Source organism: Microtus oregoni, unplaced genomic scaffold, assembly GCF_018167655.1.
Source record: "Microtus oregoni isolate MIOR12 unplaced genomic scaffold, Mior012 000028F_ref0000031, whole genome shotgun sequence".
NCBI classification, from domain to species: domain Eukaryota; kingdom Metazoa; phylum Chordata; class Mammalia; order Rodentia; family Cricetidae; genus Microtus; species Microtus oregoni.
The window spans coordinates 24,592,873-24,664,961 of NW_024543087.1; the positions used below are offsets into that span (position 1 = coordinate 24,592,873).

At 41.3% G+C, this 72,089-nt stretch overlaps 2 protein-coding genes across 3 annotated transcripts in view; one reads left to right on the forward strand and one right to left on the reverse strand.

The window, feature by feature from the left end:
* Positions 1-3,148: 3,148 nt before the first annotated feature.
* On the reverse strand, positions 3,149-56,538 carry Cep70 (centrosomal protein 70). Of its 2 annotated transcripts, none has more exons than XM_041677209.1 (18): positions 56,436-56,538; positions 54,140-54,237; positions 48,051-48,173; positions 42,468-42,558; positions 42,210-42,333; positions 41,334-41,514; positions 34,631-34,800; positions 33,317-33,373; positions 31,493-31,580; positions 31,313-31,401; positions 29,504-29,578; positions 19,247-19,352; positions 12,650-12,820; positions 8,096-8,242; positions 7,824-7,992; positions 6,559-6,673; positions 5,393-5,472; positions 3,149-4,206 (listed from the first exon to the last, which is right to left on the reverse strand). In XM_041677209.1, the coding sequence occupies exons 2-18, from the start codon at positions 54,146-54,148 to the stop codon at positions 4,145-4,147; spliced, it is 1,857 nt and encodes a 618-aa protein (XP_041533143.1). In that variant the 5' UTR covers positions 54,149-54,237; positions 56,436-56,538; the 3' UTR covers positions 3,149-4,144. The 2 variants fall into 2 exon arrangements, with proteins under 2 accessions (XP_041533143.1, XP_041533144.1); XM_041677210.1 differs by lacking the exon at positions 56,436-56,538 and adding an exon at positions 56,183-56,424.
* Positions 56,539-65,804: 9,266 nt separating this feature from the next.
* LOC121464484 (fas apoptotic inhibitory molecule 1-like) overlaps positions 65,805-72,089 on the forward strand; it is a 12,040-nt gene continuing 5,755 nt past the window's right edge. The window contains exons 1-2 of the mRNA XM_041677509.1: positions 65,805-65,930; positions 68,429-68,657. Of these exons, the coding sequence (XP_041533443.1) occupies positions 65,820-65,930; positions 68,429-68,657 (340 nt within the window). The 5' untranslated portion in view covers positions 65,805-65,819. The remainder of the gene's footprint in view (positions 65,931-68,428; positions 68,658-72,089) is intronic.

Below are 72,089 nucleotides of genomic sequence, written 5' to 3' on the forward strand. Positions count from 1 at the left end.
TTTTTTCTATGTACATAGAAACAATTGCTGCTGAGATCCAGCATGTTCGGTTTGAGCTATATATGCTAGATATATATTGCATATGTGCATAAGGACATGTGCTGACAGCACGTTGTTCACTATAGCTGAGACCTAGAAACCACTCAGATGCCAATCCTCAGCACAACAGAAAGGCGAAAACTCTACAGCAATGAAAACGGATGGCTTAGGCCTAGCATACATGGGTGCACAGCACAATCATAACAGTGAACAAAAGGAACATTAAAATAGCATGGATACTGTAATTCCATGTTTATAAAAAGAGGCACATATATTGGTTCAGGCACGCTCATGAAAAATCCCTAATTCTTTAAAATACTAAGGAAGTGACTGACATAAAAGTCGGGATGACAGTGACCTCCAGGAACTTAGGAGGTGTGGGATAGCCACCTATGTGCTCTATTTCTTGGTTGTTACATGGGTGTTAACTTTATAATCATTTAAATTATACTTGATATTTATAACATATACATAATTAGTTGTTATTAAGATAAAACCAGGCTGTGAGATGGCTCAGTTGGTGAAGGCTGAGTTGAGTCCCCAGAACCCAGAACTGACAGAAAAATATCCTCTGACCTCCACATCCATGTTGTGGCATATGTGTGTGCATGCACACTTACATAATACAAACTAAACATCAACAAAGCCAGGTCAGTGAGGGCTGCATAGTGAGTTCCAAAACAAAACTCTAATAATAATAATAATAATAATAATAATAATAATAATAATAATAATGATGATGAAAACAAAAAGAACAAAATAACATTCAAGGCAGTGAACATGAATAGCAATAAAGAAGGTTATTAAGAAATATATCAATTATATTTATATGTACTTAGAAAATGGGTTCAAGATACATAGAATAAAATTTGGCAAATTTATAGAGATTTTAGTATCTCCTAGAAACTGACAAATCAAGCAGACAAAAATGGTAGGACGATAGTTCTCAATAACACAATAGCAAAATGTACCCATAATAGTGATTCTTTTTTGCAATTCAATTTTTAAAATAGTATATGGAATATATTTAAATCATCTCAAATCACAAAGTCTGAGCAAATTCTAAAGGCTCAATAGCAAAAGACCATACTCTGTTGCTGTGATAAAACACATGACCACAGTGACTTACAGAAGAAAGTTTATTTGGGCTTACGGTTCTAGCAGAATAGGAGTCCATCATGGTGGGGAGGCACAGCAGCCAGCACCAGTCACGGTGACAAGAAGCAATGTCAAGTTCCCAACATAAAATGTAAACACAAGCAAGAGAATGAACAGGAAGCAGAACAAGATCATAAATACCATAGCCTGCTAGTGATGTACTTCCTCCAGTAAAACACCACCTCCCAACCTCCCCAAACAGTGAAACCAACTGGGGATCAAGTGTTCAAATAGCTAAGCCTGTGGCAGATGCTCCCGTTCAAACCACCGCGGCATTACAGACAGATATACACCAGAACTTACCAAATTTTACATACTTGTATAGTTTTTATGTTAATTATACATCAAAATTGTTTTAAAAAATGTGTTTTGAATGCTTATATTTAGATAGTTCTATATATAAACCAGAGGAAGAGACCTGGTCGGTCGTCCTCATCAACTTAGACCATGGAACCCAATATGGACAAGTTCAACAGAACCACCATGTATGGGCTGCCCATGCATGCTTCAGCACTGTCAGGGCATAAATTTCAAATTTCATATATAAACCAGGAACAACTGTAGTACTTTATAGGTTTAAACAATTAAAATTGAATAAAGGTAGACATAATAACAAGGGCCTAAACTATTTGCATTAGTGTGACTGTCCTTAATGGCCCTGAGGCACCTCCAAAACCCTCCTGTCCTCTGGAAAAGGATTTAAAAACTTCTGTTTTAAACTAAGAGCTAACTGTGAGATTAAAAATAGCCATCAAAATGTAGATTAATATAATTAAAAAAAATTATTACATAAATACAGATGCCCATGGAGGCCTGAGGCAGGAGGCACCAGATCCCCTTAGGGCTGGTGGTAGAGGCATATATGAGTCACTAACATGGATGCTGGGCACCTGGGATCCTCTGCAAGAATAAGTACCTTTTGTTTGTTTGTTTTCTGTTTTTCTGAGATGGTTTCTCTGTGTAACAGTTCTGGCTGACCTGGAATTCACTATGTAGACCAGGCTGGCCTCAAATTCACAGAGATCCACCTGCCTCTGTTTCCCGAGTGCTGGGATTAAAGGCGTGTGCCACCACCACCCAAGAATAAGCACTCTTAACTGCTGAGCCATCTCTCTAGCTGCCAATTATGATCTTTTAATTATATTTTTTCTTTTATTCCCAAATATTGTTAAGACCAGGTGTGGTGGTACATGCTTATAATATTAACACTTGGGGGGTAGTGGAAATAGGTTCAGGAGTTCAATGTTAGCCTTGGCTATAGAAGGTTCAAAGCCAGCCTGGAATACAGGACAACCCACCTCAAACACAGGCATATGCACATATACACATTACACACATTGTCAAGACTTCCAACTTTTGGGTTAGAGAAATGGCTCGGTGGTTAAGAGCATATAGTGCCCTTGCAGAAAATCAGAGTTCAGTTCCTAGTACCTACATGGGGCTGTTCACACCCGGTTGTAACTCCAGCTCCAGGGAATTCAGCATTTTTTTTTCTGGACTCCGAGGGCACCTGCACTCAGCACATGACTTGTGCAAGTGCACGCATATACACACAAATACACATTTAAAAAATAATGAAAGCAAATCCTTTAAAATCTTTAAAAAGACTTCCAAACTTCCTCATAGAAATTTCTTAAGAGTAATTTTGCCAATTCAAAATGAATAACCCAATGCTTTTTCTAACGAACCCATCTAAACATTCTAGATTATAGGCTAGTTACAGTGGTTTCTCAACCTGTGAGAAATGACTCCTTTGAGGGTTTAACAACCTTTTCATAGGGTTTGCTTAAGACCATCAGAAAGCACAGACAGTTACATAATGATTCATAACAGGAGCAAAATTACAGTTGCAAAGTAGCAATGAAAATAATTTTATGGTTGGGGTTACCACAACATGAGGAACAGTTTGAAAGGGTCACAGTATTCGGAAGGTTGTGAACCACTGGGTTAGTATTTAAAATTTAACTACAGGTTAAGAAAGCAAAGAATTTTAAAGTAAGAAAGAACCTGCCTGTTTTTTGGCACTCTCCATACTACCATGCTGTTTCCTAGAAACACTTTATGACAATAATTCCTATCAACCAGTAGGAATGGCACCTTTAAAGAAGGACATGGGGTAGCCTAGAGTAGCTTGTGTTCATAGATGTCATGCAGAACACTGCCCCCCGCATCATACTGAATACAGAGCGTAGAGAATAAGCAGAAATCAGTGAGAACAGGACTCTTACCTAAAATGCAGTAAGGAGGAATCGATGACCAAAGAAATAACATGACTCATTATTTATGAGCAATACATATCGCCACTAGGAACACTTACATCTGGAAAGTCTACAAAAATTTTATTTGTGATTTTATTTCTTTATAAAAGTACATTACATCAATATTGCAAATAAATATTCATTTTTTTCTGAAAAGTATTCTACCTAATCATCTATTTCACTCATGATTAACTTCCTACCTTAATACAAAGACACTATCTTTCTGCTTTGAAAGGTATTTTAATAGAATATGCCCATTAGCCCTTGCCTGGAAGGCAGTGGCCTCCTTTTGCTTGGGCTTAGAAAGCAACTGACATTCTTTCTTCTCTGACCAAAAAGTCATTAAGCCTTGAACTTAAATACAAGTATCTATAATTTACAAATATCCCTGAGTCTCTTTTGCTATGCACAATCTCTACCTTAAAATAACCATTACATTTTAAAACACTCAAGCATTACTTAGGAAGTGATAAGGGATCTAAAGTTATTGTACTATTTTATTAACTTAGCAGCTACTTTCTATTAAATAATCAAAAACTAAAACTTATATGGATTGAGAATGACCCAATGGCAAGAGGATGAATTCTGAGAGCTGATAACATTTTAGAATCTTGTCTCAGGATCAGTTCTTTAAAATAGTTAGAATGTTAAGAATACAATTTACACAGTAAAAATGATTTAATTTGTTTTCAGTATGAAAGTACTTTTAATTTCTTTACTGCAGGTACAATGGCATCCAAGTCATCAATTTCTGTAATAGAAAAAATACAAATTATAAAGAGAGTAATTTTTCTAGTGAAAAGCTCATAAAAATAAGAAAGACTTCACAGACAAAATTCAAACCCTAGGGCAGCAATAGCAATGAGTGCTCTCACACACATGGAGTCTTCTCCAAGATTAGCTATCTGTATGTGACCATTGCCTCGCACAGGTGTTTCATAGAGCATTTGCAATTTTCCCTTTGACTATGGCATTGATTTTTATCATCAGCAAAACCCTGGTAATACATCCAGCTGGCTGCACTTATGGTACCTTGGTACCTCTTAAATCTGTACAGCCAACATGGGTCCCAACATGCGTCCTAGCCAGACAATGCATCTCTTTTCTGGGTCTCCACTTAAGGATTTGGGAATTGATTTCTTCTTAAGGAACACAGTGTTCCTTCTTGATCCTTTTAGTCTCAGAGTGGAGTGCTCTCAGCCCTTCTTTTGGGAGATCTGTTCAGTAAGAGGTGTATGGTACCCCCAGAACAACAACAAAACAAACCTCAGGGACATGGCTGGTTCTGGTCTGCATTTTCAGACAAAGCAGTTCAGGTTCTTCAGAGGCTACCTTCTGAGTTTGATTTTTCTTCTAAGGCATTAAATTTCAGTGAGCCTTAGCCAGAATTCACATTCTTCAGCTCCTGCTCACTGACAAAAGACTTTCCCTTATCCCGGCACATCTCTAATAGTAGGGTCACAATGACAGAGCCAAGAGTCTCACAGAATAAGCCATTTCTAACGAGAAGGCCCCAAAACAAGAGTCTCACAGGGCTGGAGAGATAGCTCAGCAGTTAAAAGTACCCGCTGCTCTTGTAAGAGGACCTGAGTTCAGTTCCCTGAACTAACAAGACATAACTGTCTGTAACTCTAGTTCCAGGGGATCCGACCACCTCCTCTGGCCTCCACAGGCATCTGCCCATACATACATACAGGCAAACGGTTATACACATAAATATTTAAAAAGAAAAGAAATAGTTGCTATCTCTTTATAGCTGTCTTTTTCTATTCTGAGAATTAATCCTAATTAGTAAGGATTAATTCTGAAAAGTAGTTACGACTTTTTACACTTCCTACCAAACACCTAAAGTAACCAGGAGCCCAGTGTCTAAAGAACACCCTTCTCTCAAACCCACTGACATCTTAAGAGATTCAGCCACCATCAACAGATCTTACCTAAGATTTCAAGAAGATCGTTAGTAAAAGCTTGAAATGCTGGAAAAAATTCCTCATGTTCTTCCAATTTGTTGATAATGCTATTTAAAAAATACACAGTTTACAAAAGCTTCCAACTTCAGGTTTTTGCATTTGATCGTTAACAGGTAGTTGTAGACAAAACTTTTCGGAGAAGAAACTAACTTGCTAAATTGAATATAAATGTGATGATCAACTACAGCAATCCTTTCCTTTTAAGATCTCAATTCACCCGGTTACCATTTTCCTTTTATTTTCTTAAATCATCTTATTTAGAATATTTGCTAAAAACAGGCTTCTCTACCCAGTATGCTATTGGACGTTAAGTACCAATCATCAGAAAAACAGTGGAAAGGAGGGGAGAAACCAAAAGGGAAAAACATTAAATATGAGAAGACTCCACTGCCAGGTTCTTCCAGGAAAACTTGCAGAATATATGGATGATGTGAGGGGTTGGTGTGTGTGTGTGTGTTCCATAGTTTGCTGAAAGTTGTTGAAGGCCTCACTGTCTGGGGGGAATTATTTATTGGAGTGGGGGTTACTGGAGAGAGAACCAGAGTTACATGCCTCGTAAACACAAGCTCTACCACTGAGCTACATATCTGCCTTAGCCCCATAATATATATATTAGGTTTTATATTAGTGGTGCCTAATCTTTTAAAAATCCTTAATATTTATCTTCTAAACAAAAAAGTAGGTGACTAGTAATGACTCAGTAGTTTGGTAGTGTCCTAGAAAGAGTATAGGTCATAGTTCAATTCAGGAACTAATTATAAAGACTTTAATTTCTCTCTCTGTAATTTCCCTTGGGAGTGAGTTTCTGCTAGAGTCTCCAGCTGCCCTATGTGAGTTTATAAGCCCTGACAATTTTTTCTTGAGTACATGTGACATTTTTTTCCATATCCAAGGGTATATGATTCTTTAGGGCTATGAAGTTATTTTTGAAAGGCATGGTGACACACACCTTTGATCCCAGCACTCTGGAGGCAGAGACAGGCAGAGCTCTTTGTGTTCAAGGCCACCCTGGTCTACACAGCATTTCAGGACACCCAGACGCTGTCACTCCTGATAAGTAATTTATAAAGCTTTGGAAGTCTTTACTTCGCAGCACTTGAAGCATTTTGGATACATTTCTAACATATACATACCTTTGTAAGTCTTCAGGTCCTAAGACTTGCTTAATCTGCTCATTCACATCCTCATTAATTATCTTACACAATTTTCCAACTGTGCTGACTAGCACACACAATGAGGATGAACTGTCTGCAAAAGAGAAAGGAAAACATAAAATATTTAAAAAAAAAAGAATTTCCAAAATCATTACACTCATCTAACATTTCCTGCTTCAGTTACTAATTTTATTTTGGTGGAGAAAAGGATTAATATTTATTTATATTAGCTTACATGTTTGTGTGTCTGTGTAAGTATATGGGGGTGTGTACCTCGGAAAACACAGAGGCCAGAAGAAAGCATTGGGTGTCTTCCTCTATCACCCTTTGCCTATTTCTTTAAGACACACTACCTCTTTGAGCCTGGAGTTCACACTTTCTTAGCTAGGCTAGAAGCCAGTGGGCCTCAACAATTCTGTCCCCATTCTCCTCCGAGCATGTCCAGCTTGGGACTCATGATTGCAGAGAATGTGTTCTTGACTACTGAGCCATTTTCCAACCCTGTCTGGGGGTGGTTGTTTTAAGCTAGGGTCTTGAATTTTTAAAAAAAGATTTGCCAGGTGGTGGTGGCAGAAGGCAGGTGGATCTGAGTTCGAGGCCAGCCAGGGTGGTTTCACATGGTGGTTGTTGAAAACAAACAAAAAGATCTGAATGTGTGTATGCATGTATGTATGTGTATGCAAGTCCTTTTACACACTTGGAAACCAGAAATGGGTGTTGGAATTCTTGTAGCTGGAGTTACAGAAATTTGGAGATGTCTGGCTTGTTATAGGGGTGATGGGATGCAAACTCCAGTCCTTATAATTTCACAGCAAGTGCTCTTAACTGAAGGGCCATTTCTCCAACCCCTGACCTTGAACTTCTAATCCTCCTGCCTCCATCTACTGAGTACAAGGATTCTCTATGTGCACCACCATGCCCTGATTATGCAGTATTGAGAATCAAACCCAGAGTTCGTGCATGCTAGGCAAGCATTCTACCAACTAGGCTATATTCCTATCCCCTTTTTTCCTTTTTGTGGGTTTGTTGTTGTTTTGCTTTTTAATTAAAAGGACTTTTGTGGGGTGCAACCGGAGCTCTTGGGAGGTGAAGGACAAAGATCAGGAGTTGGAGGTCAGCTTTGGCTACAGTGAGAGCAAGGCAACACTGTTAAAGCAAAACAAAACAAAAACCCCACACCTATTTTTTGTTAATGTATTAAGAATAGTTCTTAACTCAGTGCCAAAAATGACAAGGGTCATCACCTAGTTCTAAGAGCTCCTGGAGGTTTCTCACCGCGTTGTTCATTTCCCCAAGCCTGGTATACACTTCATTCATCCGGGGATAGACTCCATTTAAAGACTGCACATCAAATAGCTTTTGGAAGTGAGAAACAATAGCTTGCAAAGTTTGAAAGTTTGGCATGTTGGGGCTCTATAAGAAGAAGGTGAAAAGATAGTTTACAATTTGAAATAATATTAAAAATTTTAATAAAAAAAACTTTAAAATGTAAAGTTATGTAAGTATCAAGTTTTACCTCCTTCTTGTTTTCAACCTCTTCCAACATGGTATCTACCATAAACAACAGATCTTCTACTTTGACACCTTCATTTTCATCCGGTTTCTTTAAATTATGCCAAGGTACCAGTGCTGCAGACAGTATTTTTAAGGACTTATACAAATCCTTTACAACAAAAGAAACTACATGCATTATTGGTTATAAAATAGTTTGTACTTTAACACTAACAACAGTAATAAGGTGGTCTAAAAATACATAGCTATATAATCATCATCAGTATATTTTAATATCATTGCCAACTTAAAAGAAGTCTAGATGCTTTAAGCAATAATGTTATTTAAGTAGTTCTATTGTTTTTTAGATTGTTTTTTATCAGTGCTGGAGAAAGCCTAAGCCTCCCTCATAAACACAAGGCAAATACTTCACCCCTGAGCCTCATGCCTAGCCTAGGCTTTAAATATTTCTGCAGCACCTTTGAGATAAAATGTACATATCAAAATACTCACCTTTACTAGCGAAATTTGATGGTTCGCATCTTTTCACAATGGCACAAAATACCACCACGGTCTAATTTCAGAACCTATCCATCTTCCAAGAACAAGTCCCACACATAGGACTGGAGAGATCGCTTGGCACAAAGAACTCCTGTTGGTCTTCAGAAGACCCAGGTTCAGTTCCCAATACCCACATGATGGTTCACAACCATCCATAACTCCAGTTCCAGAGGGTCTGACACCCCCTTCTGACCTCCACGGGAACCAGACACGCATGTGCACAAACACATATGCAGTCAAAATGTTCATACACATACAAATTTTAAAAATAAAAAAATCCCACACCCACAAAGTCCTTTTCTATTATCCTCCAGCCTCTTTAACCACTAATCCACTACTTGCTGCTATGGATTTGCTTACACTTGGCATTTTATGTAAATGAAATCATACAAGTGACCATGATTCTTTTGAGAATCCCCTGCATTTATTATTGATGGGAATGAAAATTGTATAGCCATCGTGTAAAACAGTACATAGAGGTTTCTAAAAAACTAAAGAAAACTGCCACATAACCTAACAATCTTACATCTGGATATGTATCCAAATAAAATGAAACTAAAGTGTGTTTAAAAGATGCCAGAGCTCATGTGTTTACTGAAGCATTACTCAGAATTGCCAAGATATGGGATCAATTTAGGCGTCTAACGATAGATGATTGGCTAAAAAGAAATAGTGTGTGTATGTGTGATACAAACATGCACATGTATATGATGATATCAGCCATAAAAAATATGACATCTGTCGTTTACTGCAACATGGACAGAACTGGAAGACATTACGTTAGGTGAAATAAAAACAGAAACAAATACCACATATTCTGACTTAAAGGTAAAAGTTTCAAAGGTTAGACACATAGTGGTTCCCAAAGCCTGAGAAGAGTTTGAGTAAGAAGGAATGGAGACAGGATGGTTAGCAGTCAGGGTGAGCTGGATAAGAGAAATAATCTGGGATGTTCTATACCACAGCAGGGTAAGTAAAGCAAGCATGGCTGAGAATTACTGATGTTCTTAACAGTGATTCTACTCAAATATATATATATATATATATCACTATCCCTCACACGTGTATAATTATATGTTCATTGAAAATAAAACATATACTAAAGCCAGGCTTAGTGGCACATGCCTTTAATCTCAGCATTAGGAGGCAGAAGCAAGTGGACCTTTGTGAATTTAAGGTCAGCCTGATCTACAAGGTACATCCCAGGGCAGCCAGACTTGTATAATGAGGCCTGTCTCAAAAATAAATAGGCAAACATGTAGTAATAGTATGTATTGCTACATTTCTCTTTTCCATTCATCTCTCAAACCCATCATTCTCTTTTAAGTCAGGAATCAAACCTAAGGAAAAAAATATTAACTGGGAATATGTCTGCCCAAAACTAGAAAGTTCTACATTATAAAAAACTGCCCATATGAGACACCAAAGGGATTCATGTACTCTCCAAGCTGGATTCTGAACCTGTATTATAAATAATAGAAGCATTCCTAAAGGCCATGAGCAGAAGATGCTAATTCTAGTCAATGGCCTCAGGTGTCCTTACAATAATTTTTTTTCAAGACAGGGTTTCTCTGTAGCTTTGGTTCCTGTCCTGGAACTAGCTCTTGTAGACCAAGCTGGCCTCAAAATCACAGAGATCCACCTGCCTCTGCCTTCCTAAAGCTGGGATTAAAGGTGTGTGCCACCAAGGCATGGCCGTCCTTACAACGTTCTAAGTATAAAGCTAATTTCCTGCCTCCTCCTATTCAGAAAACTACAGAGTGACAAGAACTCAGCACTCTTGTAAGCCTTTCCTGGACGCTGTGACCAGAGTGACCTCGCCTACCAGACCCTGGAGGACAAGTCACACATCTCATTCCCTCACCGCAGCTGTCCATCTTTATGGCACTCAGTTTTTCCTAGCAACATATGCCATAGTTATTTAAAATGTCATGTTTTAGCATTATTTCACCTCTCCAATTAGTCTGAATTTTATGTTCACATTTTTGCAACACGTTCCCTGTTATCTGACACGTAGAAAAACAACTGTGCCTATTAATTTGGTTTTTGCCTTTGTCACCTTTCTCATCTAGTCTTTCCCTTCTGCTAGAAAGACGAGGGCTATTTCTAGTCTAACTTTCCTGAAAGGGAGAACAGTAGTTAGCACTGCTACCTCCTACAGAGAGCTCTCTGCCAAGCAGTGAGTGGGAAATGACAGATTCCACAAGTCAATCTCTATTTCAGCCTTTTCTGAGAAACAAACTAGAGAAACTCAGATATATAAAATTATTAACCCAGCACTGTCATTCAAATAAAATGTCTACATATTATGTAGCTTTGTCCAAGTTCTAAAGAAAAAAAGGAAATAAAATGTAGGCTGACTGACAAGATTCTTTCATGAGTTTTATGCAGATAAGATTTTATAAATTAAAAAACAAACAACAACAAAACCATCAAGCTGGGTGACGGTGGTGCACATCTTTAATCCCAGAACTTGGAAGGCAGAGGCAGGTGAATCTCTTTGAGTTTTAGGACAGCCTGGTCTACACAGGAGTTTTAGGATACCCAGGACTGCATAATAGAGACCTTGTCTCAAAAAAAAAAACAAAAACAAAAACAAAAATACTAGGCAGTGATGGCACATGCCTTTAATTCCAGCTCTTGGGAGGCAGAGGCAGGAGGCTCTCTGTGAGTTCGAGGCTAGCCTGATCTACAAAGTGAGTTCCAGGACAGTCATGGTGGTTATACAAAGAAACCCTGTCTCAAGAAACTAAAATATATATGTGTGTGTATAATAAAGAATTTATTTTTTTAAAAAAGACCAAAACAAAGCAAATAAAAAGCACCTCTAATTGTCTGGGACTATAGTTATTCTGAACAATTTGGATATTAATTGAGCACCCATGTACATGAAGATCTTTGAGGCATATAAGAACAAAGAAAACTTTTTGTTCCCAAGAAGTCACTCGCTCTTTATAAGGTTCTTTGGGCATTAGGACAAAATGCTGACAAATACTGTCACTGAATCATATCTTCACTAACTATAGCAGAATTCTGTATGATATTAGTTACTGAAAAAAATCTAAAGTTCAAAAGGCACAGAAATGCAATACTGTTGGGGCTGGAGAGATGGCTCAGTGGTTAAGAGCATTGCCTGCTCTTCCAAAGGTCCTGAGTTCAATTCCCAGCAACCACATGGTGGCTCACAACCATCTGTAATGAGGTCTGGTGCCCTCTTCTGGCCTGCAGACATACACACAGACAGAACATTGTATACATAATAAATAAATAAATATTTAAAAAGAAATGCAATACTGTTAACTTTATAGCAAATCACTTCTCAATAAACCAATCAAGAAAAATGTAATGAACTCAAGTTACACAATAAAGAATATACAATGATCTATAAATCAAATGAGAGTACAGTTCATTTCCCAGTTGCTTGCTAACTATCACCTTCTCTAGCAATTAGACAAACACAGAAATAAACTCAATTCTGAGAAAGAAAAATAAAATGTGAAGACAGAACAAGCAATCCCAGCTAAGAAGAAACTAAGGCTACGACACGGCATCTGAGCATGTGCAAAGGTCAGGACATGCTCAGCAAGACATCAGCAGGAGTGAGAGGGCAGAACAGGAAAGAGCTTAGACTACAAAGGTGGGTCCACTACCGATTCTCAGTGAGGTAAAGTCTACACATTTGCTATGGTAAAACTTTAGAGGAGGCAAGCTTAACAATAGCAACAAATTTACAGAATTGGAAACATGAAGGCTGGGCATGGTAACACATGCCTTTAATTGCAGGACTCAGGAGGCAGAAGCAGGTGGATATCTATGTGTTCAAATCCAGCCTCTATATAGAGTTAGTTCCAATCTAGCCAGGACTACACAGTTAGACTTGGTCTCAAAAACAAAATGGAACAAAATATGTAAGCAGTAATATTCCAATTTTAGAAAAGTGTCATTAGCTTTATAGTTAAAGAACAAGAAAAGCCAAGTTCAACAGATTTTCAAAACGTGTGAAGAATATTCAACATACCTTTAAGGACGTCAGTTCATCTGCCCACATTTCTATTACAGGAACGAGATGTTCAAATCCACAATCTTGGACAATATCTTTATTGAAGTTTTGGGCTCCTCCCTTGCTCTGTTTATGAATAATCACTGGAGCTCGAGGATTATGAATAATGGAATTGATGCTGCACAGCACCTGCAACCATGGACAGTATCTGTGGTTAACATGTCTGAATCTGACGCCGCGAGGTAGGGAAAGGATGCATCAGGTGCCAACACGACATCATTTCCAGATGTTTCTAAAATATTGGGGTAATGTGGTCTCATTAGCATAGATGTACAAATTCTAAGGAAAACTGAATAAATTTTTACTAATTTAGGTTTGAAAGCAGTTACCATCCACTATACTCCACACAGAATAACAACTATCTAGACATCCTTATCTAAGTCGCAATGATTCCTATTTGTCTTCTCATTAGTTGAGCTAAGTATGGGATTAAGAGGAGCTTTCTACTTGTTTCACAATTTCAGTTGGAATTTTAAATATAGTTACTCATTAAGCCCCACACATTCTGCAGAGAAGTCCTGGCCAGCCAGTCCAATAATTCTTATATTTTTGGTTGAGCCATTACTCCAGCCCCCAATAGTTCTTAACAAACACTATAAATACCTGAGACGGGACTCTGAGAGTGTCTACACAGGGTTTTTGGAGTGAGGCAGAAACACTGCTGTTCTCGTCTGCCCGGAGGTAGCTAGAACAAACAGGTGCTCTCAGAACCCAACTTCTGAGGCTCTGTGTTTTGACATTTTGCTTCTATTATAAACTCATGTATTACTATCAAATAATTGAAAAAAATTGCTGGGTGGTGGTGGCGCACACCTTTAATCCCAGCACTTGGGAGGCAGAGACAGACAGGTCTCTGTGAGTTTGAGGCCAGCCTTGTCTTCAGAGCAAGTTCCAGGACAGGCTCTAAAAGGTTACAGAGAAACCCTGTCTCAAAAACCCAAAAACCAAAACAAAACAAAAAGAAAAAAATCACATTCTTCTCCAAGTTATGAATCAAAGCAGAGGGATAGTCCTCTTCCCTGACACCAAAGGTCAGGAAGGTAGTGGGTGACCTGAAAGATGCAGGGAGTTGGTGCTCAGAAGATCACAGGGCACGTTCATGCCCTTCACACCATGGTACACTTTCAGGCTGTATATAAAAATGAGTGCAGCCATTTCTTGTCCTTGTTTTGTTGCATGCTTGCATCGTGACTTGCAGTTTCTCCCATCAAAATGTAGAGACTTTTTACCCTTTAAATTTGGGCTAATCTTGGGTCTTGCTTATATCCACAGAATTTACTAAAATGAATGTCTTGCCAGTTTGGGTCTTTTAAAATAATTGCTTTTTTTTTTTTTCAGCACAGGGTCTTTCTGTATAACAGCTCTGGGTGGCCTCGAACTCAAAGAGATTCACCACCTGCCTGTTTCTCTTGAGTGTGCACTATGACGCCCAGTCAAAGGGGGGAAAGTTCTTAAGTAGTCTACATCACTGTTTACACTCTGCTGCCGCCACATGGCCAAGTCCAGGCAGAGCTACTCAGGCCCATTCATCCCCATCACAGAGACAGAAAATTCACTCAACTGCCACAGAAGAGCTCTAATGACTCACCATCAACGTATGGCCAATATTAGCAGACGTATCTACTGTTCAAGCATGATACTATTAAAGGGCATCACTAAGTTTTAGAAGATGTCTGCCACATAGCAAAGATGAACTGAGCCATATGTGAACATCACAATGGAGAAGAACGGGGCAGCAAGAGAAACCTAACCCTCTATCTTGTGACAGGGTAAGAATAGGTTCAGGCCAACTAGGAACATTGAGACGGAGATAAGCTTTACTCTCATGAAAATTAAAAAAACAACCGTCTATGGCTGGAGGACCATAGCAGTACAGCTCCTAAGGGTACTTCCTCATAAGACGTCAGTACTAAAATGCACACAAAATAAATGCTGTGTTGTTAAACGTCCCAGCTTAAGAGAAAGGAGAAAACATGCACATGCACACATGCGTACACACACACACACACACACACACACACACACACACACACACACTCCAGGAAAGAAAAGCAGAGGCTATATTTGGAGGTCAGCCCCACCAAGGGCACCAGCACTGAAATATAGCTATACCAGAAAGAAAGAAACCATCCTCATTCTCTCCTCATCCACTGTCTACCCTTCACTGCCACTCCAGAAAAGTCAAACTTAGCAGGGGACCAGAAGAAACAATAGAGCAAAGACAACACATCCCTTGGCCATGCTGTAGAACAGGTCAGGTCTGAGCTAGAATACTTTTCGGCTGAGGTTTGAATAGATTGTTTTAAATCGCCCTTCTTTTCATTATAAAACATTTAAAATAAGCCAGGCATGGTGGCACATCCAAACTTTAATCACAGTACTCCAGAGACAGAGGCAAGAGGATCTTTGGGGGTCCAAGTCTAGCTTGGCTAGCAAGTTCCAAACCAGTCAGGACTATACAATGAGACCTTCCTTACCTCAAAATAAAATTAAACAAACAATCACCAACATCTTAAACAGACAAAAACTTCAGTGTGTGTGTTAAACAGTGTTTTAGGCTTTGCCAAAGAAACACCACCAACAGTAAATGTATTCGTGTGTATATAAAGTGGGCCTTGTGTAGCCACTCCAAGACTCAAATGCACACACATACGAGAAAGAGATTACCATATTTTTAAAAAAATTAATATAATGAACTGGATCATGCAATTAATGGAACCCCACGACTATCAGTTACAAATCTGAGTGGAGAGACCCAGAATAGTAGTCCCAAAGCCCTAGAAATCTGATATTTTGGTTCAAATCTAAAGATAGGAGAACTAACCAAAACCAAACAAAAAAACATGTTGAAAGCATGCATAGAATTTCCCCCTGATCTTTTTGTTCTGTAAGTGGTTAGATGAGATCTACCTACCATAGGAGGACAATCTATTTGTGCACCAATTCACTCACAGGCATACTGTTTAACCAAGTATCTGGGCAGTGGATAGCCCAGTCAAGCTGACATAAAATTAACCACCACAAGCACACAGTCACTACCTAGATCCAGAAACTGTGAACACTTTCCTAGAGGAGCTCGCTCTATCTGCAGGTTCAGAACCAATGGAAGGAAATGCAGCTATCAACCTTATTTACCCTCAAATAGTAAAGCACACATCCCTTAAAGCTGGTATAGTCTACACAATCTAGTGCCACTATCACACTGAAGAAAACTGACAATATCACTGATATTTGAAATAAAGCTTAATATATACTATTTGACTCTCTCTAGATGTGATGAGTACTCCATTAGTCATCACCCAAAGACAGGTAAGATATATCATTCTCTCAGCCTTGGTTGTTTTCTCCCTTCTTTTACCTCTTCAAGTAACTTCAGAGCCTTTTAGAAAGTGTTTTAATGAGACTCCAGGTTCTGTAAGATGCCCTGTGTTTAGGTACTACCTGCCCTCCTGTCTCCACCCTTTCATAAGCAAATGTGCCCTTTATGGTATTTAAGAAACAAAACATACATAATAAAAGTCATTTCCTACTTATTATCAAGTCTACTGTATTTAAGAAATAGTCTTTAAGTATGAAGATGAGGGCTAATGAAATGACATGCTTACCAGCAAGCTGAGTTCCATCCCAGGACCACATGGCCCACCCATAAGCTGTTCACTAACCTCCACGTGTACACTTGGCTCCCATGCATGCATGAATGCACATGTGTGCACCACACACATGCACATGCACATACACAAATAGAGTATGAAGATGAGATCAGCATTTTGATCTTGAATTTCTGTCCTTGCATACTTCAAGTTGCAACTAATGGGTCTCCTGGTAATATGACTTCAGAAGTTATTTAGAAGACTTAGTTTTCATGAAAACATATGGTCAATATTTCATTTCAGCTATAAATAAACTAATTATTTTAATGAAAGAATTAATTCCCCTATCAGAATTTTTACTGATGGTAATTTATATTTTCCTGTATGAATTAACTGACTTTTTGATGATTGGCAGTAAAAGATATAGCAACAATGGGGAAACATAAAGTGACTTAGCTCCTGCAGAGTAAGAATTTTTAAAAGAGAAGCAGTAATTCCCTGTCATTCATTCAGAGAGTTCATAGACACTGATAAACTCCCTGTGTTGCTGCTGTTTAAAGCATTCCAAAGGTAATCAGAGAAAAGGAAAATTAAGTTAATTAATTCATCTAGGAACTTTTTTAAAGGACAAAAAAAGGGGAGGGTAGCACGGGCCTTTAATCCCAGCACTCAGGAGGTACAGGTAGGTGATCTATGAGTTCAAGGCCAACCTGGTCTACATAGTGAGATCTTGTCTCAAAACACAAAAACAACACAAAATAAAGATTAAAAAGGACAAAGAAACATCTGTCAATCTAGCAAATGTCAGAAAAAGAAAGAAAACCAAAGAGTAGAGCAGGAAACCAAGTATATGAAAAGCAGTAAGTAGGATGCCAAAAGGAAGAGTGAGGTGAGAGCTGGTGTCTGCACTCATAGGTTCTCAGACTGAGCCCGAGAGAGCAAATGGAAGAACCCCAGTTACACACTTCTGGACAGCTAAAAGAAAATTCTCACAGAGTTGCCTGGAACTTATTCACGACAACAATGAAAGTCATTAAATATCTAGAAAATAAACCTGACAAGAAAGACATCTGAACTAAATTTAAAATATATAGAACTTTATGGGAAGCTATAAAAGACCCTCCCAAAATTAGAGATATGTTTCTGAATAGGATGATTTAAAATTGTAAATTATCATTTCTCCAAATATTAATAAAATTGATCATATTTCAATTCATCCTAGTGGGATTTTATTTTAATAAATGTTCATCCAGAAGAGCAAATGTGCTCAAATATATCTAAGCAAAGAATTTTAAATTCAAATGGTATAAAAACCTACTGGAAAGCTGCAAAAGAGCTTGGAATAGTAACGGAATGGGACAGACTGCAGAATCTAGAAAGGAATGTATGCATAAACATAAAATGGTAGGAGAGAGAGAGAGAGAGAGAGACAGAGAGACAGAGAGACAGACAAACACAAAAACTTACGGGGAACCAAAAAATGCAAGTCCACTTCATTCAATAAACTATTAGACTCAATTGCTTATCTATTCAATAAACAGTCTATAAAACCAGTAAGGTTAGTTTTTTTACATCACATAGATAATTTAAACCAAATCAAAGCTATGCAAAGATTTGAAGATTTAGTTATATAATAATACCAGCATCAACAAATGGAATAATAAAAGGGCAAACAGCAGTTGGGCGGTTGTGGCACAAGCCGGATGGTGGTGGAGTACACCTTTAATCCCAGCACTGGGAGGCAGAGGCAGGAAGACCTTTGTCAATTCGAGGCCAGTCTGGTCTATAAGAACTGGTTCCAGGACTGGCTCCAAAGCAACACAGAAAAACCCTGACTCAAAAAACAAACAAAACAAAAAAAAAAACAACAACAAATATCATAAAACAACAACAAAAAGAAGGGCAAATGGTTTACATTGGTAGAGAATAAAAAAATCTTAATATTGTTATAGGGTTTATACTGTACTATTATAATTATTATAATAGTAGTTATTACAGAGAGGATATGGGTGGGCTATAGGAAAATACTCTGTCTTAGTCTTCTGTTGTTGTGATGAAATACCTTGAGAAGAGCAACTTATGGGAGAAAGGGTTTCATTTTGGCTCACAGCTTCAGAGGCGTACAGTCCATGGAAAGACATGGCAGCAGGCAGGGAAGGCATGGTGGTAAGAGCTGGAGACTGGCAGGTGACACTGCATCCACACTCAGGAAGTAAAGACTGAACAAGAAATGGGGCCAAGCTATCAAGCCTCAAGGCCTGATCCCAGTGACATCAACAGGCTCCATCTCCTATTGGTTCCAAAACCTTTCTAAATGGCTGAAGATCACATATTCAAACACACATTCAAGCCACACCTCAATTCCATTCTATGAGGGATTTTGCAGATTTAGGCATCTGTTGGGGACTGCAGACCCTCAGACCCTGAATGTTCTGTGACCCCTTGCCTGCTGGAGTAGACAACTTGCTTTCCTATGCTTGCAGCGGCTCTGGCACGAGACCCTCATGAGTTCCTGATGGCAGGGGAGTGGTTTCTGGTGGGCTGGCAGCTGAAAAATCCTGAGAGCTAGGAGTGGCCATATATGGTGCGCGTGCTCGTTCTCCCCCCCCCCCCCTCTGCCCTATATAAGCTGCCCCGGAACACAATAAAGGGGGCATTTTTGGTTCAAGGATGACCCATGTCTCTCTCTCTCTCTCTCTCTCTCTCTCTCTCTGTGTGTGTGTGTGTGTGTGTGTGTGTGTGTGTGTGTGTGTGTGTTTCAATCTCCAGTTCCTTGCCTGACTCGCGAACCGTCCCATGATGTACAGGCAGGTGCTACACGCATCCATGAGTATCAAGGAACCACATCCCCAAAGATACCAAGAGCTGTCTGTACAAACATTCCTTACCAAGTGATAGCAAACTGTACTGCAATTAAAATCAAGGATCACAACAAACACCAGTCTTTTCAGCAGCTATTCAGTACCTGAAAGTACCTCTGGTCAATTAGAGCCTGATGATGGCTGTCTTTGCTGGGCTCGTCTTTTTTCCCCAGGTCATCAGTCTTGTTTTGAACAATAAGCTCTCGTAATCTAAAGGAGGAAAAAAAAGTCAAGATAATAGTAAAAAAAAAAAAACTTAGATAGCAGATTAAAATAATTAAGCAATGAACCAGCTAGCCTTTCTAAACCTTACGTCTTTTACTTACATGTATGTTTACACACATGTGCAAATATTAAATATGCATGTATGTAAAATATAAGCCATTCTGTCCCTGGAAAAGTTCCTTCCACTACATCACAAGTTAGAAGTAATGTCTAAAACCATGAGGGCTCTCCGGACCAGAGGCACCCCTCTGGGCACAGGGCACAGTGAGAAGAGAGACGGCTCTCAGAGGAATGCTCACATTTTGCTATTGCTTTCAGACGGGTTTGACGCTATCCAAGATCACATCAAATTCTCCCCTGCTGTTTCCTAAAAAACTGGGTATGACTGACCCTCAGAGTCTTAAGGAAAAGGTTCTTTTTCTCCTGTCCAGGCCTGGCTAGAATACTCACTAAGAGACTGGGAATCCAGACCTCCAGAAGCAGTTTAAACTGCAATATCATTACCCCACTCAATCTGCTTTGCAAGCAAAAGGGAAAATAGACTGAGATCCCATATGTTCAATTGTACTTTTTTATTTGAAGGATCACCCTGAACTGGTCCAATTGTGTAAACTGTACTCTTACACTTTGGCTGTGATGTGTTCTAGTTCAAAAAGGAGCTAAAGGGCAAGGAACCTCCCATAAAGTATCCAAATCCCCAAATTCATGAACTGCACAACATGATTGTTTCCATCCCTTCAAATCTTCTGGTTGCTCATCCCAATCTGCAGCCTGTCAGACGGAGCAGACCCCTCCCCAGTGGGAAATGCTGTCCCCCACGGTGGCCAGCCACAGTACACAGCACATCTTTCTTCCACAAGAAATGTTTTCAATTAGGCGGATCTCCAGAAGGGACTCTGGGACAACCTATGTGCATGGCTCCCTTTCTCTGTCAGAACTAACAGAGACCTAGGAGCTTTATTGACGGCCCAGTTCAGCCTGTCCACACCTTTGAAGAGTAAGCCAACTTTATAATTCTGCATGCTGTTGCTAGAACAAACTCCACCACTTCTAGAGCTGAGTGGGACATGCCCACTGGAAATGACTTTCACACCTCCAGGGAAAGAACAATACCCCTCAACTTTCCCACTGAACTTTCCCACTGGTAATGATACAGCTCTAATCCAATCCTAAATTCAATCCAGAGGATCAGAGGAATGAATAGATTTAAGGGTACTACTAGCTCTCAGAAAGTCAGCAACTAAGCCCTTAAACCATGCCCAACTGACTACATTAAGTCAGAAGGATAGGAGACTCACATGATGCTCTTCCAAAGATTTCAAGAGGCTATAAAATATACATTAATATAGAACCAGGGTTATGGGCAGAGATCATCCAAATGATAAGTGCCTGACTTGATTAGCCATATATATAACTCCAAAAATTGGTGATTGAACCAGGCAAGTCATTGGATAATTTGATACAAACTACTACACTGATTTTTTTTTTTTATAACTAGGACCAAGAGGAGAGGATAGACACCATGAGAAACTGCTGTTAGTTAGCTAGGCAGCTGAATCCTCAAGCAACACAATTAGGATTGTTAGGAATGCATTTCTTTTTTTTTTTTTTTTTTTTTTTGGTTTTTCGAGACAGGGTTTCTCTGTGGTTTTGGAGCCTGTCCTGGAACTAGCTCTTGTAGACCAGGCTGGTCTCGAACTCACAGAGATCCGCCTGCCTCTGCCTCCCGAGTGCTGGGATTAAAGGCGTGCGCCACCACCGCCCGGCTAGGAATGCATTTCTTATGCAGGCAGGAAGGCTGTTTCAGGTGAGAAAGCTCTCAGAGACAAATACCTTCCCCCAGGACCCTGCCCTCTTTGTAAGGGTGATCACTAGAAGATTAGATGCCCTCCCATCAATGAGGATCAATCCAGCTTGAGGAGTCCTGAGAAGTCTTTACAATGGAGGAAAGTCAAATCAATTTCACCAACACAGAAACCCAATTCTTAGCCCTCCCATTCTCCCCTGTCTCTGAACCCCCCACAAAAGGCTATCATTTGGGGCTTATCAAGCCAGCGCCTTAAGCATTATTTACCCAGCTTCTTGCTTGTTAATGGTGAGATCTCTATTTCTGTCACTTCTTTTTGGCAATCCCCCAAACTCCTGCTACTCTTTCGAAAGAGATCTCCTGACCAAACTCAACGTAAAACTTCTTTCCCCAAGAAAATAGTACTGTCTGGTGCTAATAGAATCCAAATTGTTCAAACAACATAGACAAATGAGGAATTAATAGGGAAGGAGAGGACCATCATCCCTATGGTCATTCATTTTAAAGATCCTTTCCATTTAACACATCAGACACAATATCCTTTAACACTAGAAGTTAGGGATGGTCTCATCACTATAATTAAAATATCAAATAAACACAGATCATTAATTTGATGATCAAATCTATATAATATCCCTATCTTGAAAGTAAGAAAGGGAATCCAACAAGTGGAGATTAGCTCAAGGTCTTAGACTCACCAATGGGGCAGTTGCTCCTCTTTACTCAGTAATTCCCGATCCCTGTACTAGGCTCATTCAGATTCCTCCTGGCACCACTCACAATTCCGTATTAGTGAAGATGCTTTATTTGCATTCCCATGCATACCAGCAGCCGACCTCCCTCTGCCTTTGAGGACCCTACTCTGAGGGTTGGACAGGCTGCATGGACTACACTCCTGCAAAGGTTTCAGGATGTCCCACACCTTTTTGGGCCAGCCCTCTTCTAAGACTTAATAGAATAGGCACATACTGGAGCACACTATTTCAATATATAGATGATGATCTTTATAGGTTCTCCAAGGAGATTATCTTTTGGGCTTCAGAACCTCTCTTTAACCTTCTTGCTGAAAGGTGGCATGGGGTAAAGGCACAAGTATATTAGAAAGAGTAACTTATCCTGGTCATATCCTAGCAGAAGCAACCTGAGTCCTGGGGCTAGAACAAATCTGACCTATCCTGGCCTTCCCATTCCCCAAGACTCTAAAACAATTGAGGGCCTTCCTAGGAATCACAGGATATTATATGATTTGGATCCCAAGATATGGTGAATTGGCCATGTCCCTCTTTCAAAGAGTTTCAAGAAAACTCAAAGCCAGGGCTACACTCAGACTGAACAGACCTCTGAATCCAGTGGGCTTTTCCAAAGAAAAGAGGCCTTAACTGGAGCACCAGCTCTCAGACCAGTCACCTGACCAGACTTGCAACTCTATGCGATAAAAACAGACTGCATTAGGGGGCAGTAACACAGGGCATACAATAGCTACTGGTTTTGATACCCTTACTCAGAGTGACTGTCCCAGAACTTTGATGCTAAGCTTGCTGAATTGATAGCTCTTACCAGAGCATTAAATTAACACAAGGAAAGGAGTCAGTATGTATACAGACTCCAAGTACTTTTCTATTCTTCAGGTCCACACAGCAATATGGAAAGAAAGGGGGACTACCGAAGACATAAGAAAACCCCATCAGACATTCTCAAGAGAGAGCCTTATGCTTGCTTCCTGGTGCAATTCTCTTGCCCTCCCTGGTACCTGTCTCTAAACTACTCTCCCAGGCATCAAATAGGAGAGGACCGTATAGCTAAAGGGAATGGGGGGGGGGGGGCAGATTCAGAAGCCAAGAGCTACACTGAGTCATGCCCTGTTCTTTGGGAGAAGCCCTGCTAGCTCCTAGACGATGCAAATATTCCAATGAGGAAAAAGCCTTTGCTGCCATTTTGACTAAAGACGATGGCACTCCTGCTGACCAGTTGCTATAACCAAAATCTCTCAGAGAGTTTGAAGATCCCTTCAGCAGATGTTCTCACTTAGGAAGGAACACACTCTACTAGCCAGAAGGCATTTAATATTTAGGCCAAGGTCTCTGGAGGTAATCCAATAGGTGGCACAAGGATGTGAAATATGCCAAAAGATGAATCCTTCAAACAGGCACCTTCAGTCCAATGGGCCCCAAAGCCAAGGACTCCATCTAGGAGAGGACTGGCAATTTTACTTCACTGAAATGTGGGGAGGACCTAATTCTAAGTCCCTTTAGTTTTAGTGAATGCCTTCATAGGCTGGATAAGTTTTTCCATGCCAAACACAAAGGGCACCAGACATGGTTAAGATTTTACTTACAGAAATAATCCTTGATTTGGGCCTTCTGAATGCCTCCATGTAACAACAAATCTGTCTTTAGGGCAGAAGTCACTGAAAGCCTAACTTAAAACCTGAAGAATTCAGCTTCACCTACATTGCACTTAGTGTCTTCAATTGTCAGGCAAGCTGGAGAGGATAAAGAACTTTTAAAGAGGTAGCACACGCCTTAAATCCCAGCACTCGGGAGGCAGAGGCAGGCTGATCTCTGTGAGTTCGAGGCCAGCCTGGGCTACAAGAGCTAGTTCCAGGACAGGCTCCAAAGCTACAGAGAAACCCTGTCTCAAAACAACAACAACAACAAAAAGAGGCATTCATTTAAAGAAGCTCATTCTGGAAACCAGATCTCCTTAGACAAAATTGTCCCTAGCTTTTTAACCGGATTTAAAAACATCCCTAACTGACTATCAGGGACTAGCCCTTTTTGAGGCACTACATGGCAGGCCATTCCCAGAAACAGCCAAGCTAATTTTTCATGTTATCCAATGAGCAAAATTCCAGAAAATACTGTCAAGAACTTCAAGCTGGGTTCTCTCAAGGGAAACAACAGATTCCCCTTCTACCCTGGGGACGTAGTTAAAACTCCTGATGAGAAGGGATGTCTTGGTCACCCACTATGCGAGCGTCCATATCCTGTTATTCTATCCTCACCTACAGCAGCATCAACAGGATGGTGCATCAGCAGGACTGGACGCATGGATCCATCACAGTAGTCTCAAGCCTGAGACTACTCCTCCTGATACGCCTAAGCTATCAGTAAATCCTAAGACCAAGACCAGCTTATTCCAGTTACTCTTGTGAGCCACTGGGGGACCTTGAGCTGCTCTTCAAACAACCACCTTTCAACAAAAGGTAAGTTCATCTGAGTGCAAAGCAGCAGCATGTGTAGGTACCGATGTTGCTGTGGCTTGTCATGTTGTGCCTACTGTAGGCTGTGGAGTCACTTTCCCATAGTCAGGGTGACCCTAAAATCACTCTGTTGTGCTTCTGTTGTGCTTCCAGATGACTTTTTTTTAAAACTACTCTAGCACCCACCCTCCCCACACTCTAATGTCCTACCCAGGAATGCAAAATTTTTGAACCAAGTTCACAGACCTGGAAAAACACAGGGCTTTCATCTGGAAAATAATAACTAATAAATGCAACATGAGTCACTGTACTCTAACTGCCCAGGTTCCTAGGTTAAATAACTCAACAAAGTATCCTATTTACAATGAACTGGGCTAGGGAAAATTGAAGAGGATGGACGCATAATGCCCACTGGACAAAGGTGGGCAATCCTCCAAAATGAGTCTCAGTGGAACTTTACTTCTCTCTCTTGAGTGTGAACAAAAAGGTGGTATCTGGCTATGTCCCCAAAGGAAAGAGAATTCTAATTATTCCCAGGTCTGGCCCTTAGTCTCAATTCCAATGAGGAATAGCGTTTGGTATATGGGAAAGGGAACATTTTGCGGAGGGAATACATAATGAAACTGTCACACTATCAGACTTCTCTTGTAAGAAAACAAAGCACACACTGGAATTTGGTGCAATACTAAAGAAATAAAGCAGACCTACTAACAAGACCTATGATAACCTTGATATCCAAGAAGCATCCTCCCTAGAGCTAAAACAAAATACACCCATGACATTAAAATCATGAGCACAACAATGGCCTAAGACTCAATTAGATTTGACAAATAATAAAGTAATCAAATTTCTCAGAGAAGACAATAGAACACTCTACAAGATACGCTTAACAGTAGACAAGGGTGGAAATGACATCCTGGAGTTGGCTAATACCTAATAATCAACCATTCCAAGGACTGTGGTTGGCTAGCATGTATGTTTTCCTCTTCAATGCCATTACCTGAGATGCAATGGACACTCCTCTTCACCACCTTCATTATCATGCTCTTAATTTTATTTAATATCTGTTTTAGATGCCACCACGAGTATCAGAAACACAGGACAACGAAAGAAAGCTATCACCACCAGGAACTACAACCACAGGCCAGTCAATCCACCACCGCATTGAACTTCCTGCTATGGGTTACTAGACAGACCTCCTCTGGGGGGACCCTGACTGCTGTTTTATAACTCCACCCATCCAGTCAGCAGGAAGCAGCAAAGAGCAACTGACCAATCATGGACCCAATCCCCTGATGGCAGTTGGGGTTATCTCCTGAGAGGGAGTAATGAAAGAAAGTAAGAGTTGTTAGGCAGATACTGAGGGGGGAGGAGCCCTAGATAATGTCAAATTGGCATATTCTAAAATGGATGTTGGATATAGTAGAGGAAGGGCAACCAAAAATCAGCTTTTCTATTGCAGCACACCTCACATCCGAGAAAAGGCACTTGTGTGCAGAGAGTATAAGGCACATGGACAATGTCTCGATACTTCATGGATCCAGACCCCCAACTAATGGAAGCCTATCACCCAATCCCTGAGCTGTTATGTTGTCAGAGACCTCCAGTAAAGCTGGTAATGGAGGTGCTAATTGACTCAATATAAAGAAAACACTGTCCAAAGATAACCTGTAGACTCCAGACTCCAGGGCCCCTCCTTTTCAAGAGTCTGTTCTCACCTGCTACTTTTGCTTTGATTAAAACATTAGCTCTGCTATACTTTGAATCCTTTACTGCCTTTTAATTATTTAATTGGTGATAAGAGAACTCGACCACTATACACCATAACAAGATTTGTGGTGCTTCTACCCACTGAACCATCCCACTAGTCCTTATCATCATCCCTTATTATTATATTTATGCTATATTGAAATTGTCTTATTCTTTCATGACCCTCCTCCCTTCATGCCATCTTGATGAGGTCAGGGACCTTTTCTATTTGGCTTATCATTGCAACCCCAGTGTCAGAATGCCTCATAGATACTAGGAAGTACTACTGGGAACCAGATTGCCCAACAGGAGGTTATTCACTGAATAAATGCAACTTTTGCAAACTTTTCCCTAGACTTCTTAGTTCAATTTTTCTCCCCAACCTTAATGTAAGTAGATGCCCAATGAATCCCCCCTTGTCCTTGTTTGTCTTTCCACTATGACAGTGATGCCATGGGGAGGAGAAAAGAGCAACTACCACTGAAAACTGAAACAATATACACTAATAACACAAGTGAATTAATACACACACACACACACACACATATAATGCATACACTAACAGTTTTCAAAATAATCCATTCCAAAGCTCCACAAATTATTTTCTCAAGTTCTAGTCTTTTGAATCAAAGAATACACATAGATAATCTTAAGGAAGTAGCATCAATACTTGAAATCATCATTTTAAAAATACCCCCGAGACCTCACGTCTCAAAACAGGGGAAGGAGTTAAAGGTGGTAGATAGGACTGACTCACTGGGTGTTTTTTGACACTTTTAGTTTTTAAGTAACAAAACTCACTAAAACTTTTAGATCGTGCTGGGGAGACACTCAGTGGAATAGCACTAACCCTAGCATGCTCAACCCTCACTCAGTGGAACAGCTCTTACTCTAGAATGATCAAGACCTAAATTCAATCTTTAGCACAAAAATTAACATAAAAATGTTCAGATTGTGACTAGCTAAAATAGAAATATAGGATCTGCTATCTGCAGTTTCATTGTTTCTTTTGCACTTCTTCGATTTCTAGAGATAATTTTCCATTAAAATATTTTCTTTTCTTGCTACTCTTTATTTATTAAATTGAGATGAATATAAAGCCAACTCCAGGCCCAGAAAGACCAACATTATATGCACTGTCTCATATGCAGTTTCTATCTTCAAATCTTTTGTGTATTCAGCTTGGAACATAAGTGGAAGTCAGAGAACAGAAAGGTGCTTTATGAAGGTAACACACTAAAGGAAAGGGGCCAGCAGATCATAGGTAAAACAAAAGTCGAGAGGTAGCTGGGCGGTGGTGGCGCACGCCTTTAATCCCAGCACTCGGGAGGCAGAGGCAGGCGGATCTCTGAGAGTTTGAGACCAGCCTGGTCTACAAGAGCTAGTTCCAGGACAGGCTCCAAAACCACAGAGAAACCCTGTCTCGAAAAACCAAAAAAAAAAAAAAAACCAACAACAAAAGTCGAGAGGTGGAATAATGGTAACATACAGGCTTAATCAGGGAGGGGCACACATTATGGGAGAAGCAAGGAGGTAGAAAGGATAGATTACATGAAGACCCACATGGAAGCCCAGCTTTTAGAATTGGAGGGAGAGAAGAATTACATATGAAATAAAAGAAGAGGAATTACTGAGTGTTAAGGGGTCACGTGAGGATGGGGTGGGGTTAAAGAGAGAACAAGTCAACTAAAACTAAATCTGTATGTAAAAGTCTTATAGAAGCCCACTAGCTGGTTTGAAATTACAAGTTAAAAATATTTTTAATGGAAATACCCTGCATGGGTGGACAATGCCACTCCTGGAATACATGGGTGTAAGACATAGGATACTTTCTAGGAATTAAAGGTCAGGGAGGCCCCTGAGGTCTCCAAAACAACACAGGCTATTCTCATAGCCCCTGGCTACCCACAAACTATTTGATACAACCCTATAAATGCTACTGTTAAAGATACAATACACTTTGGCTGCAGGACATACAGAAATAGATCTCAGACCAACCAAGAAACCTCCTAATGCTGGCTAGCTTTCATAGTGCCAGAGGGGCTATGTAGGCTTCTGAAAGAGAAAAGATATCAACAGTCTAAGCAGTGCTGGACCCTGAATGCTGCAGCACTGACCTACCAGGCAAGATAAGCTTGTTAGTCCAACAGCCTTCTGGCTGGATCTGAGGCCTGTTCCACAAGAGGGAACTTCATGTCTGGTACTTTAATCCTTGTCAAAAGTCCATGACTCAGCTGGGTGGTGGTAAAGCATACCTTTAATCCCACCACTCAGGAGGCAGAAGCAGGTAGATCTCTGTGAGTTTAAAGCCAGCCTGATCTACAGAGCTAGTTCCAGGACAGCTAGAGTTGTTACACAAAGAAACCCTGTCTTGAAAAACAAAACAAAAATGTCCATGAGTCAGGAGTCACAGGCCTTAGGGTAGAACCTATCATTGTTATTTTGATAAATGATATTGTTTTCAAAATGCTATCTAAACATCTATGTTTATATCTATAAACTTGAGATGCTCTCAGCTTTGATCAAAGTTTCTTTTGGCAGTGGGCAGCAGTCAGCGGAGAGAAAAGTAACTGGTCAAAGTGCTGAGAATAAGAGACTAGTTCTCAGTCCTATTACACACCCCCATGTCAAGGCAGAAAGAACGAGAGAGCCAGCCAATGATGGAGGGTGTTCTGAAATACTGTACTCGGGACGAGGCAATCACAGCCATGGACTCACAACACTGTAGTGATAAAATAAAGCCAGACAAAAGTCCAGCACAGACAGGCTGGAGGACATCCAGGCCCCACTCTTACTGTTACTGTTGGCTAAGTTTTTTGGCTAAGTTCTGTGAGAGAGAATCATTCCTTTTGAGGATGTAGACACCAACAAGATCCCCAGGCTTCAGTGGACAAACCAAACCCATGCACATATGGGTGGCATAGAGGGTTATTCTTTTTAAAGCATAAAGTTACTTGGGGGGTACGTTAAAAAGAAGTGAGTTATAGAGAAGGAATGATGCATATAATTATCTGAATGCATGAAATTCTCAAGAATATATAAAATAAAAATAAAGCCAAATCCAAATTGCTTTTAAGCTTTTAGAATCTGAAACATCCATCTTTATTCTATACTATTGTTTTTTGAGACAAAGCTTTCCTATATTGCCCAGGCTAGCTTTTTAGTAGTGATCCTTCTGTCCAGCCTCCACAGTGCCAGGATTTATAGGTTTCTGTTAGCATGTCTGGCGCAAAAATAGTTGTAAAGTCACATCTCTCAGCAACTTGGCAACTCCATGCCAAGGCTGTATAACAACATACAACAGCTGATAGATATAAAAAACAAATAATAAAATACAGGACGCAGCTATAAGCTATAACTTTGACAAAATGTAATTACTTGATGTTTTTCTTAAGGGCTTTTTCCAGTTTCTTCACTTGTTGTTTATAAAGTCTTAATTCATGTTCTGTGGGTCTGTAAAAAAAAAATCAAGATGAATACATTAAATTTATTGTAAAGGACAAAATTACTTAGTAAACAAAAATATATCTTGTTATATTATTAATAAACATTAAAATTATTTTTAAATTAAATTCTATGTGTATGGGCGTTTTGCCTGTGTATGTGTGTGTGTGTTGTGTGTGTGTGTTGTCTGTAGATGCCAGAAGGCAGCACTGGATCCTCGGAACTAGAGTACAGATGGTTGTGAGCCACCATGTGGGTTCTAAGAATCAAACACTGGATCTCTGGAAAGCAGCCAGCGATCCTATCTGCTGAGCCATCTCCCCAACCCCTTATTTAAAATCCTTAATTCTTAGGCGTTTACTAGACATTTTGATCTATCTTGTATAATTTCTTATTTAACATCTTTATTTACTTCTGTGCTATTATGTAACTTGTTTACAGTAAAAAAAAATGGATAGTTTTTGTCAAATTTGACACAAACCTAGATATATCTGAGAAGACGGAATCTTAAATCGGAAAATGCCTCAATAAGACTGGCCTGTAGGCAAGACTCTGGAGTACTGTCTGGATTAATGATTGATGTGGGAGGGCCCAGCCCATATCTGGCCTAACGTCCTGGATGGTATAAGAAAAGTCTAAGCGAGCCACGAGGAACAAAACTCCATGGCCTCTACTTCAGTTCAGTACTATCAAAGTTTTTGCCCTGACTTCACTGGATGACGGACTATAAATTGTAAAATGAAACTAACCCTTTCCTCCCAAAGTTGCTTTTGGTCATGTATTATAATACAGCAATAGAAACACTAGCTAAGACTCTCTCATATCACAGATAACTACTATCCTAAATGTACAGTACATTCTTCCCAAGCACGCAGCTAAGTTCTTATTTTTGTCAGAGGTTCTCTCACTGGACTTAGAGCTCATCAACTGTCTAGGCTGGCTGGCCAGCCAATGAGCTCCAGGAATCTGCCTGTCTTCACGCCTTCTTCCAACGCTGCAATTAACGATACACACTGCTACAACTGGTTTGGCTTTTCACATGAGTGCTGGAGATCTGAACTTGAGTCCTCACATGCTTGCACAGCAGGCAGTTTTCCAAAGGGACAAACTCTCCAACTCTCACTAAAGTTAACTATAAAAGAAAAACAAAATGAAGACTGAACCTGGGCTTGGGGAGACATCTAAGTCTGGTAAAGGGCTTGGCATGCAAATATGAAGACCAGAGTTCAGATTCAAGAACCTAAAAAGGCATAGGGGGTGCACATTTCCTATCCTAGCACTGGGAAAGGGGTGCTGAACACAGGCAGATACCTTGGGCTCACTGGCCAGGCACCCTAATTGGCATGCTTCAGGCAGGTCTCAAGGAGAGATCCTGTCTCATAAAACAAGGTGGACAGATCCCAAGGAATGACATCTGAGGCTGACCTCTAGTTTCCACATGCATGAGCACAGATGTGCACACTCAACTGCACACACATTTGTTCCTACACATATAAACACACAAACACAAGAAAGCTCTGAATCTCCTCAAAGTTCTTACTCAGTTTACCCTCAGCATGGATTGCTATTTTCTCACTTCCATTGCTTGCCTAAGGAGTCTTATTCTTTTCATCATTCACAATGAAACACAACCAACCAGAAGGAGTACAACATGTCAAGCACTTGGATTAAGTTCTAGAGTAAGAGGGCAAGAATGATTTGTTTAACAACCTAAAAGCTAAAGAAAAATTAAGTTTTTCTCACCTGTTTTCCAGATCTTTTTGGAGACTCAGCTTTTCACCTAACAGTACATCAATCCTGGATTTTGATTCCTTGAGTTGATTCTGTAATGACTGCAATGCATTTCACAGTAAAATAAGTAACTCTGCTAGGGGGTTGCTTTGCTTTATAGAAAGGCATTGATTAGTTCTCTGACCCCCATACCATCAGAAGGCCTTTGTAACTTGGTGAGGCATCCAGGCTTCTGTAGCCTTTTTCCTCTTCTGCCTGACTGTCGTCCTCTTTACACTGCCTGTGAGAAGACAACACACTGCATCTTACGGAAATACATCCCTAAAGAAAACATTCAGCTAGCAAAGATTAAGTCAATCTAATCAGGGCTTAATAATTTAAACATGACTTAAATATCCCAATTTCCTACTTGTTCTACAGTGAATAGTATCATAGCACAGGACCACCTAACCTTAGGGCATTCTTTTTACTAACTCTTTTACCTAGAATGCATGAAGACCAGAAAACTTTGTCATGGGACACAAAGGGGATGAAAAATACTTGTTGAATGAACAAACAAAACACAAACAGAACATTCCTGGTCTTTAAAAACATACACTATGTGCATACTGTTTATTCCTTCTAGTACTTTCAATTCATAGAAATAATCAAGAAACAGTGTAGCATGTAAAGGGTAACAATACAGAGTACGGAGCATACTCCACCTACCCTGTGCTTCGGACGTCTTCAGTCACGTAACATTCCTGACTACATCCACTCTTCCTGCTGGTGTATTCATCTAACTTAAAAATCCTTTCTCATGTCTTTGAAAACTCTGCAGTCTATCTGCAAAGCCGTTCTTCTCCCTTTTACTGCTCTCTCCTTCTGTCTCAGGCATTGTCCCACCTGCCTCACAATTTTAGTACACACCACCATGCCTGACACTGACTTACACAGGCATTAACACACATTCTTCCCAAGTACAGTATCAGGACAGGGTCTCACTCTTACTCAAGCCAGTTGAGGATTAACTATGTAGCCCAGGCTAGCCTCAACTCGTGGCTATCCTTTCCTTTACTTCCTCAATGTTCCAACCTCTACCTTGGCTACAGGAAGCTGGGAACATAGGCAAGAACTACCACACCTAGCTAGATGCCATTTTTTCACTGACATTCTATCTTTGATATATTTAAATTTGCATAGCGAGGTCTTACTCTGCCCCACAGCCAATGTACTACATGTCCATATATGTTATGAACACACTTGCTCTCCAGTGGCTAAAATTATGTTTGATCTCCTGTAATGGAGTTGTGGATGATTGTCACCACATCACTACTAGAAATCAAACATAATAACATAATGCATCAACAAATAAAAGGAAATAATACTTACTTTTACCTAAGCAGTAAAATGCAATCTTATAGATCTTTATTAAAAGAAGCTCAACATGAAGTTGTGAAGAAGGGGCACTAAAATTTGTTGGTCAGAAATGGAGAGTAAATATTTCCAAAATATACTGTATGCAAATAAGTACACTGTATATGGTGGTTTGAAAGAAATGACCCCCAAAGGGAGTAGCACTTGTTGTGGCTTGATGGAGTAGGTGTGATCTTGTTGGAGGAAGTGTGTCACTGTGGGGTGGGCCTTTGAGTTCTCCTATGCTCAAAATACTCCCATTGTCTATTTGCTTTCCTGTTGTCTTCTGGTCAAGATGTAGCCAGCACCAAGTCTGCCTGCATGCTGCCATGCTCCCCACCACAATGATGATAAACTGAATCTCTGAAACTGTAAACTGCCACTTCAATGAAATGTTTTCCTTATAAGAGTTACCATGGTCATGGTGTCTCTTCACGGCAACAGAAACCCTAAGACAGTATGCATACATGAAATTCTTGAAGGATAAAAATATTATATTTGAAAAAGAATTTCATAATGATATATAGACTTCCAGAATATAAAGTCTCAAAAGCTATAGAAACTTAACTTGTTCCTGGATAATATTTATCACGAATTACTTTAAAATTATATTATTTATACCTCTGTGTACGGAGTTTTCGAAGTTTAGATTCATAGTAATCAATTAGACAAAGCAATCTGGAAAACAAAAGATATATTCAATTATTTTCAAAACGTAGTATCTGCTATTCTTTCACATAATTTCAAGTTATTATGACAAAAGGAAGCACAGACTAGAGATAGAGAGATTACTTAGCAGTTAAGAGAACACACTGCAGGGCTGGAGAGATTGCTCAGTGGTTTAGATCGATGGCTGTTCTTTTACAAGACCAGCTTTGATGTCTAGTACCTACATGGTGGCTTACAATCATCCACAACTCCATTCCAGGACATCAAACACTTTCTGATGGCCTCCACAGGTACCAGACTCACATCACTACATACACGTGCATATAGGCAAAATACTCATACATGGAAAAAATTTTAAGATTAGCCGGGTAATGGTGGCACATGACTATAATCCCAGTACTTGGGAGGCAGAGGCAGATGAATCTATGTGAATTTGAGGCCAGTCTGGTCTCCAGAGTGAGTTCCAGGACAGTAAAGGAGGTTACAACAGAGAAACCCTGTCTCAAAAACAAAACAAAAGATGTACGTGTGTGTGTGTGTGTGTGTGTGTGTGTGTGTGTGTGTACACAATTTGTGTTCAAGTGCCGAAGGAGGCCAGAAGAGGGTACCTGATCCCCTGGAGCTAGATGATTGTGATCTACCATTTGGGTGCTGGAAAGAGAAACCAGGCTCTCTGCAAGAACAGTAAGTACTCCCAACCTCTGAGCCATCTTTTCAGTCCTAAAAAACTAACTAACTATCTAATTAACTAACTAACTAAGTAAATAAATAAAGTGTATACTGCTGTTGAGAGGACCCAAGTTCAGTTCCCAGCACCCTCTATAACTCCAGCTCCAGAGGCTTTCAATGCCTCTGGCAGTATCTGCAATCACAAGCCCATAAACACATTATTGAAAATAAAATCTTTTAAAAAGTAAGTACAGACTGTATGGCAAACTTAAGATTTTTCAATCATTCTTGCCAGAAACAAGTCATATATATACATACACATATATGTGTATAGTTTTTCAAGACAGGGTTTCTGGTGGTGGTGGTGCATGCCTTTAATCCCAGCACTTGAGGCCAGCCTGGTCTACAAGAGCTAGTTCCAGGACAGGCCCCCAAACTACAGAGAAACCCTGTCTCGAAAAAAAAAAAAAAACAAAAAATGAAACAAAACAAAACAAAAAAGGACTTCTCTAGCAAAAGATAAAACCACTGTCAAAATAAAATCAGCTGAAAAGTAATCAACCCAGTTCCATTATCACCCTATGTACTAGGCATTACTGTTTATCCAAGACTGTATGAGGAACTCTCTTGCAGAGATGGGCAAACACTCTGTTTTGAGTAATAACACGCTCTTCTTCCTCTTTAGTTAATCTGTAGATATTCTTTTGCAAAGAAGCAATGGTCTCTTCTTGTTCCATTCGTTTTTTCTTATAGTGCTGGCATCTCATCTGTAAGAAGATTGTAAATCTATAATTATATTTATTCATGTAGGACATACATTCTATCAATACTGTGTCACCATCTCCATCAAGGCTGTTAAAAAACTGATGTAAGGAATATTAATATCTCACAAATGTGAAAACCTATAAAATGAGGAAACTATGACAACTACATGCATTCAAGATTTCATAATAAGGATTTTAAAAATCTCTATAAAACCAATATAAATTTATATTTCAATGGTTTTATGAGACCAGGTTTCTTCATAGTCCAGGCTGGCTTCCAGCTTGCAATCCTATTTTATTAGCCATCTAATTTCTGGAGTCAACAGGAATGTATTACCATGCCCACCTTATATTTAAACTGAGATAAAAATAATAATCAGAAAAAATTATATTTTAAAATATTTTAAAAGAACCACAGAACAGCTGGATGGTGGTAGGGCACAACTTTAATCCCAGCACTTGGGAGGCAGAGGCAGGTGGATCTCTATGAACTCAAGACCAGCCTGGTCTACAGAGTGAGTTCTAGGACAGCCAGAAATATTACACAGAGAAACCCTGTCTCAAAAACCAGAGAGAGAAATAAAGAACTACAATGGAAAATTATTATTTTTTAAATGATTTATGGATTACAAATAAGGTAGTCAGTTTGAACATCCAGGCTATAGGGGAGACTATAAATTCAGAATAGGTTCATAATTAGTATGTGCCTTAGATTTATAAAAAAAAAAAAAGACAGAACATACATTCACAGCTAAGCACATGGTCATCTGTAAAAATGTCAAATTTATTGAAACTTAACAACCTTCAAGAGAAAATAGTCTTAGTTGCTGGTAACATCCCATCTCCTAGTGAACATGAAATATGCAGTAATCCATCCTTTGCCTTGGTCCTCCATGAAACCAGACCTCTACAGCTAAGTGATGAGGGTGCCAGCCTCCCCTCAATATGCAAATTAGTTAAAAATCTAGAAGCAAACATTAAGGTTGATTTTTTTTTTAATTACACACAGTGAGAAGATTCACAAGAATATTTTTGGATCCCATGTATTTTGACCATGTGCACCTCTCTATCTTTATTTTTCCTCTTCCCCACTGCTCTTTATTCTCCCAGTCTGGCTACAACTTTCAAGATGCATTCGTGTGTGCATACATGTGCATGCACGCACACACACATCTTTGGAGTATATACCCAGGAAGGGTATAATTTTGTCATAAGATAGTGCTAGTTTTAGTTTTTTTTTTTTAATTTATTTATTATGTATACAATATTCTGTCTGTATGCCTGAAGGCCAGAAGAGGGCGCCAGACCTCTTTACAGATGGTTGTGAGCCACCATGTGGTTGCTGGGAATTGAACTCAGGACCTTTGGAAGAGCAGGCAATGCTCTTAACCACTGAGCCATCTCTCCAGCCCCTAGTTTTAGTTTTTTTGAGAAAACCTCCACACTGATTTCTATAGTGGCTGAACTAACATATACTCCCTTGAGTAAGGGTTCTCTTTCTTCTAAAGTCCTCATCATCATTTGTTGTTACTTTTTGTTCTAATGATAGGCATTGTGACTAGGGTGAGACAGAATCGCAATGTAGTTTTAATTTTGCATTTCCCTGTTTGCTACGGGTGTTGATCATTATTTGTGTATTTATGGGTCACTGGTATTTCAATCTTTATAGAACAGTCTGTTCATTAATTAGCCTATTTATCAACTGATTTAGACTGTTTGGGCTTGTGTTTTGTGTTGCTTTTTTGAGACAGGCTCTCACTATGCAGCCTTGGCTAGCCTGGAACTCACAGAGATCCTCCCGCCTCTGCCTCCTGAATGCTGGGATTAAAGACATGTGACATCATTCCTTCCTGAGTCCCTATATATTTCAAATAGTAATTCACAGCAAGCAAGTTTTCTTCCCTTCTATTGGTTGTCTCTTCACCCTGTTGGTTCCCTTCCCATGCAGAAGCTTTTAAAATCCACACAATTCTATCTGCAGAGTCTTGCTTATATTTCCTGAGCTTTTGGAGTCCTTTTCAGAAAGCTACTGCCTGTGTCTATACTTTTAAGAGGGTTCTTTTTTCTAACAGTTTCAATTTAGATTATTAAAGTCTTTGATTCATTTTTGAATTGACTTTTGTATGGGGTAAGAGATGAGGATCTAGTATCATTCTTCTACATATGAATATCATGTCATCCTGTACTATGTTGAAGACGCTATCTCTTTTTCCAATGTATGTAACTGGCATATTTGCTCAAAATTCAATTGGGTATATGATAAGTTTATATTTCTGGGTTGTCTATTCTATTCCATTGGTACACATACTTTTGTGACAGTATCAAACTGTTTTTGTTACTATAGTTTTGTAATTATAACTTGAAAACAAATCGTCAGCATTATTATTTTGCAATCAGAATTGCTTTTACTATCAAGGGTCTTTTGTGCTACTATATGCATATTAGGACTGTTTATTCAAATCTGTGAAGACTGTCATTAGAATTTGATGGTGATAAAGAAATTGCTTCTGGTAATAGAGCCACATTCTAGTCCTGACAACCCATAAACTGAACAGAAAGTCCTTCCATCATCTAGTGTGTTCTTCAGTTTCTCTTTTCAGTGTTTTAGTTTTCATTATATGGCTGAGGAGAAGCTCAGTGGGCAAACAATGCATCTGCCTGCATTCTGGGTCCCCAAGCCTGCACGAAGCCAGGTGCAGCAGCACTCACCGACACTTCTGCCATTCGTATGGCAAAATGGGAAACAGACAGAAGAATTCCCGGAGGCTCAAAGGCTGGGTAACCTATGCTCTGCACAGAATTCAGTATTAACTGCTCAACAGCTTTATTATATATAGGCAATATAACCACATAAAGAAAAAAATCGTATCTAGACAGGCAACTTAAACCTCTGTATGAGGCACTGAGATCAATAATGAGCACTATAATTTCTACATAGGACATCATGGATTCAATAAAATTTCCAACATGAGCTTTCAACAGATGGAAAAGGATCTCTATTCATGAGCATTATGACTCCATATGAGATGAGCTTTGTATAGGAAACTGTGAGCTCTAAGCAGGGCAGCATTAGATGTGCCCAGGGCACTGTAATTTATGTGTAAAACATCATGAACTTTATGAAAGGCATTATTACCTCTATAAAGTGCCCCAGGGGATGAAAATGCATGCAATATGAGATTTCTGTCAACACTGTGTGCTGCATATAAGTGCACTGAGTCCTATAGAGCAGACTGTGAAGTCTGTCCAGACCAATGTAAGCTGACACGAAGGTGCATTATGATCTACACTGCTTCCTTCCATATGAGCTCTAAAACCATGAGCACTGTGAGCTCTATAAAAATAGGCACAGAGAGCCATGTTAGGGCAGCTGGAGTCCATAAAGGACAGTATGAGCTTACAGATATATGTCCTTATGGGAGGGAAGGAGAAGCCACGTAGCCCCGCTGGAGGCAGATGAACTTTACCTGGTCAGCCATAGCCTTGTGGTGATACACAGATTAATAGAGATGGGTTAAGTTAATATGTAAGCACTAGCCGATAAGACGCTTGAGCTAATGGACCAAGCAGTGATTTAATTAATACAATTTCTGTGTGGTTATTTCGGGAGTCTGGGCAGCTGGGAAACAAATGAGTGGCCTCCTACTACAAATTGGTGTACCAGCATGGGACTGACTAAATCCACATAAAACCTGAACTTGCCTAAAGGTGAGACGGTCCTTCAGGGTTCCTGCTTCATGAAAGAGACTGCCAGACATTCTGCAGGACACAGAAGAAAGTGACTGGCAAACTGCCAATATAGGCGAAACTGTCTTTGAAATTTCCTGTTTCATGAAAAAGTCAGTTGGATGCTATGGGCCTGTAGGCTGAAGATGTACAGTAGAACTTTGGGTGACTGTCCAATCAGCAAGATGTCTCTGTCAATTCTACAGTTTTGGAAGTTGCTTACAATGTACTTCCTGTTTATTTAGGTAATATTATATCCTTCTGGAGTCTTTGATGGAGTTGAAGAATAGTTATAGTTTCCCTTAGTTATGATAAGAGATAAAGTAGATATAAATGTAGGAACTGTAATTTTTGCTTTATACCTATTTTGTATATGTAATTTTACTATGTTAAAATTAAAACCTTCCTTTTTATTTAAACAGATTTAAATCTGTGATGTGGGATTCCCCTCTGTATGCTGTGAATACTACTGGTTAATAAAGAAGCTATTTTGGGCCTATGATATGGTAGAGCAGAGCTAGGCAGGGAAAACTAAACTGAATGCTGGGAGAAAGAAGGCGGGGGCAGGGAGAAGCCATGTAGCCCCGCTGGAGACAGATGCTAGAGCTTTACCCAGCAAGCCACAGCCTTGTGGCGATACACAGATTAATAGAGATGGGTTAAATTAATATGTAAGAGCTAGCCAATAAGAAGCTTGAGGTAATGGGCCAAGCAGTGATTTAATTAATACAGTTTCTATGTGGTTATTTCAGAAGTCTAGGTAGCTGGGAAACAAACAAGCAGCCTCCAACTACATGTCCTTTAATCAAGAGCACCTTGAGCTATACAGAGGTACACTATGAGCTTTATAAAGGAAATTATGAGCTATACAGATACACTATGAATTCAATACAACTCTCTCACACATAGAGGGAGTAATGGGTGTGTGTGTACCATAAGATATGTACTTGGGATTATGAAGTCTAAATAGATGCTTTATGAGCTCTATTCATGTGTGTTAGGAATTCAGTGGAGATACACTGAATTCTGCACAAGTCACTATCATGGCATGGCGCTCTAGACACTATGAGAAAAAGACAAGGCATGATGAGATCTGCACAAGTCAGTCCTAGCTCCATGCAGAGTCCTATGAGGTCTATAATAATCTTTAAGGACTATAAAAAGAATACTGCCAGACAGTGGTTGTGCATGCCTTTAATCCAGCATTTGAGAGGCAGAGTCGGGTGGATCTCTAAGAATTCAAGGCCAGCCTGGTCTACAGAGCAAGTTTCAGGACAGGCTCAAAAGCTACACAGAGAAACCCTGTCTCAAAAAACTGAAACCAAAGCAAAACAAACAAACAAACAAACAAAACTAAAAATTCTTTATGTACAAGATGAAGTCTGAAATGGATGTTCTACCCAAGTCAACTATGAGTTCCACAGAGCTCCAGGAGCTCTCCACAAGTCCTACGACCTCTAAATATGGCAGCATGGACACTAAGAAAGGTGTACTCCAAACTTCCTGCAGTTGTAGTATGAGCTCAACCTGGGGCACATGATACAATCAACAGAAGTGCACTATAGGTTCTGCATGGCACTATGCACTTTATATAGAGTACTCCAAACTCCATCAGCTGAATTATGAGATCTATACAGGCTTCCAGTAAGCTCTATTGTCGTAGTTAGGGTAACTACTGGTGTGATGAAGCACCATGACAAAAACAGCTTGGAGAGGTAAGGGTTTATTTGACTTATTCCTATATCATAATCTATCACTGAAGGCAGTCAGGACAGGAAATCAAACAGGGCAGCAACCTCGAGGCAGGAATTGATGCTGAGGCCATGGAGAGTTTCTGCTTACTAGTTTGCTCCCCATGGCTGGCTCAATCGGGTTTTCTTACCCAGGAAAATGAGCCCAAGGGTGGCCTCACCAACAACGGGATTAGGCCTCCTACATAATCACTAATTAAGAAAATACCCCACATACAGGTACACTATGAAATCTATATAGAATACTGTAAACTCCAGACAGAGCATTATGAGCTATATGAAGGCACTGTGAACTGTGTGCAGGGCAACAGAGTTGTATGCTGGGTATTATGACATTATAAAATATACATTGTACTAGGATTTCTTTGTAGATAACTAGGTCTTATACAATATTCATTATGGGATATACATAGAGATTATGAGGCATTTACAATGAAATCTGAGTTCATTACAGGGCAATACGAGATATCTATTCTGGCATTGTTACCTATATAGAGGACACTTGTCTCTAAACATGGAGCTATGGTTGCTATAAAGTGGACTGCTAGACATTGCAAATCTAGGAAAATCCCTGTGCGGGCACAATGAGCTATGAATAGTGCAGTATAAGATGCTGAAGGGCTCGGTAGTTAAGAGCACTTCCTGTTCATCCAGAGGATGTGAATTCAGTTCCCAGCACCCACATCCAGCAGCTCACAAGCTTCTCTAACTCCAACTCCAGGGGCCCTAACATCCTCTCTGGTCTCCAAAGGCACCCATACATATGTGGCATATATTCACAGACACACACACACACAGTGCATCTTTTAGGGATACTCATCAAACTATAACATGCAACCTCATAGGTGAATCTCAAAATGAGGTGCTGAGTAGAAAAGATCACCTATCAACATTACCACCCTATGCTAATATAAGTTGTTTCCTCTAACAATGTAACCTCAAGCATTTGGATTCCTTGACCTTTGCCACAGACATGAAGTGACATGGAAATGACCTGGGACTATAAAGAACTTTCAGTATTAACCATCAAATAAGAAAATATCTAAGTCAATACAATACCTGCAACAGTTTCTGCTCCTTCTGAAGATCTTTTATTCTATTTTGTTGCTGGCAAACCCTGTTTAGGGACTCGTCTTCTAATTCACCAATTTTGGATTTCACACTGTCCATAATCTGCTCCAGGTCATTGGCTCGTTGTTCCTGGTGTGCCGCTCGGTTCTGTTCTAGATGAAGTTCACTTCTAATTAAGAGACACAATTCCTTTCCTCAGTGTTAAATCAGATCGTATATATACATTCTGTATAACAGATTACTTTCCAAAATGTCTCCACATTCTTAACATTTTTTACTTTGCTTTGGTGCTGAGAATCAAAAAATAGCATAATTAGCACTGAACTGTACTCCAGTCTCAACACTTCTTATAACAGTCTGTAGCCATGCCTGACACACCCAATCTCGTCTTCCTCATAAGAGAAAGTAATAGAAGAAATAGAGGGTAACATTACATATCAATGCTAAGTACTACTGAAAGTCATCTGCTTAATTTTTGCTCACTTACTTGTAAAAATATTTTTATGTTTTACATTTAATAAAAATGAAATTTCAGGGGGCTGGAGAGATGATTCAGCAGCTAAGAGCATTATCTGCTCTTTCAGAGGACCCAGGTTCAGTTCCCAACACCCACATGGTGGTTCATAGTTGTTTATAACTACAGTTCCAGGGATCTGATTCTTCCCCCACCCCACCTTCTGAACTTGTGGGTTCAGGCACCCACATGGTACAGTTATATACACTGCTGACAGAAACACTCATACACGTAAGAAGTAAAATAAATCTAAAAAAAAAAATAAGAGCAATGAAATTTCAGGATCCTCTTCAGGGGAGTTATGTTTGGAATGCACGCAGACAAGCCCAGGGGCACTCCCACCATCTTACTTAAGCTGCTGGTTCGTCTCTATGAGCTCCCGGATCATGTTCTGCTGACGTGTTGTTTCTTCCATCAACATTTTCAAATTCTGCCTCATTCTTTGTGATGACTGTTTGTCAAAAACGATGAGATCTACATTGTAATATATACATATATTAATATAGAAATGGTAAAAGCAGAGAGAAGGTAAAACCATTTTAAGATAAACATTTTTCCAAGAAAAATAAAGTTTTGTACCTAACAGAGCAAGAGCAGGATCTAGTTACCTTTGAGGTCGGTTCTCTTGACTAGACACAAAGGTTTGAAGCCGTGTGTCATCAACAGCCCATTTATGCTTTCCCATTCTGTTTCCTCCTGCTACATTCACAGTACAGAAAAAAGGACAACTTAAGATATGAAGAAAATCTTTTTATATACTTTCCTATGTTTTCAGAAAAGAGCCTTTCTTCCAAAAGACTTTATTTTTAGATGTATGCACTTGCTTGTCTGTATGTATATGTCAGCATGTTAAGTTCAGGTGCAGCAGAAACCAGAAGAAAGTGTCAGCCCCTGGAGTCTGAGGTGATTGTGAGCCACAGGACATGGATGCTGTGAACTAAACTAGGGTCCTGTAGAAGACCAGCAAGAGCTCAAATGGTCTCATAATTTTTTCAGACAGGGTCTCACTATGTAACCTTAGCTGGACTAGAACCAGCAATATAGAGCAGGCCAGTCTTGAACTTAAAGAGCTATGATTGCCTCTGCTTCCCAAGTGTTGAAATGAAAGATGTACATCATGCCTAGGTTTAATATAAAATTTTATGGGACCATTTCAAGTACGATAGACATAAAGCTGTGATTAGATCAAATTATAATTTTAAAAGATTTATTGTTATTATTAAAATCAGCAACAGAAGTATGCGAATGACTTAATTATTGCATCATACAAAATATTCACATGTAAGTTTTAACGGGCAAATTAAAACAAAAACAACAGAAAGTTTGTGATTTTAGTGAAACAGATAAGTCTAATTGAATAAGGTCAAGTCATACTCAAAGGACACAACAACTGAAAACTAAAACTAATCTCTCTGAAACAAGTATCCTTTTAACAAGGATGAGAAAAGAAAACCAAGGTCATGTAGAGGCTGGACTTGGGAAATGGCAGCTTCAGAGATAAAGGTACCTTCCAAAGGGGTGGGTGGGGCTCTGGGCAGGTAGGAGAGGAGGCTTGTATGATCTTCTACAGTAAGGCTAAACAAATAGAAAGAAGTTCTACAACCAAAACAAACTGAAAGATTGCCCTGTTGAGCAGGTTTCTCTTTAATGTGGACCCATTTGAGATTTTCCAGCTATTCCTGAAGTGGCAGACTAAGAGATAAAAGAGAGGTTTCAGCAGCTGTATAGTACTGGTACACCCTGACTAAAGTCGAGATGCTGCTGCTGGTGCACAGAAGGCTTTTGAAGCTGTGGACAAAGATGACAAGTGGCTAGGGGAACCCTGGATGTCATTCAGACAGAAGAGAAGGCATTGTCAAGAGGCAGCAGTTAAGGAGGAAAGCCTACAGATGTAGAGGATGATCTGGACCTGTTCAAATGCAGCATACAAACAAACCATGAAACCGCTTGCTGAGCTGGACATTAAAAGAAAGACAAAGATGCCAAAGACACAAGCAGAGGCTGAAGCTCAAGAAAAAGACAAACGAGAAAAGTAGAGACAAAAGGTAGACAGCTGGTGAAATCTGTTATCAAATACCAAAGGGAAGAAAACAAAGACTCAGAAAGCAAAAATGGAACATGAGTCACCAGCTGGGTCCCAGTCACAGAACTGTCCCTAGCTGTGCCCTTTCTGCTTCAGGGGTGCCCCTTCTCTCCTCCCATCTCCACACAGAATAACATTGGCTTTTTAGTCCATTTTGTTTCCACTACAATTTAATATCTAAGTAATCCTTTCGTGACTTGACAGAAGGGGCTCAGTTAAGCCTGCCCCCCAGCCCCAGTCCTTGCCCACTAAAAACAAGCACAACTGGAAGGAGCCACTGCTGGTGCTGCCTTCTCTTCTCCCATAGCCTGCCATTAATGTTCTGTACTTCGCTGGGCTGTAATAGTTAGAAACTTCATGGATAGTTCCTAGAAATCATCTTGCTTACCATGAGTTCAGACAAGCTTGAGCCACCTCGGGAAGTCCCTTTGCTTGCTTCTGAAGGTGCCATCCGCAAATCCCAGAGCAGGCAAAGAATGCATTTGTGAACACAGCATACAGTCGTCATTCAATGCCCTCACACCCTGAGTATTTCATATACGTCCTCTGCTGACTTGACCAACCATTACAATCAGTAATAGCAGTCCAGGGACCCCTGAGCAACCACACCTAGGCCTCTAGTCTCCTGACCATCATGCCCTCAAAGGAATCACAGCTGCCAGAGCCTGCCCCAAACACCATCACCTCAACCCTGAATAGCAAGACAGAGAAACCCTGCAGCTGCCTCTACCTCTGCACTCTCAGACACCAAGCTGGGCACCATAGGCAGCTGTGCATGCAGCAGTAAGAGATGGTAAATCAGCTCACTGTAAGACATGGATATAGTTTCATCAACAGACTGCCAGAAAGAAGAATCATCCCAAAAAGAACCTTTCAAGAAGTGTTGGAAGTAGAAACTCAGGTTTGATATTGTTAAGAAAAGGGTGGTAGAAGCAGATGGTGTCACAGGCCCTGTGGAGTTCCAGTTCAAGACAGGAAGTAACCATTATAGATAATATCCATCTCATGGGGATCCTCCATGCAATTACCAGAACAGTGAGATTTGAGGGGAAAAATGAAGGGATCCGAAAGCCCAACAACTCAGGCCCTACCCCAGGTAAAGGGTCCCATATCATTACACAAGATCCTATGGGTATCAACCACAGTATTCCAAACCCTCCTGTGCAGGGAAAAGTGAGGGAGGTTGTTAACACTTAGGGTTAAGGAGAGCAAGACAGACCAGTAAAACTATGTCTGGGGTCATAGACCATGATTCTATGGGGGCTCTCTTCACCATAGACAGCATGGAGAAGAAGACAACAAAGACAAGGAAAATCCAAGAGATGAGACCTACTGTCAACAGTCACCTCAACATGGGTATCACACACAGCAACTTCATTCGGCAAGAGGCCCAAATGACTCTGAACCACAACAGCACAATAGCATGGAGACAAAAGGAGCTGGCAGGACAGCTGAGACTGTCCGCTCCTGAGGCTGAGCAAGGCAGAGCAGAGCAAATACTGGTTTATAATCTCTATCATCATCTGACTTAGACGCCCAACAAGATGAATAGGAAATTCTAGGAACAACACACAAAGAGCCTGGAACTGAAGATCTTAATTGTTTGTTTTTTGCCCACTGGCCAGGTACCCAAAATCTACTCAGTGCCAATACAATATGGAGTTTTATTATTTTAACAAAGATATCTTCTTTTTTTTTTTGGTATGTGTATGGGTGTTTTGCCTCCATGTATGTCTGTGCCTGAAGCCAGAAGAGGCCAGAAGAGAGTGTTGATTCCCCTGGATCTGGAGTTATAGACAGCTCTTGAGCACCATACGGGTAACAACTTTTTTTAAAGCCTGGTTTTACATCTTTAAAGTTTTGGGTTTGTTTGTTTTGTTTTGTTTTGATTCGATTTTTCAAGACAGGGCTTCTCTATGTAACGGCACTCGCTGTCCTGGAACTCATTTTGTAGACCAGGCTGCCCTTGAACTCACAGAGATCTACCTGCCTCTGCGACACTACTACCTGGCTAAAGGTTTTTCTTAAAGACTAGATTATTATTTTTACTTTATGTATGTGTGTGCTTGAATAAGTTTTATATAAACCATATGGGTGAAGAGCCAAGACAGCACTGGATTCCTGAAACTGGAGTGCCAGGCAGTTGTGAGCAACCTGATATAGGCACTGGGTATTCCATCAGGGCCCTCTCCAAGGGCAGTAAGCACTCATAACCACTGAACTATTTCTCCAGCTCCACCTTTAAAGGTTTTTAGGTTGTTTCATTTCTATTCAAGTTCAATTTTTTAAGAATTTCATCTTTTTTAGCCAGGCTTGGTGGCACCTACCTTTAATCCCAGCACTCAGGAGGCAGAGGCAGGTGGGTCTCTGTAATATGACTAATAAAAACCCAGAGACAGAAATTGGAGTTCAACCTCAAGGTGAGAAAAGCAAAACAGCCAGCCACTGGCTCTTACCTCTACCTCGGTTTGAAATCGTGATTCTGCCTCCAGGAATCTCAGAATGAGACTGAGACTAGGAGCTGTCTCCTCCTGTCTTATATTCATCTCTAGGGCTGGGATTAAAGGCATGCACTACTACCACCCAGTTTCTATGGCAAACTAGCGTGGCTACTGGGATTAAAGGTGTGTGCTACCACTGCCTGGTCTGGAAGGCTGACCAGTGTGGCTGTTTTATTCTCTGACCTTCAGGTAAGCTTTATTTATTAAAATTTAAATGAAATATCAGTACATTTCCCCTTTTTGTCTAATATTAAAATATTTTTTAAAAACTGAACAGCCAATACCTAGGCAGGAGGTATAGGAGGGACTTTCAGGAAGAGAGAGAACTCTGGGAAGAAGAGGTTGTTGCCAGCCAGACAGGAAGCAGCACCGGCAGTACGAAGAGATAACAAGCCACGTGACAGAACACAGATTAAAAGAAATGGGTTGATTTAAGCTATAAGAACTAGTGTGACAAGCCTAAACTAAGGTTAAGCTTTCATAATTAATAATAAGTCTCCATGTCACTATTTGTGAGCTGGCAGCCCAAAGAAAAATATGACTATGCCATATCATGACCAGACTGCGCAGGGTTCTGGGGTTTTAAATGCAGGTCTTCATGCTTACACAACCAACAACCTTACTCACTAAGCCATGTTCCAAATCCCAGCACTTGGGAGGCAGAGGCAGGCGGATCTCTGTGAGTTCGAGACCAGCCTGGTCTACAGAGCTAGTTCCAAGACAGGCTCCAAAGCCACAGAGAAACCCTGTCTTGAAAAACCAAAAAAAAAAAAAAACAAAAACAAAAACCTAAGCCATCTTCCAAGCTCTAGTCTGTGTCTAAGAATAAAGTAACAGTTTATACACACTGAAAATAGGGACCTGGAGAGACAGTTCAGTGGTGAAGAGCACATATTGTTCTGCTCTTAAAGACCTGAGTTCTGTATCCAGCACCCATGTCAAGGTGCTTCACCTGCCTGTAACTCCAGCTCTAGATGGGATCTGATGCCTCTGGCCTCCACAGGGACCATATGTCAAATCTTTCTGGAGACTGATAAAATTGAGGATGCTAAAGAAATAAAGATACTTGACAGTCTTTAATCTCGAATTCTTCAGTAACTTATTCAATTTTTTAAATGATTCATCTTTAACTATATGTACTTGTGTATTGTTTGGGGGTGGGGTAGAGTGAGGGGTGTATGTTCAAGTGAGTGCAGGTGCCTGCAGAGGCCAGAAGAGGGGTTGAATTCCCTGGAGCCGAACTTACAATTAGTTGGCAGCTGCATGATGTGGGTGTTGGGACTTGAACTCAGGGCCTATAGAAGAACAGTACACCCTCTTAACCACTGAGCCATCTCACAGTCCCACCAACCAATCTTTAAAGTCAGAATTTCAGGCCAACAAGAAGTTCAGTGAGTTTACCAAGCCTGACAGACCAAGTGTGGTCTTGAGGTTCACAAGGGAAAAAAAGAAAATCTTAACTCCCGCAAGGTTTCCTCTAATCTATACATACCATATACAAAAATAAATAAATGCAAAAAAAAAAAACATGTCAGAATTTTCTATGTGTACACCTAGCATTCTTTTGGTACTTTGAGCAACAGTGACCTAAACTATTTTAAGTTTACCTGTTTTTCAATCAGGAGTCTGTTTAATAACTGATTGGAGTCCTGGGCTTCAGGGGCTGCTGGAGGCATCGTTTCTTTTGTAGAATCCAAAGTAAAGATCGGCGATAAAAAAATTTGAGTTCCCTAAGTGAAAAAAGAAAAAGTGCATTAGACGTTAAAGAAGTCTGGGGATGTAGTTCAGCGGGTAGAGTGCCTCTCTATCACGCAATGCTGGGCTCAGTCTCCAAATCTGCATAAAATTAGTGTGGTGGTGCCCGCCTATAATCCAAGGACTCGGGAGGGGGAGGCAGGAGGAGCAGAACTTCAAAGTCATTCTTAAACACAAAGTTAAAGGAATTATATGTAGGGCGCACTCTCTTAGACAAACCCACAGCATGTGCTCTGGTGTATATTACTTTCTCCAGAGCGCCTCTCTTCTTCTTAATTAATCCTCATGCTTACACTCTATATTTACTGGGTGTGCTGCCATACTTTTAATCCCAACACTTAGGAGGCAGAGGCAAGTGGATCTATGAGTTTAAGACCTTCCTGATCCACACAGTGAGTTCCAGAACTAGGGCTATGTAGAGACCTGCCACAAAGCAAACAATATATATTTAAAATGTCTTTTAATACTTTTGCCCCCAAAATCCTATTTAAAAGAATCCACAGCCAGGTAGTTGTGGTGTAAAACTTTAATTCCAGAACTTGGGAAGCAGAGGCAGGTGGACCTTTGAGTTTGAGGCCAGCCTGGTCTACAAAGTGAGTTCCAGGACAGCTAGGGCTATTCAGAAAAGCCCTGTCTCAAAACAAAACAAAACAAAACAAAACAAAACAAAACAAAAAAAGAAAAGAAAAATCCACTATTTTTACAGAGCAAATATCAAAATTTTTACTTCGTAGATAACATGCTTATAGTAGATTTAGTTGAATAAATCCTATCTTATATTGTTCTCTGAAATATAGCATTTTAGTTTTTGATATACCGAATGAGAGAAATAACATACATACATACAAGAATAACAGGGTTTCTGTATGTTGTCTCACTATGTGGAATTTGACCAGGCTGGCCTTGAATTCCAAGAGAATCTGCCTCTGAGTGCTGGGATTACAACCCTGTGCCACCATGCCCAGTCCAAGATATTTTGAAAGGGCTGTGAGGCTCCTGAACTGCTAACATTCACTGGGTTACAAGGAGGGACCAGGATCCCTTTGTTAGGCAGCCTTCATTTCTTAGTAGATCAGAAACTGGGAAGAAGAGTTTCTGTTTGGCCCACAAAAAAATAAAAACAAACAAGTTCATAGTCTACTTTATCATCACTCTTGCAATATAAGACTGCCATTTCGGCAGGAGCGGGGGATTCCTCAATTTCTTTGATACAGAGATAAAATTTTCTAGTGGCAAAAAAATCATATTCATTAGCATCATAGAATCTGGAACTTGCTTACCTTAAAACTTCTAACTGAGGCCAGGCGGTGATGGCACACATCTTTAATCCCAGCGCAGAGGCAGGGAGATCTCTGTGAGTTCAAAGCCAGCCTGGTCTACAAGAGCTAGTTCCAAGACCAGCACCAAAGCTACACAGAGAAACCATGTCTTGAAAAACAAAAAACAAAAACAAAGAAAACTTCTGTTCCTAGCTAGCAGGAAGTATGAAGGGAGAATGAACCAGGTCAGGAAAGATCCCCAAGAAGGCACAGTAAGTACAAACAGCAGCAAATCAACCATCCATGCCAAGAAGGGATAAGATAGTGATACTGTCACTACTAGAATTATTGCAGGTTCCAAGATGTCATGTAAACCAGGCATTATAGATCTGCTGAGAAATTTGTCCTTAAAAAGAAGTGGGCTAGAAATGTAGCTAGCTTTGCCTTGACCTCAACTCAAGACTTGAGTCTTGGAAACCTGGCTGGGGCAGTGAGGAAATAAAGGACAGACACATAGATATGCATTCAGTGAAGCTAGGATCTGGTAGGGTTCCCTAGTACTACTGCCACAACCTGGAACCTCGGAGCATTTATTAGGTACAGCACAGGGGGAAGGGGTAGCTGTAGTAGGTAAGCGGTTTCAAACTAAAGATAAGTGGAGGACACCCCAGTTACTATTCATTACACACTGATTAATCTTTCATAACCAAGTATTACAACTCCTAACATCTGGGGAAAGCTTTGCCATCCCCTTTAGCCTGGCCTACATGGCTAACAGAGGCACCTATGTCCCATGGCCATTCAGTCAACAGGCTTTGCTCATGTCAAAACACACACTCACTCAGGGCTTCTTCCACCGCCAGAGAACCCAGCACAGACCAAGTCCTGGGTTGTGACCCCAGCACTGCCTAAGTGGGCTGGGCTGTAGCATGGTAAAAGCCTATAGTCCCAGCACTCATGAGGGACAGGCCAGAGAAACAGAGTTTGCTTTGGTCCAGTATTTCCTCATTATGCTCCATTACTTATGTCTCCTGCACTCTGCCACGTCCCACATGATGAGAATAAACTGAACCTCTGAACTGTAAGTCAGCCACCCCAATTAAATGTTTTCCTTTAAAAGAGTTACCAAGGATATGGTGTCTCTTCATAGCAATAGAAACCCTAAGACAGCATCCTTGACAAGAGGTCAAGAACCATTTTATTCTAATTAATAAAAAGCTTTCTGTAACCAAATACAATGAGTTCACATTTTTTTTTAGAGCAAAGCCAAAATAAATACAGCCAAGACATAAAAGAGAAGGAAAAAAAGTTATTACCTACAAAGGCAAAAGGATTATGGGAATCACTGTCAAAGCAACACCTTCCTCATACAAAAGGACCTTGGGTATTTTAGACAGAGGGACCTATAGACATTCACATAGGGGTTGGCCCATTACTCAGTGTGCTCAGTTAAGAACTATATTGCTGGGGCTAAAAAGATGGTTCAGTAGTCAAGAGCACTTGCTCTTCCAGAGGACCCGAGATTGGTTCACAGCACTCATGTCAGACATCTCGCAGCTGCCTGTAATTGCAGCTCCAAGGAATCCAACACCCTCTTTGAGCTCAGTGTCCATCCTCACTACATCGTGAGTTCAAGGCCACCAGGGACTACGTGAGACCCTGTCTTGAAAAACAAAAAATAAAGTTTGCCAGGCAGTGGTGGTACATACCTTTATCCCAGCACTCTGGAGGTAGAGTGGTGTTTTTCTGTCAATTTGGTATCCGCATCTGAATCCACTGATATTTTAACTTCCATCTGTGGCTGAGGCCCTGCACCAGTCTGCCATGAAATGTAGTTTTTTAACTAAGTCTCTATTGTTTTATTTACCAATAAAGACTTGGAAGTCAGATGTTGGCGTGAAAATCTGCTAGCTCAGAAAGGCTGAGAAGCAACCAGTTGACCTTCCCTATGCATACTTCCTACGCATCTCTCTATCCATCTTCCTGCTTCCTGCATATTCACCATGGCTAATGTCTGTCAACTATTTGCTTGCTCCACCCTCTAATTCAATGTTGATTTTATTAAAACAATCTCGGGTTTCACAGTGTGATCAAATATCCCACAGCGGAGCCTGGTCTACAGAGCTAGTAGTTCTAGTACAGCCAAGGATATACATAGAAACCATCTTGGGAAAAAAAAAAGAAAAAAAGTTAATCTAATGATAGGTCTTTATTATAAACATCCTTTAATTTTTCCTTTAGTTAGCAAGGAACCACTGCACCTCTTAACTGACCGTTGTCAAACTCTTTGTGCCTAGCTACCTTGAGTAGGGAATTACTCCTAATAAATCAGCTTCTTTGAAGTCAACCTGAACTATCATCAGGGCAGCCAAGTTATTATCAAACCACTCTGAGGAAACTATTTCAGTGCAAAGACCATGGCAGTATGCTGTTAGAGTGTCAACCGTTTCTGGAGGTCTTTCTAAAAATCATCCAGCTTCAGAAGGCTATTCAAGACTGCATTCCAGGCAAGAAAAGCTTGTGTAACTCTAGACGACTCTGACCACTCCGCTGCTCTTCTCACTCAGGATGGAGGAGGGAGCAATGAAGCTGTGGTTGGTACGACACACGGCTTATGAATGGTTCCTAGTAGAGGATTACGGTCGGTGCAGATAGGTTTGTGATCAACGGACCTAGAATTATGCAGCAGCTGTGGGGTATGATTGGTCTCTTAATTTCTTTTCCCGGCGCTTTGATAAAAAACTCTGACAAAGGCAACTTAGGGACCAGCAAGATGGCTCAGTGAGTTAAGGCACTCGAGGCCAAGCCTAACACCTGAGTCCATGAACCCAGGACACATAAGGCAGAAGGAAAGAACCAACTTGTCCAACGAGGTTGTCCTCTGATGTCCACAAGCGCAGTAGCATAAACATGTGGGCACGCAATACAATAAACAAGTAAATACCTTCATCTGATTTGTAAACAGTTTTTGTTTTGTGTCTTTTGAGACAGAGTCTTACTATGTAGCCCTGGCCTGCCCCAAGTCCTGGGACGAAAGGTATGTAACACCTGTGATATACTTTTAAAAGCAACTTGTTGATGGGCATGACAGTGTGCACCTTTCATCCCAGCACTTAGGAGACAAAGGCAGGCAGAGTTCTCTGAGTCTGAGGCCAGCCTGGTCTGCTTAGCAAGTTCCAGGTCAGCTAAGGACACACAGTGAGACCCTTTCTCAAAAAAAAAAAATCACTAAGAGAGATGAGGGTTATTTTAACCCACATTTCAAGTCATTATGGCAGCAAGGCAAAGGCAGCAGAAGCTTAAAGCAGCTGGTCCATCAAATCCATAGTCAGAAAACAGAACTGAATATAAGCATGCTACTCTGCTCCCTTTCTCCGCTTGTAGGATGCGGTATTCTATTCAGGGAGTGACACCACCCTGCTCAGGTGGGCTCTTCGCCACAATTAATGTAATTAAGATAATTCCCCACAGGCATGCCCAGAGCCAGTCTCCCAGGTGAGTCTAGATTCTGCCAAGTTAATAGCACCAATCACCAAAATTGGTAAAATTACAGTCCAGATCCAAACAAGGCAGGCCTGTCTTCCAGCTACATAAACAAGCCATTTTAGTCAGTCAGGCAAGAGGCTTCCCTCCTATGAGCTAACATTGCCCCATGTTGCAATATTAAGCTCAATAAAGTCTTCTCTCAAACGATCTCTTGCCTACTTGTAGACTTTAATCACAGGAAGATCTAATTAAACTGGTTACACAAAGATGAGACAAAATTCCCAAGCTTCTAGCTCTGGCAGAAACAGTTGAAAAGTTTCTGAAAGCCACCACGAGCTAAGTAAGACTAAAGAGTCAGTGAAAAATTCCACTGAGCCACTGCAAGCCAAGGACGTGACCAGAACATCACACAAGAAAGCAGCTGAAGAGCTCCAGAGAGCACCCAAAGGCAGAAAGAGCAAGATGTTAAGCCACAAAAGACAGTGGTGTGTTATAAAAGTTGAGAGACACTGACTAACTGAAGGCAGGAGCCGCAGCTATGAGAACTGCAAGTCCCAGGTACGAGGAGTGTTCAAGAGCACAGGTTAAAGAGCCACAGCTCCAGAGCTGTGACTGGAGCTGCTCGCTGCTGGCTTTACAAGGCTTTGAAAGCTTGGGGCCCTAAGCCTCCAGTCCTCAAGGTTTAGAGTCCAGGGCTCAAACTCAGGGATGTCAACACTAAGGGATCCAAGATTTCGGTATAAGCAAAAGAGCTCCCTCCCAGTCAGCCACTTGAGACAGGTTTGCCAAATCATTACAGAAAAAAAAAGTTAAGGCAAGACTAACCAAAAGAAAGCTAGCACACAACCAGACGGCCTGGGGAGTCCAACACACAACAGGGGAAAACAATCCCTCTGTGCTTTGATTTCTTCATAGAAGAGGAGGAGGAGCACTTAGCTCACAGAAGTATTGCAAGGATTAGAAAACTAAATACGCAAAGAGCACTGAGTTGTGCCAGCTCATCACAGCAGGGCAGAGTTGGTTAACTTTGTGGAACTTCAGTTTTCTTACTGAGGTTAAACTATCAATATTACTTGACAGAATTATCAGATACTCAAAAGGAAGAAAAACATAACTTATCATCTAGCACAATAAACCTTGTTTGCTATCTCCCTAAATTGGGAACAGTCTAGAGTCGTCCATCACGTTGAACATACCTCAGTCATTTTGAGTCCTCTTGCACTTTACACCTGGTCAGCCAAGTTGATCTCAAACGATTACCCAATGAGTCTCATGCCCGAAACTGGATCTTGATCTAGGTTTCAAAAAGATACAAGCCAAAGACTTTAAATGAAAGTCTTTCACTAAAAATGTCTGTCACTAAAAATGGTCTTGCATTATTAACAAGGCAGGTATCCATGGAACAGATAACCATGGAACCAAAGCCTAAAAAACTGCAGTAACAAGAACGCTCCAAAGCTCTTCATCAGAAGACCTCCCCTTTCCTTTTCTCTTATCCCTTCTCCCGTTTCTTTGTTGAAACATGTGCTGGATATCCTAATCTATCATTCTGATTGGTGGCTTCAAGGGTAGTCATTCTTACTTGCAAGTGTATTGTGAACTCTCAGGTAATAGCAGGAAGCCCAGCACTTGTCTACACCTGTGATCAAGTGTCCCCCAACATTCTGAGTTCTGTACCTGTTCTTCCAAGAGTCATAGTGAAATCTGTAAGCTTTCTCAAGAGCACATTTCAAATTAATAAAACAAATTAACCGAAGCCTTGAAAGTATTACCTATTAATGCAAATATGCCAATAATTTGCAGTAGTCCCACCTCAGGCTATTAACAGAACACAGGTTGGGAACCCTGAAATCTCAGGAAGAAAACAAACTCATCCTAGGACTAAGGCAGAAGCTACAGCATTAAGGAGTATCACTAACACCTCAGACTGCTGGAGTAGGGAGGGGTAAAGAATAGAAATTGTTAAGTATGAAGCAAATAGAGCCAAGTGTTAAAAAGGAAAAAATACATGCCATAATCCCCAACTTTGGGGTCTCAGAAAGGAGAATCATGAGTTCCAGAGAGCCTAGGTTACAAAGTAAGACCTTCTCTCAAGGGGAAAAAAAGAAGCCAGAAGCCAGGCACGGTATCAGACAATTTTAATCCCGGTGTTCAGGAGGCAGAGGCAGGCAGGCAGATCTTGTGAGTTCAAGGCCAGCCTAGTCTAGAAAGCTAGTTCCTTTTTTTGTTTTGTTTTGTTTTTTCCGAGACAGGGTCTGTCAGTGATCCCAGCATTTTGAAGGTAGGAGGGTCAGGAACTCAAGGTCATCCTCAGCCTGAGCTTTGCGATTGTGCAGAAAAAATTAAAAATTAAAGATAAAACAACTCCCAATAATATTGCAACTTGCTGTTTACTGTTCTGAAATTAAAGAGGGAGTTAGGACTGGAGATCATCTCAGATCATTCCATCCCAGATGACGAGAAAGGCCAGAATTGGCCTGTCCTGGGCTGAGGAAAAAAACTCTGGAAAACTCCTTCCTACCCTGCCTCATCAACACAGCACGGAGTCTCATCAAATTTCTTTCCCAAGGGAAGATGGGGGAGCATGTGTATTTGACAATAGACTAAAAACAAAAGTCCATGCGATGCAGAAGGTGGAAACCAGCGCCTGCAGCGCAGAAAGGTATGATTACAAATAAAGATGGCTCAGTAGGTATAGACACTTGCCGCTAGAAAGCTGGAGATACAATCTCCAGAATCCACAGAAATCGAGAATTCTGTAATCCCAGCACTCCCGTGGGCAGATGGAAGGAGGATGCTGTCGCTCTCCTCGCTAGCCCCGGGGTAGGATGCAGAAAAACGAAAGACTTTGTTCCAAACAAGGTGGAAGGCAAGGACCCACACCTGAGGTTGTCCTCCGTTCGCCCCAGCTGTCGCGTGAACACACAAACTTTATTAATTGGTTGAAGGCAATGGGAACCTTGATTAGGCTTCGTGGTAATTTTTCACATCAATCAATGTGGACTCTACTTAAAAGCGGATCTCCCCCTGAATTTGTAATGAGTCTGACAGGAGGGAGGGGTCCACATCTACCCTGACTCCGCAATCTCGCACTTTGCTCCAAATCGCAGTCACTAGACAGCGCGGCAAAGCGAGCTGGAGCAAACTCAGTCCTGAGGACCCACAACTAACCCCAAACACAGCCGGCGCCACGTACGATTCTAAGCTCCAGGTCCTGCCTCCTCTACCGGGTGGCTCACCTTGTTCACTCGGACAGGAGCAGGGGCTCCGGGGGTGGGGAGCGGAGTGGGAAGCGAGCCACGCGGAGTGTCAGGCGGGCTCCCGTAGGGTGGTCCACGCTCGGCCCTGCACGCGCGACTCCCAGCCCGCACCTAGCAGCCCTGGGGGCCCTGGCTGGTCAGGGAGACGGTCGGGACTCCGGAAAGGACACCTTGGGGCGTGCTCTTGAGAGGGGACCCCGCGACGGCCTCGGCGACCCCAAGGGCCACTCACCTCCGCAGCCGCCTGCAGCTAGCAGCGCGCCCACCCCGCGGCTTGGGCCCCGCCTCCGCGTCCGTTAGCGCAGCCAGGCTGACCAATCGAGCCCAAGTCGTCGATGGCCTCCCCGCGGGGCGGGAGAGCCACCTGGCGCGCCTGGGAGGCGGGGTCCGCGCCGCACTCTGTGATTGGCTCCGCGCGTGGAGGCGGGGCTTCCCACCCACACCGACTCGTGGCTCTCTGACACTGCCCGGACGCCGGTCGGGTAAACGCTTTGTCAGCAGTGTGGAGTCTCTTTGATTCGTGAGAAGCTAGAAATACACTTTGCGGTCTCAAATGAAAGTGAGGCCCGGGCTGCCTCGCTATCACTGGATGATCGCGCTCGCTGCCAGATCTGCGAGTCTTTAACGGGGCTCATCTGTGCGCTCTCGACTCTCCACACCTGTCGAAGAGCGGTGTATATAGGCTGGCATTTGGGGGACCCCCCAATCAGCGTTTCCTGATAATATTTCATTTTCTTGAACATTTTAAAATGTCTATGAAGTACTGAGCCGCCCGACTGAAGATGCTCAGTCTAGTTAGGGAGGTGGACTCCTGTTAGACACTGATAAGCCAGCCTGTTTCGGAAAGGGTTTGCACTTAACAGAGAGGAACCAGAGGGCCAGGGGAGGCCCAACCATTGCTCCACATTTGAAAGGCTGAAAAGCTTTGAAAACTTGATCTGCGGGCCTCCAGGTTAATTAAATAAAAATCTCTGGAGCGAGGAGGCCCACGTGTCCAGAGTTTTTAAGGTCCCCCCAGGTGAGTGCAATGTATAGCCAGGAGGGAGAAGTGCCCGCTGAGATATAATTAAGACTGATTCTAAACCTGGTAGGGAACAGGAACTGCGGACGTAGCTTAGTTGGTGGAAAGCTGGCAGGCACGAAGCCGTTGGGTTTCATCCTCAACACCGCCTAAAACAGGCGTGGTGGCACGTGCTTGTAATCCAAGAATTTAGGAGGAAGAGGCGAGGCCAGATATCAAAAGTACACACACACACACACACACACACACACAAAGCCAAGGCCACCGGGAGCTCCACGAGCCCTTGTTCCAAAGAAAAAATAAAACTAGGCTCCCTCTCCACTATTTTCAAAAACTAACAGAGGGTTAAGAAATCCAAAATATTTAAGAGAAAATCCATCTTCCACAAACTTGAAGGAAGACTTCCAAGTTTCAGGCAATCTACCGTCAATGTTCTTGCATCTTGTCACCACATGGTGTCGCTGTTGACAACAGGCCTTTCCAAAAGGTCTGTGAAAATAGAAGCCCCAGCAGGGCTTCCGTGGACCTGCTGCACCAACTAAGGTGACTCTCACCAGGAGATTCAAGGGCACTTAGAGAATACTGCTCTCAAGCCAGGTGGAACCACTGTGAATCTGAACTGTATTTGTTCCCTGCAAAAACACCTCCCTCTATCCCCGCCTACTCCTTTCCCATCAGTTTCTATATCTGGGTATTCACACTAACAGGAGCTGGCAGATTTTCATTTTCCACGGGCACACTGTTTGCCTTTTCCAGAGCAATAGTGTGACTTTGCCATCCTTCTGAGTCCAGCTGCTCTAATTGCATTCATAGGTCGAGCATCCCTGGGTTATCATTAGTTCCGATGCCAGTGAGAGAAACCCTAATTCAAACTGTCTTAAACAATACAGCAAATGATTAGCTCACAAAACAAGAAATCCCAGAGGAGGTAGACTTTAAGGTTGGTTAATTCTGCAATTCAATACGTTTCAAAGGGTCCAGTTGCTTTTAGTCTGTGCTGTTGTAAACATGATAAATTCACACTAAAATGAGTTTCCAGCTGCCTATGAGGAGCAACCACAGCCACACACTTCCTTTCCCCTCAGAAACGCATCTGGTTTCGTTTTTTGTTTTATTGAGACCGATCTGCAGACACACCATGCCTCCTGATCAGTATTTTGCTTGGACTGTAATTGCTTGGGAGATGCCAGGTGGCATAAGCCTGAGTTCCAGAAAGGAAAGAGGGGGCACCATAATTGTAAGTGGTTTCTAAAGTGGTGATAGCCAATATTCCTTGAGTCCAGAGCCAATATTGGGAGGGTGACAGTAAAAAATTAAAATATCTGGGCATGTGGTACAGTTATTTTCCTTTAATTTCAGTCTCCATCCCTTTTAAAAACTGTATTTGGAAAAATCAGCCCACCCATTTCAAAAGGAGGCCGCACACAAATATGCCATATTGTGATGGAAGTATTTCCAGCCGCTCTCTTAAGGCAGTAGTTCCGTGCGCATGTTGGTGAGAGGCAACTTCTGAAGCTGAATAGCCCTTGGGTACCTCCCGAGAAGCAAGGAGGCAATCTGAGACCCAGAACCAAGCCAAAAGCTCACTCAGCCCCAACAAGAATGTTTCGTTTTTAAATTCAAGACCTTTCAAGGTGCTTTGTTCAGACATGATTTCCTGCCGCATAGTCCCGGCAGGTGATAAATGGCTGTTCTTCCTGTGAGTGTCCTGCCTCAGTGGAACAGATATAAAACCTCGCCCAAATGATTCGTCGAGTCCAGTATGCCAGAAACCAAGGGGAGAGGAAACAGCCAGCTGAGGAATCACAGGTCACCTTGTCCAATTCCAGACAGATTTCAGTGTACCTCAGAGGATGAGCCCCAAACATTAAGCCCAAGTTTTTGTTCAAACACAATATTTTTCTGAAAATATGTTCTCTTAGCATAGACATTCCAAATCCTATGTGCCTAACTCCAAATATAAAGCCCATACCTTCTGAAGGGCTTTTGGGTCCCCATGTAAAACAGAATAAATATGATCACTGGGCTGTTGTGAGAATTCGAGGCACATAGCAAGAACTTCATGGATTATTTTATTAGTCTTACAAAAGATGGCAAGAATCCTTGGATTTTATGAAAAAAAAATGTTATCCTTCACAAGCTGTGAGGTGTGAGCCCACTGGGGTTTCCTGGTCCTCCCAGCTCAGAGTTGTTTCTCAGAATTAAGGACTTGATAAAAAAAAAATTCAGGCTGGGCGGTGGTGGTGCATGCCTTTAATCCCAGCACTGGGAGGCAAAGGTAGGTGGATCTCTGTGAGTTCGAGGCCAGCCTGGTCTACAAGAGCTAGTTCCAGGAAAGGCTCCAAAGCTACAGAAAAACCCTGTCTCAAATAACCAAAATAAATAAATAAAGGAATTCAGAAGGGGACCATTAAGTATTGGGATGGGGAAAATCAACCAACTTTGTCCAAACTCTGGAAACTTCCACTCTACACCACCTTCTTCATTTTTTTGTGAATCTTTTATTATAAACTTTGATCTACAAATAAAAAACAAATGACCAAGAAAGGGCTACAGTGAAGTCTTCCTCTTTAGTGATCTTTTGATGCAAGGTCAGGAGCAAAGCAGTTGCTCTCCCGGCAGAATCTCTGTAGCACACTTTGCTGAGGATTTCAGGCATATCACTTTCGAGATCTATTAACCTAATCAATAGGTTGCTTCCTCACGTCCGCTGTCTTCTCTCCCAGACTGAACTTGCTCAGCCCCTTGAAACTTTATCTACCATATCAAGCCCAATGCTGGAATGTTATCATCCGCTGCAGAAATAAACTGTAAGACAGGACCCATTCCGGCTCCTATAACAAAGTATCTTTGACTAGATCATCTCTAAATCACAGAAATTTGTTGCTTTCTGTTCTGGCTGAGAAGTCCAAGATCAAGGTGCCAGGAGATTGAGAGCCCAGGGAGGGCTTATTTTGCCTATTTCAAACACGATGCCTTCTTCCTTCATTCATATGAATCCAAAGAAAACCTGAACAAATTCTTCACACTTATCCCATTCTCCCTGCTCTTAATTCCAGCCTAAATCCTCTCAACTTAACCTGCTTCATGTATTCCTAGATGCTTGCTTTTAACTGGTGTTAAAAGCCACCAATTTCAGAGCTGACATTTGTGTCAATGTAGTTGTTGAAGTTTGATCATGAAAGCCTAAACCACCAATTACTTTCTAGTTTTTAATCTCTTTTCTCCACGCCCCAGTCCGTAAATATTCTAAATATTCTACACCCTGTCGTCTCTGTGTTGGTTATAATCTTCACTGTCAGCTTGACTGAACTGAGAAATGCCTCGGGAATTAGTGAAGCAATTCTCAGTGTGATGATGTTTCCAGAATAGATCTCGAGGACTCTGACCTAATAAACGGAACAATCCTTTGATGAATCACAGTCTAACATGCTTTTATCAGTAGGGGATGAGAAGTAAGAAACGGAGACTCGCTGGAGGATTTAAGTCACTAGGAGCATGTCCTTGGATGCTGTCTTGCTCTGGCCTCTTCTTATACCCTCTTTTCTCTGCCTCCAGTCTGTCATGATGTGAGCTGCCTGCTCTACTTCCTGGGGACCAAGGTGTAAGGTGCTCCATCCACCATGCCGACCCCGCCATGGCACCCTGGCGCCCCTGGAACCCTGAGCCAAAATCAACCGTCCCTCCTGTGAGCTGTTTGGGTCACTTTGTCACTAATACACTTGAGGAGACAGGCGCAAACTCGCCCTCTCATCCTCATACACCTCTAGAATCGTCTCTCTTTGGCAAAGCTCATCTCAGCGATGGGCATATTTTGAGCCGGGCAGAACAGGACCAGTGGAAGAGGCAAACGGAACCTGCCACATCACTTTTATAAAGATATTGATCCCATTCAGGAAGGCAGTGCCCACAGGACATAACCACCTCCTAAAGGCCACACTTCTTAAGACTTCTATTGGAAGTCAAGTTTCAACATACAAATTTTGAAAGGACACTAGCATTAAGATGATCACAGACCTCAAATATGCTAGGCCCTTGGAAGCCCTTGATCCCTTCAAATGTCTCTGTTGGGTTGTTGGGCCTCCTTGTGTGGGGACCACTCATTACTTTTGGAAGGTGCCTATCATGCTAGTTAGGGTTTTTTTTTTTAAAAAAAATTAACAGACATTCAAACATCAGCTCAAAATATGCAAAAACGTCTTCAGAATGTCCTGTTTTCCTATAGTAATATTTTGGGGGTGGTATGTCCTGAGTTCTAATACTATCCAAGCCTATTCTTCATTCAGATGTAATCCTAGCACTGGGGAGGCTAAGGCAGGATGGAGAATCTGAGCCAGCCTGCGTTAAAGTGAGTTCCAAATCAGAATGGATTACACAGCAAGACTCAATTTTAAAAATTAAAAAAAAATTAAAATAAACAAAAGACACGAGAAAAACAACTGACACAGTAGGAAGGAATGAAAAGATGCCCCGGGGTGGAGGGAACATGTCTAGCACCAAGCAACCTGCCTGCATCCTTAAGGATGGGAATAAAGAGAAGGCAAGGGCTAGTTCACACAGAGATGGGGGCACAATATCCACCTTAAGGAGTCTGGGTCTTTAAAAAAAATAAAGGTTGAACTCTGGAGAGTTGCAGGCTTGAGGTCTGTCTGAGTTACAGAATGAGTTCAAGACCAATTCAGGCGATTTATGAGACATCGAACATCAGCCCAATCTCCACTATCACGATAGGTAGAAGAGGAAAGGGATGCCAGAAACTGTTTTTTGAAAGCCAATGTCACCAGCAAATTTACCTTCCTCGGGCTTCGTGCAGCACCGGTCCTGGGGTTTTGCCCATCAGTTTCACTCTGGCACCCTATGAAGATGGCTCTTAGCAACGTTTGTTGTTGGGCTTTGCTCACAGGGCGGGACTTGGTGATGTCTGGGATACAGACTGAGGAAAGCTTGTGAAGGAGACAAAGCATCAGAGTAGACAACCTCACCGGTAGGATCAAGAAGCAGGGCGGCAGGGACCCGCCTGTACTGTTCCACGCGCATGCTTCCAGATCTTCCGGTCCCCAAGCTTGCTGCAGGAGCAAGACTGTGTGGTATTAGTCAGACCGGACATGCTGCTTTGCGAAGGCCACAATTGCACAGGTGAGGCCACAGCCCAGACAGCAGGGCAGAGGACAGCTTGAAGCCATCCATCTGTGGTGGCCATGTCCACACCTCAGAAGTATCTGACCTTGAGGCCAGGCAACTTGCCTCCCTGCAGTTTTATGAGTGACACTATTCAAAAGGCTCTAGCCTTTTAATGCTTTGACCATCCCTCCCAACAGCCCCTAGGTCCTCACCCATTAACACATCTGCTGGTCGCCTTCCTTTTCCCAAATAGTTTCTGCTCTCATGTCTTGGTTTTTGGTGTATTTTGCTTTGGGTTTTTGTTTGTTTGTTTGTTTTAGACTGAATATGTAACATCTGTCTTTCTGGGTGTGGTTTCTCTGCCTGAGCATGTTGATTTTCAGTTCTGTCGGTTGTCCAGTAACAACCTTTTTTTTGCATTTTTTGTGGATAAATAATACTCCATTATTAATACAGACTTCATTTTCTTTATCCATTTACATGTTGATGGGCACTAAGCTTTATTCTATGTATTAACTATTGTACAGAGTGCCCAAATAAACATAAGTGTATAGATATGCCAAGCGCATGCTGAGTTAGATTCTTTCTGGTATTTAATTAGTCCTATAGCTACAAAGTCTTTGTGGGTTGTTGAAGCATGATTAATAAAAACTCAGAGATAGAAATTGGGGTTCAACCTAAAGGTCAGAAAAGCCAGCCACTGGCTCTTACCTCTACCTCAGTCTAAAAATGGTGATCTTGCCTCCAGGAATCTCAGAATGAGGCTGTGTCTGAGAGCTGTCTCCTCTCATTTTATAATCCTCTCTAGCACTGGGATTAAAGGTGTGCACCACTGGGATTAAAGGCATGCATCCACTACCCAGTTTCTATGGCAACTAGTGTGGCTATTGGGATTAAAGGTGTGTGTCACCACTGCCTGGTCTGTGAAGTTGAACAGTAGAGCTGTTTTACTCTTTGATCTTCAGGCAAGCTTTATTTATTAAAATACAAATGAAATGCCACTACAGGTTGTTTGGTTTTGTTTTTGAGACACCTCCATGCTGATTTCCATGGTGACTGCATTTGCTAACATCCCCAATAACAGTTCCGTAACCAGCATTTATTGTTGGTTAAGACATATGTCTTCTTTCTTGAGTTCATCAATGATGCCCGGTATAATCAAGGCTGTACTTGTGGCAGTCAGAAGTGTTAGCTCATGCCAGTAATCCCATCATGTAGAGACTGAGTCAGGAGGATTGCTACAAGGTAAGTTCTAGGGCAGCCTAGGCTACGGAGTAAGACCTTATCTCCCAATAGAGTGTATATTGCTCCTTCTCTGTGTATGGCTACAGCTTCTGCAGGTGCCTTGCCATTTATTCCTAGTTTTATTCCATTAGGATTTGGTACAATTAAAAAAAAAGAAATTACTTCAATTTTGTTGTATTTGTTAAGATTTGTGGCCTAAAAATGGTATTTTAAAGAAATTTTATGCGCTACTGAGAAGAAAATGTATTCCACAGATGGTAAACAATCTATAGATGTTTCTAAAATCCTCTTTATATCTATGGTGCATTTTAACTCTGAAGCTTCATGCTCTTTAGGCTGGAAGATCTCTCTACTGATGAGAGTCAGGGATTAAAGTCACTCACTATTATTATCTGTGCCTATATGTCCCCTTTGTAATAGTAAGGGTGGAGAGATGTCCCATCCACTAAGAACACTGGCTGCACAATCATGAGGACCAAAGTTCAGGTCCCCACCCCCAGGGAACAGACCAGGCATCCAGCATGTGCTTTTAACCCCAGCTCTGAGTCCAGCAGAGACAGAAGGATCCCTGGGGTTTGTAGGCTTCCTACTAGGTAAGAAAACACAAGATCCAAGTTTAGGGAGAAATCCTGCCTCAAAGAACTCGAAAGTGACATAAGACATTTGACAGGCACTGAGGAAGATGAGGCCAGCCTGGACTATAGAGTAACCCTTGTCTAAAAAACCCTGAAAGTGGGTGAAACCCTATCTCAAACAAACACCCCAAAAGTGATGGGGATAACCCTTAGTAGTAGAGTGCTTGCCTGGAAAGTACAAGGCCCTGGCTATTTGTTTTAATTATTATATTTTAAAGGGGGTGGGTCTAAAATATACTTGAAATAAATGCATTTAAAGGGGGGGGAGTTTAGAAAAGCTTTTGAAAAGGACAATTGACAGCTTCCTTCTGGTCCTACATTATTGGCACCTGCCAGGTGTAAGGGTAGTTTACAGCTGGACTCGTTGTTGTTGTTGTTGTTCCTACCATTAAAACTGATGTACTGGGGGCAACACAGGTCTTTCCTTGCTGTACCAGAAGCCACTTATGGTCCCTGTGAACTCTGTGGCCTGTGAGTCAGGTAGGTTCCCACAGGCCCCTTAGCTGTGTAGCAGTGTATCTGACTACAGAAACAACAAACAGAACACCGAGATATGCACTAGACAGGGGACACTGAGACAACCTAGCACTCTTCCCGTCTCGGGGTTTGCAGATCCCACTCAACCAGAGCCAGAACCCTGGGGCTGGGCTGGGAGCATTCATCACTCTCATGCATGGTAGGTAGGCCATACCAGGTGCCAAGCGACAGCCTCAGGGATATCACTCTGCGCAGGATTTTAGGTCTTCCTTGCCACGAGCCAGTACCTCTGTCATCACCAAAACACACTGTTACTTTTCAGTGAATCCACTGGTTGGAGCAGCATCTTGGTGTTTTATTGTGGTTTGGTGTGGTTTGATTTAGACAGGGTCTCCAGTGGCCTCATCGCATCAGAAGATGACCTTGAACTCCTGACATCCTCCTGCCTCTACCTGCCAAATGCTTGGATTGCAGGTATGTGCCACCATGCCTGTCTAGGACAGTATTGTTTGAAAATAGGTTCAAATAAACAATAACCTGAAAAGCTGAAGGCTGATATTTGTAGGGAAAGTACAAGACTTTGAACAACTAAAGAGCACAGCCACTGCGCAGCCCATAAAACCACGGACTTGGCTTTTTTGTTGAGTTTTTTGGGTTTTTTGTTTTGTTTTGTTTTTTAGTGATGTGTGAACATGTATGTTGGGGTGTGTATTATGAAGTATGTGTGGAGGTCAGAGGACAACTCTGTGGAGTCATCTCTCTCCTTCCACACTTGCGTTGGCCCTAGGGGTCAAACTTTGATCATCAGGCTTGCATAGTAAGTTGAAGCCAGCCTGGAATACACAGCAGTCTGGCAGAGAGAGAGGGAGGGAGAGAAAGAGTGGGGGGGTAAGGAAAGAAAGGAAGAGAGAGAGAAAGGAAAAAAGAAAGGAAGAAAGAGAAAGGAAGGAAGGAAGGAAGGAAGGAAGAAAGAAAGAAAGAAAAAGGGAATGAAGGAAGGAAAAAAAGAAAAAAGAAATCTGTTATTTTCATCTCGAGAGGATTAATTGGCTCCTGTTTTAGCCCATTTTAATGACTTCATTTTTATTTCCTTTGCCCTCTTTATAGCCCAGGGAAAATGTCAGATGTTGTAGCTATTTGGGACGTTATTTTAAGTGATGGAATCCACAAGATTGAGTTTGAACATGGGACCACATCAGGAAAACGAGTCGTATATGTGGATGGAAAGGTAGGAAAACATGAGACTGTATAGCTCATACTCCTCCCTCTCTCCCTCTTTCTTTGAGATGCGGTCTCCCTGTGGATCTCCTAATAACTTGCTGTATAGACAGGACTGATCGAGACCTCATAGAGAACCTCTTGTTGCTCACTCCCCAGTGCTGGGATTAAAAGCATGCAAGACTACAGCACCTTGTTTTCTTAAGCTTTTATTTATTTATTTGTTTGTTTGTTTGTTTTACTGGGTAAGGATGTTTTGCCTGTCTGAATGCAGGCACACCACCTGTGTCTGGAATTCTCTGAGGGCAGAATAGGGTATCAGATCCCTTGAGCCTGCAGTTACAGACAGTTGTGGCTGCCATGTGGGTGCTGGGTATTGAACCTGGGTCCTCTGGAAGAGCAGTAAGTACTCTTAACATGGAGCCATCTCGTCAGCCCTGGAGCTTGGTTTTATTGGTGTAGCTTCTTCATATATGAAATCAGGGCTTTTTTCTGACAATGGTTATGTTTTTCACCTATTTATTTTTCTATATAAAGCAATCCAGTGGTAGTTACAGAAGGATACAAGAATATGAAATCTGGTATTTAAACTTAAAATGACCTTTTCTTTTCAGACAGGGTCTAAGTAGCACTGGCTGTCCTAGAACTCACTGTATACACAGGCTGGCCTTGAACTCACAGAGATTCGCCTTCATCTGCCTCCCAAGTGTTGAAATTAAAGTTATGTGTCACCATACACAGAAAAATTATTTTTTTAAAAAACTTTGATATTATGAATTCATAAAGTACAAACAACATTGCGTTTTGATCACTTCCTAGTGTTTTATTGCTTTGAAGAGGCATCATGACCGAGGCAACTCTTATAAAAGAAAGTGTTTAGTTAGGGCTTGCTTACAATTTCAGAGGTTTAGTCCATTATCAACATGGCAGAAAGCATGGCAATAGACATGGCAGGAATGGTGCTAGAGAAGCAGCGGCGAGTTCTCAGCTGATCCACAGGCAGCAGGAAGAGAGAGTGAGCCTCTGGGCCTGGCATGAGCTTTTGAAACCTCAAAGCCCACCCCCAGTGACACACTTCTGTAGTTAAGAGGCCACTTGTTTGTTTCCGAGCTGCCTGGCTGCTCAGACCCGAAATAATCACACAGAAACTATATTATTTAAATTACTGCTTGACCCATTAGCTCTAGCTTCTTATTGGCTAACACTTAGATCTTAATTTAACCCATCTTCATTCATCTGTGCATCACCAAGAAGTTGCGACCTACCAACAATATTTCAAGGTGTCTGTTTCTGGTGGCAGCTCCCTGACTTCTCTCTGACTCTGCCTTCTTTCTCCTAGCATTCAGTTTAGTTTTCCCTGCCTAGCTAAATTCTGCCCCGCTATAGGTACAAAGCAGTTTCTTTATTCATTAATGGTAATCACAGCATACAGAGGGGGAATCCCACATCACACTTCCTCAAACCAGGCCACATGTCCGTTTTTTGCTTTGTTTTGTGCTGTTTTGTTTTTTGAGACAGAGTTTCTCTGTGTAGCTTTGGAGCCTGTCCTGGAACTAGCTCTTGTAGACCAGGCTGGCCTCGAACTCACACAGATCTGCCTGCCTCTGCCTCCTGAGTGCTGGGATTAAAGGCAGGCACCACTACCACCTGGCAAGGCCATACTTCCTAATTCTTATAATATTTTCCACCCACCTCAAGCACCTTGATTATTTCTTACATGTTATATATTAAAGTTTCCTTGGAATCCAACGTAAGTGTCACCACCTCTTTGTGGTACTACACTGGGAACCAAGTTTCCAGGACACGCTATGTTAGGAACATAACTTCCATTCAGTTTTACCCAGACTACAGCATGTACTCACAGACAAACACTAACATCCTTAGTTTAGCCAAACAGACACATAAAATTAACCTGTAGGTAGCCCTTGGGTGACCTACGTGTCCCTTTTACTATGTCATCATTTTGATGTAGCATAACTCTTTTACTTTTGGATCTAAGGTTTATTTAACTTTATGAGTTTTATCCTGAATATTATCCTTAAACACACCTCAATGAGTCCTTTATACCTCATGAATTATTGGATCGTGAACTCTCTTAGCTAACATTTCGAAGATTATTCAGCCTTTTAGAAATTCTGTCGCTGGGAGGTGGTGGTGCATGCTTTTAATCCCAGCACTCGGGAGGCAGAGGCAGGCGGATCTGTGTGAGTTCGAGACCAGCCTGGTCTACAAGAGCTAGTTCCAGGACAGGCTCCAAAACCACAGAGAAACCCTGTCTCGAAAAAACCAAAAAAAAAAAAAAAAAAAAAAAAAGAAAAAAGAAATTCTGTCATATTCCTTTACGCTGTGAAGAGAAAGAGTCAGATTCTTTTTATCCCCATTCTTTCTCATGCTTTGAGTTTCATGTTTGAAAGTGATGAATGAAAAATATAGACAATAAAATGTGTGAAGAAAAAGTTAAACTTCCCTCTGTGTGTACATTTTAACCTATTTTATTTTGTCGTCTAGGAAGAGATAAGAAAGGAGTGGATGTTCAATTTAGTGGGCAAAGAAACCTTCTGCATTGGAGCTAGAAAAATCAAAGCCACCATACGTATACTTCCTGTCAAAACTTATGTTTTGAAATATATTCTGGAAATTGAGGGGAAAAGCTTCAAGAAATATGTGGAAAACAGAGCTAAGACCACCAACACCTGGGTACTGCACTTGGATGGCGAGAACTTTAGAATTGTTTTGGGTAAGTCAGGCCTGTTTTTGCAGAATTTTTTTTTAAGATTTATTTTTTCATTATATGTACAGCATTCTGCCTGCATGTATCACTGCAGGCCAGAAGAAGGCACCAGATCTCATTACAGACGGTTGCAAGTCACCATGTGGTTGCTGGAAATTGAACACAGGACCTCTAGAAAAATGGCCACTGCTCTTAACCTCTGAGCCATCTCTCCAGCCCCTGAATTTTTTTTAATTGAAAGTTCATAAAATACATTCTGCAATATATTCTGATAAATGCTTTCTCCTCCTCAATCTTCTCTTAGATCCTCCCCACCTCCCCACCCATCCAATGCCATGCTTTTTAAATCTCTTTAGAAAACAAACAGGTAAATTTTTAAAAAAGCAAACAAAGCAGAATTTAAAAACTGGAAAAAAAATCACAAGAAACACATGCACACAGAGACACACAAACAAAAAAATAAAATAAATAAAAATCAACAAAAACACAAAATTGGAACCCCTAATATACAAGCAAAAGATTTATAAGATTTTTTTCAAAAACCCAGACAAAGTGATATAAGAAAACAAATCTATAAGAACACCACTGAGTGTGTTTTGTGTTGGTCACGGCTGGGTGTGGGGCCTACTGATAAGTGTGGTTTACAGAGCCAGTGAGACGTCATTGGGAGAAAACTGATTTTCTTTCTTTGCCGGCAGTTGCCAGTTGGAAATCACTTCCTGCTTGTGCCCCCTTCTCCCTCTCAGCTCTGTCACCCCGTTTAGCTTGAACCCACACAGACCATATTAGACTTTTATGGTGACTATCCAATCCTTCCTTCCGCAGAGTTAAGTGAGAGATTTAAGAGGAGAAACATTGCAGGAGCCGCCTTTTCCTCCTGCTTCCATTGAGCAAGTCATCATCCAATATTTAATCAACACTCGAGGTTTTGTTTTGTCTGACAGGAGAATAATTTATTTTTACATAAACGTGAAGCTTTTTATTTCTCTCGTTATTTAACAAGGAAAGATGTTAAGGGACAGTTCGAAGGAGAATTTCTTTTTTTTTTTTAACTTTTTTTTTTTATTGAGAAAAGAGAAAAAAAAAAAAACAAATTTCCTCCTCCTCCCAGCCTCCCATTTCACTCCCCCTCCTCCCACCCTTCTCCCCCTCCCCCCACTCCTCTCCCCCTCCCTCTCCAGCCCAAAGAGCAGTCAGATTTCCCTGCCCTGTGGTAAGTCCTAGGTCCTCCCCCCTCCGTGCATTTCTAGGAAGGTGAACATCCAAACTGGCTAGGCTCCCACAAAGCCAGCACATTACGTAGGTTCAAAACCCCGTGCCATTGTCCTTGGGTTCTCATCAGCCCTCATTGTTCGCCATGCTCAGAGAGTCCAGTTTTATCCCATGCTTTTTCAGTCACAGTCCAGCTGGCCTTGGTGAGCTCCCAATAGATCAGCTCCACTGTCTCAGTGGGTGGGTGCTCCCCTCGTGGTCCCGACTTCTTTGCTCATGTTCTCCCTCCTTCTGCTCCTCATCGGGACCTTGGGAGCTCAGTCCAGTGCTCCAGTGTGGGTCTCTGTCTCTGTCTCCATCCATCACCAGATGAAGGTTCTATGATGATATGCAAGATATTCGTCAGTATTGCTCTAGGATAGGGTCATTTCAGGTTCCCCATCCTCAGCTGCCCAAGGAACTAACTGGGGACCTCGGCTTAGGTATCTGGGAGCCACTCTAGGTTCAAGTCTCTTGCCAACCCTAAGGTGGCTCCCTAAAACAAAACACAGAGCTGGAGATGTGGGGTGGTGGTACAGCACCTGCCGAGCATGTGCCACGCCCTAGGTCTGAGCCCCAGTTTCAAGATGAAAGCAAAAGCAAAATCATTCCCCCCAAAACAAGAAAACTGAAAAAAAAAAACAGAAAAAATGAACAAAATCAAACACATACACATAGACAGCAATACATATATATGTTCACATGCAATTACATGTGTTCATACATACTTGGGTGCTCAGGAAAGCTGAAATGGGTTTGCAGACAGATGGGAAACTATTCGGTGTCAACAGAGACGGTGAGATTCATTTGCATTTCTGTGGACAAGAGTTAGTTTCAGTACTATCATTATTATAAAATTGTGAACCATCTCAAGGCTAAAAGGTGGAGGCAGCAGTAAAGCGGACACTGACACAGAACAGGAGGAATTGGGAGAGATGGGCCAGCAGTTAAGAGCACACACTTTTCTCTCAGAGCTCAGATTCCAGCACCCACGTCTAGTGGCTCAAAACCACCTGGACCTCTAGAGCTAGGAACTGGCCATCCTCACCTGGCTTCCTAGGGCACTTACACGTCTGCGCACATACCCACAAACAAATGCATACATTTAATGAAAAAATTAAGTTAAAAAAAGGTTACAGCCAGGCCTGGTGGTGCACACCTTTAATCCCAGCAACAGGAGAAAGAGGCAGGAGGATCTTTGAGCTTAAACCCAGCTCGGTCTACATAGAGAGTTCCAGGACACCCAGGGTCTGTTTTGAGAAACAAAATCAAAAGACAAAAAGGTTTTAAAAGTTAGAAATGTAAGGTTTATTAGTAAGATAGGATTTTAAGCAGGCAATAGTGGCACACACCTTTAATCCCAGCACTCGAGAGGCAGAGGCAGGTGGATCTCTGTGAGTTCGAGGCTAGCCTGGTCTAGAGAGTGAGTTCCAGGACAGAGCTGTTACAGAGAGAAACCTTGTCTCAAAAAAACAGAAAGATAGGGGCTGGAGAGATGGCTCAGTGGTTAAGAGCACTGCCTGCTCTTCCAAAGGTCCTGAGTTCAATTCCCAGCAACCACATGGTGGCTCACAACCATCTGTAATGAGGTCTGGTGCCCTCTTCTGGCCTTCAGACATACACACAGACAGAATATTGTATACATAATAAATAAATATTTTTAAAAAAACAAAGAAAGAGAGAGAAAGAGAGAAGAAGAAGAAGAAGACGAAGAAGACGAAGAAGAAGAAGAAGAAAAAGAAGAAGAAAGAAGAAGAAGAAAAGAAGGAAAGCCATCAATTCCAGCTAAAGATTTTTTTAAAAAATGTTGTCCTATTTTCTCTTCTGTTGTGATCAAAACTGTGACCTAAAGCCACATGAGGAAGAAAAGGTGGTTTCTTTTAGCTTGCAGGTTATAGTACATCTTGACAAAAGTCATGCCAGAAACTCAAGTCAGGAACCTGGAGGCAGGAATCCTGGAGAAGCACTGCTTGCAGGCTTGCTCTCTCAGCTCCTTCCACATCCGTCCTAACTCAAGACAGTCCGTCACAGACATGACCACAGACCAGTCCGGTCTAGGAAATTGAGGCTCCCTCAGATGACTATAGGCATGTCAAGTTGTCAGCTGACGTTAACTAGGACAAATGTATATGTGTCATCTATATGGTGTGCATGATGTATATGTAATATATGTACATGTGTACATTG

Excerpts from the sequence above, each read along its gene's own strand:
- Cep70 (XM_041677209.1), bottom strand. Across the intron at positions 33,374-34,630 it reads CATACAGTCTTGGATAAACA|ATTGCTTTGTCTAATTGATT; the intron begins GTAATGCCTAGT and ends TTTGTTTTCCAG. Across the intron at positions 4,207-5,392 it reads CGATCTTCTTGAAATCTTAG|AAATTGATGACTTGGATGCC; the intron begins GTAAGATCTGTT and ends TTTCTATTACAG.